The sequence below is a fragment of the Pinus tabuliformis genome, chromosome 8, assembly GCF_031772625.1.
Source record: "Pinus tabuliformis cultivar Carrire ecotype Pingquan chromosome 8, CPIR1, whole genome shotgun sequence".
Taxonomy (NCBI): Eukaryota; Viridiplantae; Streptophyta; class Pinopsida; order Pinales; family Pinaceae; genus Pinus; species Pinus tabuliformis.
Window position 1 is genome coordinate 1,281,493,157 of NC_142294.1, and position 72,089 is coordinate 1,281,565,245.

The following is a 72,089-nucleotide window of genomic DNA, read 5'->3' on the forward strand; positions in this document are numbered from 1 at the left end:
AAGAGAGGAAGAAAAACACTGTACAAAAAAGAAAGTCTTCATGCACTCACTGCAAGAAGGATGGGCATGATGATGAACACTGTTGCATTCTGCATCCAGAGCTGAAACCTAAGAATTTCGAGGGAAAGAAGAACAAGACTGCTGTAGCTATGCAAAAGGATTTGGGGTCAGACTCATGAGATGAAGCAATAGTCGTAGCCACATGTATTAAAGGTAAAAATTCTGAAGCATATACTAGTAATTCTGCACAATCTACTGATAATGAAGAAAATGAGAGAAAAAGACATGAGTTTTCATATTCGAGTTATTTCCAATCATCAAAAGATTGATACTTTGTTTGATAATGGCTCACAAGTAAATTTAATTTCTGAAGCAATTATAAAGAAGTTGGGATTACTAACCACACCTTACAAGAAACCATATCCATTAGGTTGGTTATGTGATAAAGCAAAGCTACAAGTGACTAGAGAATGTAAACTTAAGTTTTTTTTTTGGGTCAGCATTTGTAGATGAGGTTGAGTTAGATATTGTTCCTTTAGATATATGTGGAATTGTTTTAGGAAGTCCTTACTTGTATGATAAAAAATCTATTTTCTATAGAGTTGAGAACAAGTATCTACTCATTAAATAATAATGGAATTGAATATATTGTAAGAGCTCATAAGCTCAAGAATAATTATACTCTCATAAAATCATGGCAGATGAAACGAATGGTAAATTCATGCCAACAATTTTTACTGATGGTTATAAAGGAAAAGAAACCTGATAAAACTAATGTATTTGAGGGCTATGATGCTAAACATCAAGCTGATTTAGAAAAATTTGTTTCAGAATATGATATATTGTTTCAAGAACCTAAAGGTATTCTTGCCAAAAAGGAAACAATGCATGATATTAATTTGCAGCAAGATGCTCCATTGCCTAACATCAAAATGTATAAGTTGTCTGCTTTAGAGAATGCAGAAATCAAGAAGTAGGTATAGGAGCTACTCGAGAAGGCGTTCATCACACCTAGCACATCACCATGTGGGTCTCCAATTGTTTTGGTGAGAAAGAAAGATGGCTCGTGGAGAATGTGCATTGATTACCGAGCACTGAATAAGATAACGATCAAAAATCGTTATCTCGTTCCTCGCATAGATGATCTATTAGATCAATTGAAAGAAGATATTTATTTTTCCAAGTTAGACTCACATAGTTGTTATCATCAGGTCAGAGTTGCAGAGAAAGATCCATGGAAGACTGCTTTCAAAACAAAGCAGGAATTGTATGACTGGCTGGTTATGCCTTTTGGCTTAACTAATGCTCCTGCTACTTTCATGAGAGTAATGAATGATGTACTCAGACCTTTTCTTGATGATTTTGTTATTGTATATCTAGATGACATTCTTATATTTAGCAAAACATGGGAAGAACATTTAAAGCATGTTAAGTAGACTCTAGATGTTTTGAAAAGAGAAAATCTTTATGTTAAACTCTCAAAATGTGAATTTGGCAAAACAAATTTGAATTATTTGGGGCATCTAGTAGGGGGTGGTGAATTGAAGATAGATCCCTCTAAGGTTTCAGACATTGTAAACTGGCCTAAACCCAAATTTGCTACAGAAGTTAGAAGCTTCTTAGGAGCAACACAATATTGAAGAACATTTATTTCTAACTTTTCCTTAATTGCAGCTCCCTTACATGCTTTAATAGGATTGAGCAAGGTGTTTCAGTGGGGAGGCAAATAGTAGAAAGCCTTCAACACCTTGAAAGGAAAGATTGATACAGAACCAGTACTAACACTACCCGATCTTCAAAGGCCATCTGAGATTGAAACAGATGCCAATGACTATGCCATGGGAGCAGTGTTGATGCAGCACGGTAAACCCATATGTTATCATTCTAAGACATTTAATTATGCAGTAGTTAACTATCCCACATATGATAAAGAATTGTATTAGTACAGAGTGTGAAAAACTGGAAACATTAATTAATGGGAAAAGAGATAGTTATACATACTGATCATCAAGCACTTCAATATCAACACTCCCAAAATAAGTTGTAGCAATCAAGACACTATAGATGGATGGGTTTTCTACAACAATTTCATTTAGTCATCAGATATAAAAAGGGAATACACAATAAAGTTGCAGATATGTTGTCCAAACCAATTATAAATGCATCTACTATACTTAAGCATAATTCAGTATTGCATGAAATCTAGATTGAACAATATGCTCAAGATATAGATTTTAAAGATGTATATGCAACTTTAAGTCAAGGAAAACGAGTATAAGAATTGGATTATCATGTTAAGTGTTGGATGTGGAGCCTGATTATCTTCTGTATACAAAGTTATTGCCGCATTGGACCCCAGTTGAACCCATAAAATATTTGCTGCAGCGGGGGTCCGGGGGGGTGGCTGTGACCTTTTGGGAGCCCCCCCCCTAGCGGGGGGTTTCGAGGGCAGCACCCCCAAAACTAAGAATAAATGTAAAATTTCCTTGTAAAAGTATAGTAATTTCTAGTCAATCTGGGCTGTTCATTAGGTGGAGATCTGACAGTAGAAGTTATGTTTAATTTAGGGTTTTTTCCCTTAGAAGGCAACCCCTCACTATATATGAGAGAATTGTATTGCGTCTATGTAGATCGGTATTCTGAGTGAGGAAGAGAGAGGAGATTGAAAGGGAAGAGGGTGTTACAACGGATCTGTTGTAGGTTGTATCTCTTCAGTTTGCTGGATAATATAATAAAAGAATGACTGGTTGTTTCTCCCTGGACGTAGCCAAAACTGGGTGAACCACGTATATCTGTGTATCTCTTGTTTTATGTGTTTTCTGTGTTTATATTTCTGCAATATTTTATGTGTTCCATTGCTTTATAATATATAATTTTCTAAAATTAAGGACCTGTTGTGGCCACCAACAACCCCCCTCCTTATTTAGTATTAGCAATAACACTATGTAAGTGGGGACCCTTAGTCAAAAATTTAAAAAAAAAATCAATTAGTGCTTATATGTCACTCCTTAAAAAATATCGCATCGCGCCAAGAATGATAGGGCATTTTCTTATGAGTCAAAATGATAAAATGTGAGATTGCGACGCGAACTCCATCGCATCGCATGCATTAATAAACACTCACGTTAGAAAACCTTAAAATCGCCGATATGCGATATCGCATATCGCATGTCGCAAAATCGCATAAAATGCACATAACAATTAAACGATCAAGCGATCCGCGATATTGCGATCTGCGATCTTTGCGATAGTGCGATCAAGAAACCTTGTGATACAACAGCACGATGAAATTGTGGTAATGTGATACAGCGAAATGCGATACTGCGATGCAGATCGCAGAAACATTCCATCGCAGATTTTCTTGGCTCAATATTCAAGAAATAGTTTTTCCATAAACCAAGAACTGGATACGCGCCTTAATGATAATTAATGAATTACACCCCAGTTGTTAATAAAGTATGGTTTTGTGTTTTTCAAAGAGCCAGTTCATGTCAAATGGCATGTTTTTGCATGTCCATGGCATTTAAAGCTTTCCTGTCATTATTTATTATCATTACTCTCTCCTCACTTGTGAACTGCAGGAACGAAGAAAAAAAGTTACACAAAGAAATATGCAGGAAGCTATGGGGACAAGGGGTATAGCTCCAATGTTCAAAGACAGAGAAAAGGCACCCTCATAAACAGATACTGCATGTGACAGAGCCGCGGATTCACAAAATACTACTGAGCCATCCATTACAGATCTTTCATAGACAGCCATGGTGGTACTGAGCGATGCTGATATCAACAGACAGTTTAATGCTCAGGGTCAAGAGCTCACGAGGTCATTATTTTTACAAATTTTGAATCTTTATACCCGATAAAGACGAAGAGGCACAAAAGGCAAAAAACGCATTAGGGAAGCCCAGATCAAAGAACGGAGGCAATTTCTGATGCGCGATTAGCACCTAGCGCTAATCGCGCATCGCTGAGAAAATTGCTCGAGAAGGAAAGCCTCTAACTGCTCACCTGTAAGCCCGAAAATTGTAAGAAAGCAATGGTAAAAAACAAACTGGAAACAAAAAGCTAAAGTAAAGGCAGAAGCAATCCAAAGGGTTAACCAAGTTGAATTGAGATTATTACTAGGCATACGCGGTAAAGCCACATAGTCAGTGGATGACTCTCGAGTATATCATCGATTTTGCTGAGAAGATGGTGCTAGCTCTTGCCAATTCTGTTTGCTTAGCTCAACCAAAAGCGGAAGACAGTCAGATGACTCTACTGAGGAAAATACTGAATGCTTGCAACGTTAAGGAGAAAATGCAGAAATAGTTAGATATTAGATTTAATTTTTAGAAATAGTTTTATTTTATTTTTTCTTAGAAAAAGGGCGGTCATTTAAACCATATCCTGAATCTTTGTAATTAAGTTATTTAGTTAGTAGTATTTAAACCCTTCTCATGCATTTAGAGAAGGGTCCAGAAATTTATCAAAAACTTGTCCTCAGAACATGCACTTTTGCACCCTCAGAGGAGGTTTTGGTGAATGAATGGAACAGGATTTGTTGATGTTTGCATTTGATATCTGCTACTGATGTTGCACTTCTGTACTCTTAGTGGATGTTAGAGCAAAGAGAGATAAATCATTGTCGCTTGAAGCTCATGAGTAGGACTAGTCATAAATGGTACTTTTATCTCTTGACCATTTTTGCTTATGTGTTAAAGTGATATACAGTTTTTAGTTGTTTATGTATTAATGTATGAATGCCTGAGTTATCATTTGGCACTTTTGTATTGTGATAGCTATTTATTTATGCTTAATGTATGAATAGCTCATTATGCGATATGTTTTTCACAACTGTTTCATCTAACTTTTTATGCGAATTGGTTCATCCTTATTGATTTCTTTTCTCATAATACCTGAATGATATTTATTACCAGTTGTTATTTGAAATCTTTTTAGATCGCATAATAGAAGAATTACATCCCGGGTTAGTATAGACTTAGATGTTGTTGCTTATTAGATTACAATAGCATAGCATTATATTAAATTTAGAATTAGAATATCTCAATTAGGAACTGTTAGATCAGGAACATCAAAATCTACACACACACACACTATAGATTGGGAAACTGGTCCAATATCCCCAGCCGAACCCGCTATACCAAACGGATAAAGAGCTGCCAACCGAGGTCTGGACCAAGTGGGTATCCCCCTTGTAGACCTGATTTTCGGGGCTTCAACATATTTAGCACTAGAAGGAGGGCCTGAACTATGAATGGCAAGTAAATCTAAATATGAATACCATTCTGAGAGTAAATCGCCCTCACCATCTCCCCCGACTTCTCCATTACACTTAAATCCAGAGTTAGAAGTCGTTGTAGTATCAACCATTGCTACAAACCCTGACATCTTAGAACAATCTACCGTTGAACCTCCTGAAGTCGAATCTCTGATTCACAAACTTCAGTGATTTTCCATTTCTCCTCAAAGGTCTAATAAATCTCAAGGCAGCGTGACTTCGCAATATAACCCTGCTCATCCCCTGACCAGATTAAAGAGTGAAAAGTTTGGTGTTCAACCCACTGAATTACCTCTTCCCACAAGGAAAAGAGCAAGGAAATCACCAAAGGAGTCCGATAGCGAGACTCTTTCATCATCATCATCCATCTCAACCTCTTCACCACAAAGTCAACCATCCACTCCGCCACTCCAGATCATCGTCCATCCGTCCACTGGAACCCCCACAACTCTTCCTCAATCATCTACAATCGTAGTATCCTCATCTTCCCAACCGCAAGGATCATCTTCTGCACTTTCCTCTATTAGTAGTTTAGCAATGGCCCAGTCTCCATGGAATAACCCTGGGGCAGTCTTAATGCCTGCACCCTTGAGTCAAATACCGGCCCATCCTGAGAAATCGCTGCCTAAGTTTAATCTCGAGGTAGGCATGCTAGCAGAAGAGCATATAAACAACTTTATGCTATCCATTAATCTTAATGGGGTTACTAACGAAGATGTTGTTGTTCTACTCTTTCCTTATACTCTGCAAGGAACAGCCGGACCATGGTATTTCTCATTACCCTCCAGATCTATCACTAGTTGCAGAAATCTTTCAAGAGCAATTCCTGACCAAGTTTGGTGATGACAGGTCTACGGCAATGCTAATCAATGACCTATCCAACCTTAGGGCGGAATCTAGAGAGCCTATCAAAGATTTCAATTTACGTTTCAATAAAATCCTAAACAAAATCCCTACTGCTTCCTAGCCCAGCGAAGAAGTACGAAGTGAATGGTATATCACTACTCTACCATCAAATATAGCAATCTTCGTGGACAGGGCTAATAAAGCAACCTTAGCCGAAAACATGAAAGAAGCAATAGCAGTAGAGAAACATATAATATCCCTGGAAAAGAAATCCGCGATAGAGGAACGGAAATCCAAGAAAGTCACCTTCAAGGAAGACTCCACGAAGAAACAAACAAAAGATTCATTCGATTTGGAAGGATTGCAGAAATTTCTAAAGACCATGTCTAATGAAATGGTCAACATCAAAAAGCAAGTAGCAGAAACTTCTTCAGAAAATCCCTACAGAGCTTTTAAAAGAGGCCCTTCAACGGATTCAAAGCCACCCAATGCTATTTCAAATGCTGAATCCAAAGAAGAGGAAGAAGAAATTGCCACTGAAGGGCAAACTGATGAAGAAGAAGTTGTAGAATTACAAGGAATGTGGGATTTCATCCTCCCACAAGAAGAAGATCAAGAAGTATTCCCAGTTAGCACATGAAGTAAAAATTAGATTGATCCTCCCCAAACTATCCCTAAGCCAAAGAGCGCAAGCTCTGCAATAAAGGATAAATTCGCAACAAATAAAACGACATCTAAAGCGACTCAAACCAGCCCAGTCCAAACAGATGCATTAACTCCATCTAAAACACTGATCATGTCGGATGAAATGGAGTACAATATTATAGAATATATGAAAAAGACTAGGGCCAACATCACTCTTTACTAACTGAGCAAGTTAAAGCATCAACAGAAGATAATGATGAAAGAATTACATGCTGTGCCAGTTGCACCTTTGCCTGCCGCTATACTTTCTCAAGATTCTCATAACATGGGAAGACCTCCAACTAATTCGATCAATAAGATTGATCCAAATGACATCGCTCTAATTGGAGGAATATAGAGATCTCATACTCCCATGTTTCTCCTTACTTATGAAATTTTCAATAAAAATGTGCGCAATTGCTTGGTGGATTCTGGTGCTTCATCGAATATTTTACCAAAGTCCATATGTGCCAAGTTAAATGTTCAACCACAGAAATCCATTGTGCGCATAGTTCAGCTATATCGATCTCAATTCGAAGTGATTGCGAACTAAATCAAGTAACCATAAGGCTGTCATCCAACCCAAAGGTATGTCAAGTTATTGACATTTTAGTTGCTGATATCCCAAAATTTTATGGCTTAATTCTTAGCAGGTATTGGTTAGAAAAACTTCATGGATACTTCGCAACTGACTGGTCGCACATGTGCCCTACCATGGTAAACCAAATCAAATAAAAGTTGAATGAGAACCACATCAGAAATACATAGTAACGGAGCTAGAGGGGGAAAATGAACCAGTAGCATATAACAGTAGCATTATTGGCAATTACTCGGTAGATTCTTTCCTCGGAAATTTCAATGCTCATACGTCACCCTATTTAGAACACTCTGTTTTGTCCCAAGTCGAAAATTTTTCTCGAACTGATAGTTCAAAATGTATCGATTTTTTAGATAGTCCTGTAAATAAATCTTTGTTTTGGAAATTATTTTTTGATGGTTCTAAATCTAATGAAGGAGCAGGAGCAGGATGCGTTCTAATTAGTCCAGAAGGAGATAAAATCATGCTAACATGCAGACTCGAATTTGATTGCACTGACAATACAACAGAATATGAGGCTTTGGTTCAAGGGTTGTACAAAGAAATCGGGTTAGACGTCAAGTACCTTCAAGTTTTCAGAGACTCTGAGATTGTGGTCAGACAGGTACATAATACTATACATTGCTTATCAGGTCATTTAAAACATTATCAATCCTTAGTTCAAGATCTGACTAAGCATTTTATAGCATTTAATATCTCTTCAATTCCTAGACTCCAAAATGCAAGTGCAGACCTTTTTGCTAACGTAGCTTCTAAGCTTATTCCTTCAGAAGATTTTAGTCTAGATAGATTCTCAATAGAATTAATCTTTAGACCATCTATTCCTAATAACATCACAAATTGGAGAGTATTCAATGATGATCCTGAGATCGTGAATTTCCTCACATCTGAAGGATCCTACTCCAATCAAATAATTGACAAAGACCAACATGATCGACAATTGCAACAAGATAGCACTAACAATGCTATACCTAAGTCAGTAGTCAAGTTAGAAGACTTGTACCATTTGAAGGATTGGTTTAAAAGGTCTACCAATTCAAAACTCCAAATTTCAACCTTGAACTACGAATTAGTAAACCTACGAACCTATGCCAAACCACAAAACATTAATCTAGGTCTCGGCCTAGTCCCTGAAGAAAAATTAGTGTATATTTGCCTTTTGAGACAATATAAAAAAAAATTGCCTGGAATTATGATGAACTCAAAACATATGACACTTCCATCATCCAACATGTTATTCCCATGATCGATAATGAAAAACTTGTCCAACAAAAGCTGAGAAAGATCCATCCCAATTTAGAAAATCAGATAAAAATTGATCTCAATAAGTTATTGAAAGCCAGAATAATCTTTCCCGTCAGACATTCTAAATGGGTCTCCAATATGGTACCTGTTAGAAAGAAAAATGGAGATATTAGGATTTGCATTGACTTTCGAAACCTTAACGAGGCCTGTCAAAAAGATAATTTTCCTTTACCACCTATGGAACAGATATTGCAGGCAGTGGTGGGCTCAGAATTAATGTCTTTCTTGGATAGATTTTCAGGATACAATCAAGTGTTGGTACATCCTGTTGATCAATTAAAAACCAAATTCAGAACTAAATGGGGCACATACGCATATCGAAAGATGCCATTTGGTTTGATTAATGTTGGTGCCACATTTCAGAGAGCCATGGACATCGCATTCAAAGGTTTAGTCAATAAATCTGTAGTAATTTATTTGGATGATATAACAGTGTATTCCAAGAAATGAAGCGACCATCTTAGAGATTTAAAACAAATCTTCCAACATTGTTTAAGGTATGGAATTTCACTTAACCTGAAGAAATATTTTTTCGCTTTAAGTGAAGGGAAACTTCTAGAATTCATAATGTCAAAATCCGGAATTCACATCGATTCCAACAGAATCAAAGAGATTTCTGAAATATCCTTACCTCACAACAAAAAAGCCATGCAATCTTTCCGTGGTCAGATCAACTTTGTAAAGAGATTCACTCCAGAGTTTTCACGAATCATGTCTTCTTTGCAAGCCATGATTAAAAAGAACTCAAATTTTAAATGGGGCCAAGATGAACACGAAGCATTCAACCTGATCAAGCAAGCTATTATTAATGCTCCATCTTTAGCCACTCCGAGTTTTTCAGAGCCTTTTCTTTTATGTACATTTGCCTTAGATAGGTCATATGCTGCGATACTCACTCAAGAAAATCAAGAAAAAGCGGAAGCCCCAATTGCGTTTTTCAGTTCAAATTTACAGTGCACTGAATTAAATATTCAGACGTGGAGAAACATGCTTATGCTATTTTCAAAGCGGTCAAATACTTTAGACCTTTCTTACTCAGAACCCATACTAAAATTATAGTATCATTTCCAGTGGTAAGGAATCTTCTAGTACAGAAGGATGTGGGTGAGAAAAGGGTGAATTGGGTTACTGCCTTATAGGAATATGACATTGAGATTAAACCAGCAAACATTATAAGAGGCCAAGGCTTTTCCAAAATGCTGGCTGGAGCATCGCAAATTTCTGAAATTCCATCCGTAGAGGTACAAATGTGCGAGGTAAGCCTAAACGATGCAGAGTCATTATACGCTGATATCATTCATTATCTTAAGAACGGGTATGCTCCTTCACACCTCGATCATACTAAGAAAAGAGCTCTAAGGTTGAAAGCCAAACAATATCAGCTCATAAATGATATTCTTTTTAGAGTAAATTATGATTCTGTTCTTCTTAGGTGTCTTGAGAAATCTAAAGCTGAAAAAGTTTTGTAGGAACTCCACGATGGGCCAGCAAGCGGACACTATGCTGGAGATGCTACTGCACATAAAATCTTGTGCTCAGGGTATTACTAGCCCATGTTATTTAAAGACTTGCACAGTTACATGAGGAAATGTCAAGTCTGCCAAACTACTGCTGGGAGACAAAAGAAGCCATCCTTGCCACTACAGCCGGTTAACATTGAGCAACCTTTCAGTCAGTGGGGATTGAACATAATAGGTGAGATCGTTCCTCACTCTTCTAAGCAACATAGATATATCCTTACAGCAACAGATTATTTTACTAAGTGGGTAGAACAAGTTCCACTCAAGATGGCTAATGCTAAAAATATCATTGAGTTCATAGATCAATTTATAATGACCAGGTTTGGATTGCCTTCCGCTTTAATGTTTGATAATGCATCATACCTTTCTAGAAATGCAATGACTAAATTTGCACTTAAAAGAGGATTCAAAATTAAATATTCGGCCAATTATTACCCACAAGGCAATGGGTTAGCTGAGTCCAAAAATAAAAACCTAATCAGGATTATCAAAAGAACAGTTGACCAAAATCATAGAAATTGGCATAAGGCTTTGATATATGCTTTATGGGCAGACCAAATAATGCAAAAAGCTTCTATCGGCACTTCTCCCTTTAATTTAGTTTATGGGAAAGAAGTGGTTCTTCCGACTCATTTGGCAATTCCCTCTTTGTCTCTAGTTTAATACATTTATGAAGTACCCACTTCCTCCTTACAGCTAAGACAAATGGAAATAATCAAATTAGAAGAACAACGAGAACGGGCTAAGAAAACACATGCTCATCATCAAGCACTAGTAAAATCCTCTTTTGATTCAAACATAATGACCAGAAAATATTTTCAGATGGGAGACTTAGTTTTAAAATGGGACAAGGCTCATGAAGAGAAAGGCAAACATATAAAATTTCAAAGAATGTGGCTTGGTCCTTTTCAAATTGTAGAAGTCGTAGGTCCATCAACGTTTGTGTTACAGGATTTAGCAGGTAAGATAGACTCTTTGCCTGTTAATGAACAAATTCTCAAGAAATATTTTCCATAGAAGATTATTCTTCTATTTTTGTAGAGTAGTTGTTTTTCTTTTCATAATAAAACCAGTTGTGAATGGTTACATTAGGCATTTACGAATAAGACACCAATTCTCTTTCAGATTTTGATTTTTCGCTTGTATAAATAGCAAATCTTTTGGAAAATTGATCTTTATTATTGATAGATACAGTTAAAGACTCTAGCCCAAATATGATACTAGTTTTAACTCCATAAAGTTTGATGAAAACAACCTCTAGTGAAGAAATTGTCTTATCTCAGTACAATGAAAGGTATCAATAACAAAATAAAGATTCTCTATAGAACAGTTGTTTCCAAAAACTCTACTATTGTCATCCAGAGATATCTTAAGGAAACAATGACTTCCTCCCCGCTAAAGAGATCACAAATTTCAGAGGAACAACCCAAGGATACACTTCATCTTGAAGAATAAGAGGTCTCATCACGAGCCGACTTATCATGATCACAGATATTATAACTTGCTGACTTTGCCAAATACTGTACACCACGATAGGGCAATGACCCACGATTGTTGCAATCAAAAGACAAGGGGTCTCATAACGAGCCAACTTGTTCAGCAAAGTTATAAATCAAGTGAATGACTGTGTCATAAATTGGCTACCAAACCAAGACATTGTTCTTTAAGAGTAAAAAGAAAATCAAAACAATAAGTGTGGATGTGGATTCTTCTTTGAGAGTTGTAGGTTCCTTTAAGTAGGATACAGGATCATTGCTGGGTAACAGGTAACCCTATCGAGGCTATAAACGCCTGCTAGCAGCAAAGACTCTACCTACGACAAATGAGCATATTTAAAACTGGTTTACAGAGAAGACTTTGTTTTATCTTTACAAGACCAAGTAATGACTGATGTAAATACAAGGGCTAGCTTGAGGAAGCAAATAATCAAAGTTGAAAATAGTTGAAACAAAATATCCTTGACAGGTTAGAGCATAATGTACTTTATCTTTCCATAATAAAGTTTAACTTTCTGAAAAATTTTATGTTTTGGAAGTTTAGAAAATTCAATAGAAAAACAGAGATAACTAGTGCTTCCAAGTGAATCGCCAATTGTTGTGGCCACCAACAACCCCCCTCCTTATTTAGTATTAGCAATAACACTATGTAAGTGGGGACCTTTAGTAAAAAAATTTAAAAAAAAATCAATTAATGCTTATATGTCATTCCTTAAAAAATATCGCATCGCGCCAAGAACGATAGGGAATTTTCTTATGAGTCAAAATGATAAAATGTGAGATTGCGACGCGAACTCCATCGCATCGCATGCATTAATAAACACTCACATTAGAAAACCTTAAAATCGCGATATGCGATATCGCATATCGCATGTTGCAAAATCGCATAAAATGCACATAACAATTAAACGATCAAGCGATCCGCGATCTTGCGATATTGCGATCTGCAATATTTGCGATAGTGCGATCAAGCAACCTTGTGATAGAACAACACGATGAAATAGCGGTAATGCGATACAGTGAAATGTGATACTGCGATGCAAATCGCAGAAACATCCCATTGCAGATTTTCCTGGCTCAATATTCAAGAAAAAGTTTTTCCATAAACCAAGAACTGGATATGCGCCTTAATGATAATTAATGAATTACACGCCAGTTGTTAATAAAGTATGGTTTTGTGTTTTTTGAAGAGCTAGTTCATGTCAAATGGCATGTTTTTGCATATCCGTGGCATTTAAATCTTTCCTGTCATTATTTATTATCATTACTCTCTCCTCACTTGTGAACTGCAGGAATGAAGAACAAAAGTTAGACAAAGCAATATGCAGGAAGCTATGGGGAAAAAGGGTAGAGCTCCAATGTTCAAAGATAGAGAAAAGGTGCCCTCATAAACAGATACCGCATGCGACAGAGCCACAGATTCACAAAATACTATTGAGCCATCCATTATAGATCTTTCATAGATAGCCATGGTGGTACTGAGCGATGCTGATATCAACAGGCAGTTTAATGCTCAGGGTCAAGAGCTCGCGAGGTCATTATTTTTACAAATTTTGAAGCTTTATACCCAATAAAGATGAAGAGGCGCAAAAGGCGAAAAACGCATCAGAGAAGCCCGGATCAAAGAACGGAGGCAGTTAATTTTTGGGCTTACAGGTGACTAAGCAGTTAGAGGCTTTCCTTCTCGAGCAATGGTAAAAAACAAACTGGAAACAGAAAGCTAAAGAAAAGGCAGAAGCAATCCAAAGGGTTAACCAAGTTGAACTGAGATTATTACTGGGCATACGCGGTAAAGCCACATAGCCAGTGGATGACTCTCGAGTATATAATTGATTTTGCTGAGAAGATGGTGCTAGCTCTTTCCAATTCTGTTTTCTTAGCTCAACCAAAAGCAGAAGACAGTCAGCCAACTCTACTCAGGCAAATACTGAATGCTTGCAACGTTAAGGAGCAAATGCAGAAATAGTTAGATATTAGACTAAATTTTTAGAAATAGTTTTGTTTTATTTTTGCTTAGAAAAAGGGCGGTCATTTAAACCGTATCCTGAATCTTTGTAATTAAGTTATTTAGTTATTAGTATTTAAACCCTTCTCATGCATTTAGAGAAGGGTCCAGAAATTTATCAAAAACTTGTCCTCAGAACATGCACTTTTGCACGCTTAGAGGAGGTTTTGGTGAATGAATGGAACAGGATTTGTTGATGTTTTCATTTGATATCTTCTACTGATGTTGCACTTCTGTACTCTTAGTGGATGTTAGAGCAAAGAGAGATAAATCATTGTCACTTGAAGAGCATGAGTAGGACTAGTCATAAATGGTACTTTTATCTCTTGACCATTTCTGCTTATGTGTTAAAGTGATATATAGTTTTTAGTTGTTTATGTATTAATGTATGAATGCCTGAGTTATCATTTGGCACTTTTGTATGGTGATAGCTATTTATTTATGCTTAATGTATGAATAGCTCATTATGCGATATGTTTTTCACAACTGTTTCATCTAACTTTTTATGTGAAGTGGTTCATCCTTATTGATTTCTTTTCTCATAATAGCTGAATGATCTTTATTACCAGATGTTATTTGAAATCTTTTTAGATCGCATAATAGAAGAATTACATCTCGGGTTAGTATAGACTTAGATGTTGCTGCTTATTAGATTACAATAGCATAGCATTAGATTAAAGTTAGAATTAGAATATCTCAATTAGGAACTGTTAGATCAAGAACATCAAAATCTACACACACACACACTCATAGATTGGGAAACTGGTCCCATATCCCCAGTTGGACCCGCTATACCAAACGGATAAGGAGCTGCCAACCAAGGTCCGGACCGGGCGGGTATCCCCCTTGTTGTAGACCCGATTTTCAGGGCTTCAACAGGACCAACTCTTCTATCATTTTGGGAAGCTATGCATTCCACAAACTGAAAGAGTAAAGATAATTCGAGAAGCACACACTTCTCTAATATTAGGTCACTTTGGTGTAAGTAAAATAGTTGCACAACTGCAAAGATTTTGTTATTGGCCAAAAATGAATGAGACAGTTTTTAGATATGTAAGAGGGTGTGCCATGTGTGCTTAAAGCAAGCCCAACAATAGAAAACTAGGCTTGTACACTCCACTACCAATTCCTTCTCATCCTTGGGAAAGTGTTTCCATGGACTTTGTTAGAGGACTGCCTAAATCTAGGAAAGGTCATGACTATTTATATGTTGTTTTGGATAGGTTCAACAAAATGTGTATTTTAATACCTTGTAACAAACAGATTACAGCTGAACAAAATACAAAGTTGTTCTTTCAGCATGTATGGGTTCATTTTGGATTACCCACTTCCACAATATCTGATCAAGATACACGATTTGTTTGGAAATTTTGGTCAAGTTTGTGGGAATTAATGGAAACCAGGCTGAAGAAGAGCACAACTTTTCATCTGCAAATAGATGGCCAAACAGAAGTGGTCAATAGGAAAGTAATTCAGTTGCTCAGGGGCTATTGCAGCAAGCATCCCAAACTTTGGGATGAACATTTATGTTATGTGCAACATGCTTACAACTGAGCTAAACATTATTCTACACAGAGATCTCCTTTCGAGACCTATTTTGGTTTCACACCAACGTCTCCCTTGGATTTTGTCTTTGGTAAAGACATAACAGTTGATGGACACAGTGATGTGGACAAGGCAACCAATTTCATCGAACAAATCCAAGAGATTCACCAGGAAGTACAGGAATAGCTGGAAAAGAGCCAAGCCAAGTACAAGGCAAGGCATGACAAGCATCAGATGGAGCATAGTTTCCAAGTTGGTAATCAATTCTGGTTGTATATCAGCAAAGACATAATGCAAGGTGAAGGTAAGAAGCTGAAGCCAATAAGGTATGGACCTTTCAAGATACTTGAGAAAATTGGTGAGAATGCTTTTTGCCTTGATCTACCAGCTTACATGCACATCTACTCAATTTTTAATGCACATAGCTTGAGACTATTTGAACATTCATTAATAGAAGATCCCAAAGAGCAAAGTCAATTGCCTTCTATTGATGATCTGTTGCCTGAATATCTTAATGGATTGCAGGAAGATACAGTTCTAGACAGGAAGGTAAGAACTACACGCAAAGGGGATGTTGAATACCTTAGGAATGGACTCAAAGGATCAAATCCAAGCAGTGCGAAATGGATAGAAATTGAGCAAGCAAGGAAGAAATACCCTCACTTGATTGATGCTTAAAAGAAAACCAACTTTTGGTGGTCCAAAAGCTTTTTTAGTGGGAAGGCCATGATCTGAATTGGATCCTAAACACTCTCTAAGTTTTCATGACTATTTCAAGTTATGCCAAAAGATTCAAGTCTTAGAAAAATCAAAGCTATCGGAAGGAATCCTCGTAATAGTGCAATTGTGGCTAGAGCGGAGCAATGAGGACCCTTGGTCGAGCGCGCAGACCGTTGGCCCATGGTAATGCGTGCTGACGCAAATTGGAAAAACTGGAAGCCAAATCAAGAACTGGGGTTATGTATTGTAGGGCATCCCCCTCAGTGAAGGAAAGCCCTGAAGCGCCCGAACCTGAAAACACTATAAAGTTCAAAAAAATAACACATTCAGTTCCGTAGCATGGGATTCCACAAACTGGCAGGATATAGGAAGACCTCGAGGTCGTAAGCAGTTTTGATTGAGTCTCGCTCGATGCCACACATCGAGCGACATACATCCAGTGGATGAGAGAGAAAACCACATGCATCGGATGGGTAAACATCATGCAACTTGTCCGCCTGATATGACGGATGGTCGTAGGATCTAGGGGGCCTCGATTGACAGCAGAGATGCGTCCCAATGACTAACCAGATTTGACAAGTCAAAAGCGAGATGACAGGGGATTTGAAGTCCAACGTGGATGATGAGTTGGAAAATGATTCATGTTTCATGGGCGATCTTGAAGCAAACGGAATTAACGGCCATTCAAAAATGTTTCAAGGAATCTGATGCCTAGTTTGCTAGGAAACAGGTGTCCACCTCCCTGCGAGGCATTACCCAGTGATGAAGACGTAGAGCAGAGGAATTCGAACAGACAGATGTAAGGAAACTAGAAGATCGGGAAGCAGAAACGAACAGCCAAAAGAACAGACTGGCTTTAAAGCCATGACCTGACAGAAGCAAAAAAAAAACACAAGAAGGAAGATAACTAAGAGCAGAAAATAGAGAGTAGAAGCCGAGCTAAACTGAAGGCAACATCAAGCCAGAGAGAGTCAGAGATTTTGTTTACTCCATAGAGGGCTTGAGAGGTTCAAGCAAACTCCTCGACATAGGCCTATCATACTACTGTGACCATCAGAGGTCAAATTTCAGTAAGGAGAGTCTGTGCACTCCATTCCTACTGACTTGCATCTATTTAGTGAGACTCGAATTGAGCTCACTATTGTAAAGAAAACCCTACTTAAAACATAATAGAGAGGCCACCACTGAGAGCTGGACTAGGAGACGTAGCCCAGGAGCATTGGGTGAAATCCTTATTAAACTTGTTGTCTTACATGTTTTCCTCTTATATTTTCCCTAATTTCCTTAGTGTCTGTGTATTTTGAAATCTTATCGATCCATTGCATAAAGTAACATTGGCACATCCATGCACATGAGTCTGTAATACCTTTAATACTTTGTCCCTAGATAAATTCTAGATCATTAGCGTTCTCCATAAAATACAGTATATGTTGGTCATCATAAAAACACATAAATTAGTGATATTATCTGGGATGGAAGGTTTATAAATAATTTCGATAGAAAAATCATCCCTCAATGGTGACATGCTAGAAGCAACATTTTTTAATGCATCCGCAGCTGCATTACACATTCTTGGAACAAAAATAATATTAAAATCTTGGAAATGTGAGATAAGATGCCATACCTCTTGTTGATAACTTTTAAGATGAGTTGACACACAATGTATGGTGTTACGTACTTGTTGCACCACAATTTATGAGTCACCTACCACTTTCAGGATGGAAACATTGAGGTCAATGGATTTTTGCAAGCCTAAGATGAGTGCTTCGTACTCTGCAATGTTATTCGTGCACTCAAATTCCAAGTGGCTAGAGATAAAATGATTTCTCTGCAACAGGTCTATTAAAATGCAACCAACTCTAGAGCCCTCCTGTGTTTTGGAACCATCAAAATACATAGTCCAAACATCATATGTACAAGGAATGTGAATTGCATTACTACTACTACTACTACTACTACTAATTGTATAGAGTTCGTTAGCACCAGTTGGACAAGGAAGGAGATCCAACTGTGTATCTGGTGGAACTGGGGATGGTTGTGCAAGATAACACCCTAGTTGAGTTTCAAGAAAGTAATTTCTAAAAATTAATTCTGCGAAAGCCATTGGTTCATTATGCCCTTTCAAGGGAGTGAGTGTGTGTTTCATAGATCTCTTTGATTCTACCTGGATCTGATTGTTTCTGCCCCTATACGGAAGCCATAAGTTTGACCAGTCTATGGAAAAGTACCCTTGTATCTTGCTAGACTAGTTTCTACTCAACAACACTCTGTATGCTTCCGGAATGTCCACAATCACTATGTTGATACATTAGTGGACTCATTCGTCAGATGATAAGAGGATGACGACATCTCTGAGTTCACCAATTGCTTGGGCATGAGTCATTTCTAGCTTAATAATTTGTGCATCTATCCTTTCCCATTTATCATTGATTTTCTTGGCAACAGATAATGGCATGATGTTCATCGATGCACTATAATCAACCAAGAAATTGTGTACATTGAAATTGAATATTTCAAAAGTTAACAAGAATGGCAGGAAGAGTGTGTTCACATCCATCATAAGTGCATTGAGTACATATGTGAGAGTATTAGGAGACTTACAATATCCCTTGTCCGAAGATGTAGCATTACTTGTAGAGGTTCTCCCAAGTGCTCGTAGAAGGATGTCTCGCTGGCTTGTGATCTTTGTTAGTTCGAACATGGAAATGTTCACACAAACCTTCTTCATATCATCAACGATGTTATAATCCATAGCGAGAAGACTGACCAAGTTGTTCGGGATGGAACTTGTCTTGCGGTTTCTGAAGTGATGGTTCTATCCTTACTGCTGTCAGAAACAATTTTCGTTGAGACTACTTTCTTGGACTTGCTTAGAGAGTTTTGCGTTGAGTTAGTTGGTGGGTTGATTTTTCTTAACATATTTTCTTTGAATTTCTGCTTCTGCAACTCAATTTTGGTGGTCGGCCCTTGGCTTCTTAGGTTTTATTGGTTGTTCTTCTTTAGGGCTAAACCGTCACTTGGAGGTTGCTTATCGACAGTACTCTTTTGGGCTGTGAGGATACAGTTAAACATGTTCACTGCATGCCCAACACTTGGAGCCTCATCAGCTATAGTAGCTTCTTCCTTTTCTTCATCAAGCTCAGTCTGCTCTTCATCCATGATTGAATCAACAAGCTGCGCAACCATCATTCTCATGACCTTGTTCCATTGTGGGCATGTATTTTTTGAATGATGCTCTTGATGAAACATGCAATATTGATCTGTTCCCATCTTCTCAATGTTCAAGATAGCATTGGAACTCTGGCCAGACTTTGTCGGGTGGTTTGTGCCACTACTAGAAGGTGCATTCCTTCTTAACTGGTTAAACTTGGGAGTCTTGCTTCTCACAGTGGTCTTGCTTGTCCTCTATTTGAGTTTAGCCATTTCAGTGGACAAGGACTTGATAAGACAAGTCAGGCTTTCAAGATCATTTGGTTCTTTCTCTTTAGCCCTACTCACAGAGGCCTGAGACCTCTTACCCATTTCCTTGGAGTCTTTTGTTGGTTCATCATCTGAGATGACTCCAATAGCACGCAAGTCCTTCTTGATAGCGATTTCCTCTTCATGATTTTCTATCAATGTATGTTTCGCAGTTCACTTCACAAAGTGTGCAATACTTGTTGGCAAGGAAGAAGTGTAGTAATATATGGTGATGGAGTCATGAGGTTTTGTATTTTCCAGAAATTTGTTCAATATGTGATTGAACCTCTGGTTGAAATCTTTCACTTTTTCCTTTTGCTCCATATTGAGATTACCAAGCTCTTTCAATAACATGGTGGGGTCTTGTCATCAGCAAATTTTTCAAGGAAGATCTTCTTGAACCCCCTCCAATTCTAGATGGAATTTAGAGGAAGGTTGTGATACCATACAAATGCTCTACCATCAAAGGTACATGGAAAAATTCTACATGCAACATCATCATAACGAACCTCAAGTGTTTGCAGATGTAGGTAAGAGTTGTCCATATGGTCTTCAGCCTTTACCATCTTATCAGAGTCATATTTTGTTAAAATCTTCTCTTAATGCCTTGGCATCTTATGCAGGACACCTGAAAGTGCGAGTGGGCCCTGGGTCATCCAATCCATATTTTGGCCTGCCATGTCTTCTTCTTCATTGTCCTCCTCCTCTTTATCAGATTCTGATGGCTTCTCTTCCTCTTCTTCTTCCTCTCTGCCCATCCCACTGAAATTTGCACCTGGGAGTAGAATGTTGCCTTCGTTACCACTGTGAAAGAGTAGAGGCTATTCTTCCTTGTCCACAGAGTCTACTAATTCCTCAAGAGTGGAAAGAACCGCATCTTCAACAGACAAGACTATGATCCTTGTCAAGGTGGTCATGTTCTTCTTTGGAGAATATGGAAGACTAATTACTCCCATAATTAATCCAAAAGATTTTGCAAATTGATGTGTGATGGGGCAGATGACCCGAATTTGAATGTATGGAATTTCATGTTTAGGTCGAGACTAAGAAGAGTCACCAACTTCAGAAGCATGAGTAGGGGAGGTGGAATGAACGTTGTTGCCTTGACCAAAAGATGGAATGATGGGGTCGGTGGGTTTATCGGACATAAAATACTTGTTGCCCTCCTTCTACGCCAAAAATTTTGACGGTGCTAGACCCACCAACATTCAGGGGATCTCCCTGATATGAAGTCCCAATCATACCTCACATCGTTTAGTGTAGGAGTCCCATCTGGTATAAAGGCCTGATTGCCAAATCCTTAAATATTTTCCTCAGTTCTAGCTGTTAGCACAAGAGAGTGATGCAATGGTGTCTTTGAAAATCAAGGGAGGTGTGCCCAATGAGTGTGCAGTTGCAACTGTGTCAAGATTATTCTACTACAAAGCGGTTAGAAAAGCGAGCCTCTAAGTGAGAGGTAATAGCACCACCTAGGAAGAGAAACACATGAACCAAAGGGTCTGTCTAACATCCAACTGAATAGTCCACAATAGATGTGATGGTCATTACAACCAACAAACAAGGATAAATATGTCTAGTATCCCATGTAATAGTCCACAAGGATGGGACAACAATAACAACCATTACAACACATTCTCAATAAGATAATCACTAAAATAACCAAAATAGTTCAACTATCTTAGTACATGTGAAAGAAAACATGAAATATAAACATCCATAGAATAGTGTGACAAACATTCATTGTCTATGCATGAAGAACATGCCAGCCTGAAAGGCTTCTATCACTAAGAAAAAGTTTCAGTTCCAAGACACATGTTTATAATGTACATTACTAACCTTAGCAGTGGGACATTGGAGCCACTCCTTACTCTTTAAAGAACTAGTTGATCTCTCTGATGCCTTGCGGGAGGAGCCAAGGTGAAAAGTCCTTTGCTCATACAATGATGGGGTATCTATAACCAAGGGGTGATGCTTACCCCTTATGAATCTTTGACTACCCTCATGAATGTTCGACTTCCTATGACTTTTCAACTTACATGACTCTTCATATTCATGTGTGTCCTTTGGACTTCCACTTCACAATACATTTGAATATAATATACATGGTCCGCAATAGTGATGTGACATATGACCACTCATGACATGATATGACATGACATTACTGACATGGACTACTTGGTGATGTGGTAATGTCAAGTCACTATTGTTGCTGAGTGTTCAATGTCTTCTTGGATATGGTTTCTCTTCACCTCTACATGGCTTGATGATGCGGAGTCTTTAATGATCTTTAGTCTTGGATGGTAGTTTCAAACTAGTGTCCCTTTGCTTCTTCTTGATTGATCCACTTGTGATTTTAGTTGCAAGAGAGTCTTTAGGCATGCTTACCTCCTTCTTCTCCTTCTTCATCATCTCGCCATGACTTGATAGTGTACTTGTTCCTGCAATTCACTCATGATGGGACGACATCAATCTAAAAACCCCCTATTCTAGGATGATTCATTCTTATCCATGAACTAAGCCCGGGACAAGTCACAGATTGGGGAAAAGGGCCCAGTGACTGTGCATTATGTAGTTCCAACAGATAGGGGGAGAGCTTGGGCTCTGAGACTGCACAATGTGTAGCTCAAGGAGGCTTGAAAGACAGAAATGCGTAGTTTCTGGAGGCAGTGGTATCCGATTGAGGGAAAGGGCACTAATGGAAGCATCTGCACAGTTTTGGAGGCCAAGGGAGTTTGGGATTTTATGCATTGTGCAGTTCCATAAGATAAGGAAAAGGCTTGAGGGTTGAAGATGTGAAGTGTGCAGTTAAAGGCTGACTGGGAGACATAACTGCACAATTCTAGAGGTCAAGATCGAGAGTTGGACTCAGGAATTGCGTAGAACGAAAACCCTGAAGGACAGGGACTATGCACCCTATAGTTCCAAGCAGCAGGTTCACAGCCTAGAGGCTAAGACTATGCAGTGCGCAGTTCAGTTGGGACTCGGTGAAGCTAAGTTTCCTAGTCGGGAAGAGTTTTCGAAAATGCCTAAGTGCGGGATGGGAGATGGACTTGTGATGAAGCTTAAATGTGATCACAAACTTAGCATACTTTGAAGAAATGACAACATATATCATTGGAACTCAAAAAAAAATAATTTCCGTCTGTGTGACTGCCTGATAACAAGATACGACAAGTGCGACACTTAAGATAGGCTTTAAGACAATGTGGCGACACTTGTGCGACACTGCACAATACTTTGTGTATGGATGTGACATATATTTACATGGTTTGGATAACTCAAATACACAAATACCGACCTTCAAAACTGTTATAAAAGGCTCGCAAACATTGTATGACAACCAATCACGCAAAAAGGCGACATTTAATCCAACATGTAAAAGGGACCAAAGAACTTCGAGAAAGCTCATGAAATGATCTCTAGTGTTTACAACAACAAATGAAAAGACCAAGGAAGGCTCTGAAATTTGAGTGTAAGCCAAAATTTTGGAGGGTGTTGCAGCAGCTACATCAGATCCCTGGAAGATAAAAAAGAACTTTGCACTGTCTCTTCGACTTCCGTTCTGGCATTTTCCATTTTTGCATTTTTTTCTCTACTAAAAGAACCATAGGCCTCTCTAGAATTAATACATTGTCTAGTAGCTTCAATTATTCTTCCATCTCTTCTAAAGTGAAAAAAGTATTCTTTTCCTCATAATTCTTCATTGGTTGAGTAATCTTACCTCTGTTAGTCTGTCTTTGAGAGACAACTTTAGTAAAACCCTCATTTGGCACCAACCCAGAAACCTCCTATTCTTTCTTCTGTAACGAGCAATATCTAAATGAATGATCATGCTCATGACGATGTCGACAATGAAATGGGACATGTTCATAATCTAGAGTTTGTGTCTAAATTTCCCCTTGATATTTAAGATTTATTGACTCTGACAAGGGTTGATAAATATTCATATATACATAGAGAGGTGCATAATACATTTTTATATCTCACTTTGTGACCTCTGATACTTTGACGAATTTACCTAATGCATTCCCAATACCCTCCAAAACTTTTGGGATCCAAACATCCACTGGCAACAAGTAGAGTCTCACCCAAACGGGTGCCGTAAAAAACTCCTATTTATTCAGATTGAAGCATTCTTTCCAATGCCACATATATAAACCCACATAATTGAAAAAATAAGGGTCACCTTTAAAAACCCTATTCTTGTCTTCTAGGATGAAGAAAATTATAGTAAAAACCCTTTCATCATAATCTCAAATCAATCTCGCCTTTAGGTTTCCATTTATGTTGTATCCATCACTCTAACTCTCTTTTAGTATGCCAACCTCCAACAAACTTAGAAATGAAAGCATGATTTTTCATTATTCTTCCTTGTTCTTCCAAACACTTTGGAGGAATTACAAATTTAGGGTTTTGGGTTGCTTTAGGTAAGCATTTACCACGCAATTTGACTTGCCATTGCACCCCCAAAATAGGAATTTCTTCCATTTTACAACTTCCCCTAGGTCTATCCAGTCTGTCTGCAACCTGATTTGATTTACCTATTACTGCATTCATAAAGGAGAGGTTACCAACCCACCCTCCATGACACTCTTCATCAAAACCCTGAAACTTCTCATATTGTAAGCCGACCAAAAAATCCTGCAAAAAATCGATGAAATAGAAAATAAAAACCCTATGAAAGAGGAATAGAACCCTCAAATTTTTTTGAAACCCTCATCACACTCAAATTCCTTTATAAAAACACACTTGTCATTGAAGCTATACTTCAAATTGAATTGAATTAAATGAAAAATTTCCCAAAAAATTTCTACTAAATATTTCTTATTTTCTTCACTCTTTTTATTTCCTTTTTCTAATTAATATTTTTCCTCTTTTTATTAATCCTTCTATTACCACAATATCACCATTTTCAATGTAGTTTACTTATATGATGCAACTTTATGGTGATCATTCTATCACTACAAAATCACCTTTATAGTTGTTTACTCACATGATGCAACTTTATGGCGATCATTGGCTTTTTTTATGGTCAATTTTTTTGATAACTAACAAAGAAGTATATAGAGTGTCATGAACTAGAAATAAGTTAAATGTGTTACAAATGGCGTACCTTGTAAGAAAGGAGAAAGAAGCATATCTCACCAAGGACTATAAAATTCCTTCTTCTTTACCCTAGAAGACACCTAGAAAGACACAAATAGACACACAATATTCTAGAGTGTAATAACAACTAATGAGGTCACCATAGAATTTTGTTGATAGTATAAGGTGATAAAATAACACTAATGGTTAGCTCAATCAGTTCAACCATCAACAAAAGGTGTGATATTAATAAGGAAGCCATAGCTCATAGGTTCAAATCTGAATAAAATGTCAATGTTTCCAACCATTATTATGGTATGTGATTTAAGTCACTCTCCATTCAAATATTATGAGGAGGGGGACCTTGTGACATTTTCATTGGAAAAAAAACCCAATGGACTAGTTTAATTGGTTGTTATTATTTTTTTTGGGCATTTGGCTTGTTTTTTGTGCTAGGAAGTGCTCAATTTGAATCCTCCAAGTTAAATTTGTTCATCTATGATGATAGCTTTATTAGAGATGTTATCTCCAAATGTGGAAATTTTCTTGTTGGGTTTCTCCATAAGTTTTTCCTTGACAAGAACATAAGAGGGTGAAAGCATGAAGGTGAGTTACACTTTTGGCCCAAATGTGGCGATGAAATTTCAAGTTTTTCCTCTTTTATCGAATTTCACCCCTCAAAATTCATATAAGAAATATGAATTTTTATTTGGAGTAAAAAAACAATATGTGGAGAATTATGTTGTTGTTCTAATGATATTTTTTTGCAAAAAAAATTTAGTGTCATATAATCTCTCAATTTTATATTAAATGCAATATATTTCCTTGCAAATTTTCACAAAACTTAAGAATTATGCGTGTGTTCACGTAGCATAAATTAGGCTAAAAAGTATAATTTTTAATATATATATATATATATATATATATATATATATATATATATATATATATATATATATATATATATATATATATATATATATATATATATATGATCTACACAAAGAGAACTAAGTTTTTCATATCAAAAATTTATTTTTATATGCAAAATTATATTTTTTATTATTTTTTTAAGCTGGCGAAGTAATATTTCAATTGCATTTTGGAGACACATGCGTTCACGTAAGATTTTTTTCAACTCTTTAAATAAATTGAAAAACCAAGAGTACCCTTTTGAAAAGAACTCGTAAACAAAAATAGTGGTATTGAAAAAAAAAATGGTGTGTATATTTTATGTTATTGATTTTTTATTTAGCCCATTTGAAATTGTCCAAAAAAATTTCAAGTGTTATGTTTAAAATAAATTAGATGAAAAATATGATATGAATTCGAAAGTGTCAAATTTATATGCCATTGGATAGAGGACCCTTTCACGAATCCAATGTGATCAACTTTTCCACTTAAGGACAATTTTTGCCCTAAATCCGATAGGGTACAAAATGGGGTTGCAAAGAAATATCAAGAAGAGGTGTCGAAATTGTAATTTTTAGGACTTCAAGAGCTCGATTGAGCACTTAAATTCAAAATTCAAAATTTTCGATCGAGCGTTAATGTAACCCTCGAACAAACAACATATGTAGTTAACCAATGACGTGATCGAGCTCAAAGGCTCGATCGAGCCATTAAAAAGTTAACTAGACATCGCCCTTACTAGCTTTTATTAATGGTATTAATGGTGAATCATATGGCTTGAGCCTTTGGGTCATTGACGGGGTTGATGGGTAGCTAGATTGAGTTCCTCCATCTTGGTCGAGCTTAGACATCTTCCATTGAATTCCTTTTCCTCTTGTGGTCTGGGAAAAATGACTTGTGCAGGTCATGACCAGGGTATTTAAATTAGAAATAACACTCGATCGAGCTGTTAAATCGGATTAGAAAATGACTCAATCGAGAGTTTGTTTAAATGCTCAACCAAGCAATTTTTAAGCTCCTCAACAGCTCGATCGAGCACTGTTTTCAGTAAAATGCACCCTCATTTCGCCAAAAAGTGTAACCCAACTCCATGCTTTGACCCAAGAAGATAAAATTAAAATTCTCCCAACTCATAGAAATACATTGATATTGTAAACCTTTTAATGAGGTGACTCATACATTATTATATCGTGAGAAGATGCTTGATTAATTCTTGTTCACATCCAAATCAACATATAAAGCATAAATTTAAGTGAGAGTAATCAAATCACATTAGAGAATGCATCCGAAGACCCTTTCATTTTGGATTTATTGAAGAATTAAGATTTCCTATTACTTGGAATTTCAATTTTATTGTTCCATGATTTTACTAGCTATTGATTTTGAAAGAAATGCAAAAACTCAAAGATCTTATTTTTTGGTTTGAAATGTTTTGATCAACATAACATGAATTCATTCTCCCAAAATCATTTTTTTTCTAATATGTTATCACTAAGGAATATTTATTCTATCAAAATGGCTTAAAAATCAAACTTTGCTTCATTTATATAAAACAACTACTTATTAAAGTAAGTCACCTAAAAAGACATACATGTTACTTGCAAAAATTGATTTAAATAAACACAAAAATCACCTCACTTTAACCATCCAAAATAACCCAAAAATAATTCGAAAATTACACCATTAAATTACAAATATTTTATATAACATTAAAATTAAAACAATCTATAAAAACATGAATGGACAAGAAGAAAGACCTCTTCTACCCAACCATATATAAAAACAACTAGCATTAAAATTATATATAAAACATCCAATCTGGCCAATTGATGAACTCAATGCCTTTATCTTTTAATATAACGTGCTCTTTCAATTTTATTTTTTGGAAAATAGAGAAAATAATTTTATTTTGTTAATGCATGTAAATATATTTTAATAATTATATGTAAAATAACACATATCAAATTTACAAAATAAGAATTTTTTAAATTAAATTTAATAAATAAATAAATATTTTTATTTATTTAATTTCTATATATTTAAGATTACTTATTTGTTATTTTTTTCGTATTTTAATAATAATTATTAAATAATCAAAGAATTTTTATAAGATATGAATTTATGAACTAATATAATAATTATTGAATAATCAACCAATTTTTATAAGATATGAATTTAAAAACAAATATAATATTTTTTTATAAAAGATATAATTAACTCATCAATTTTTAAACATAATGAAGTTCATGTTTTAAGTTTCGTTGGAAACATCAAATAAAATTTGCTATAACATATGAATTTAAGAACAAATATAATATTTTTTATAAAAAATATAATTAACTCATCAATTTTTAAACATAATAAAGTTCATGTTTTAACTTTTAGTGGAAACATCAAATAAAATTGGAACGATAGAGAAAAAATAAAAAATATGATACACACAAATCCAGAAATAACCTAAATTTTTAAGACCCACTAAACTAATGACAATAAAACTTCACATAACAATACTTGTTTTACTTTACTTAACTTCACATAACAATATTTGTTTACCTTACTTAACTTCACATAACAATATTTGTTTACTTCACTTTTTACTTTGCAGTAGCTCAGGTTATAACTTGTTTATGTGTGAGAGACTCTTCATTCCCTTTTTTTTTATAGAACTTAATATTTTGTGTGAATGTGCCATCCCTTTAATGGGAAACATAGATAGTAACATGAAAGAAACATCTATACTATCAAGAACATATAGATAATATGTATTTGGAATGTAATTTAAACTTATTTTAAATGAATAAAAATTAACAGTTCTTTCTACATGAAAAAACCATACCAAAATTCATAAAATATATAAAATAATTTAATTAAATGAATAAAAATTAACAGTTCTTTCTACATGAAAAAAACCATAACAAAATTCATAAAATATATAAAAAAATTTAATCATAAAAAATTACTATGATAAAGAAATAAATTTTGAAAAATATATATTATAATATATTTTGTATTACATCAATACATGTATAAATTTTTTAATAATAATTAAATTACAATTTCATATTAAAAATATTTTTATTCATACCAATTTTAATAATAACTAAATCACAACTTCATATTAAAAATATTTCCATAACTAACTCACAACTTCATATTAAAAATATTTCCATATTACATAAATTTAAAAAATAAACATTATAATACATTGTATTTCACAAATATCTATACAAAATAATCTTATAAATAACTAAATCACAACTTCATATAAAAAATATTTTCATGTTACATAAATTTAAAAAATTAACATTATAATACATTTGTATTTCACAAATATCTATAGATGATAATCTTATAAATAACTAAATCACAACTTCATATAAAGAAATTAACACTGGATTTTTTTTTAAATAAAATGTATTTTTAAAATAATTTATATAATTAATATTAATTGAAGAATTAAAATTTGAAATATTTTAAAAATAAGATAAAATTTTCAATAATTTATATTAATAAATATATAATTTAATTAAAAATAACATTCTTTTATAATTGATTAAAAATTTAATATTAAAAATATTTTTAAAATTAAAATAATATTTTCAAAAAATTTATATGATTAATATTTAAGAGTTGTGTATATTGAAAGAAGGCACGCTATGAAAAACTGCAGAGGTGGACTATATAAACATTTGTAAGAGGAGTAATATTAAGAAGACATTAAATAATACTAAAATAAAATCTAGTTCTTATATGTTTTATAGTGAAATTTTTAGTTGGTCAATTTTCAAAATGTTATGGATGAAAGAGTTTGTCACCAATGTTCAAGAGGTTGAGAATGAAAATCTTTCTCTTAAATTATTCATTTTATACTCAGATTTAATGTTTAAAATATTTGTCACACTATTAATTTTTTAACATTTTAAATTAGCAAAACATTCAAATGTTAAAAATTCCTATTAATCTCTTGCTTTCTTTGCTGAGTCTAAAAAGACATACAGACTCTACCACTCTAGTTTTGAACCTGTGATCTCTTAAGAAGAAACAATGCTCCAATACTTACTTAACTTCACATAACAAGATTTGTTTACCTTACTTAACATCACATAACAATATTTGTTTACTTCACTTTTTACTTTGCAGCAACTCAGATTATAATTTGTTCATGTGTGAGAGACTCTTCCCTCCCTTTTTCATAGAAGTTAATATTTTGTGTGAATGTGTCACCCCTTTAATAGGAAACATAGATAGCAACATGAAAGAAACATCTATACTATCAAGAACATATAGATAATGTGTATTTGGAATGTAATTTAAACTTATTTTAAATGAATAAAAATTAAGAATTCTTTCTAAATGAAAAAAACCATAACAAAATTCATAAAATATATAAAAAAATTTAATCATAAAAAAATTACTATCTTAAAAAAAAAAATTGAAAAATAACCATTATAATATATTTTGTATTTCATCAACACATCATAACAAAATTCATAAAATATATAAAATAATTTAATCATAAAAAATTACTATGCAAAAAAATAACCATTATAATATATTTTGTATTTTGTCAACACATGTATACAAATTTTAATAATAACTAAATTACAATTTTATATTGAAAATAATTTTACTCATACAAATTTTAATATTAACTAAATCACAACTTCATATTCAAAATATTTCATGTTACATAAATTTAAAAAATAAACATTATAATACATTTGTAATATAAAAAACTGTGGAGTGGACTATATACACATTTGTAATAGGAGTAATATTAAGAACATTAAATATTACCAAAATAAAATCTAATTCTCATATGTTTTATAGTGAAATTTGTGGTTGGTTAATTTTCAAAATGTTATGGATAAAAGGGTTTGCTACTAATGTTAAAGAGGTTGAAAATGAAAATCTTTCTCTTAAATTATTTATTTTTTAGGTCGATAGGCTTTCTTACGCATCAATTTCTTCGTCAACATTTTTACCCTACTCCGTTCCATCGGGTGAGATACTTCCAACCATTACTCCGTTCCATCGGGTGAAATACTTCCAACCGTTGATCTGAACCAAAAAACGAAACAACGGAAAATCAAGAAAGCACAAAGGAATGTCAATAGGAAAACCTAGAAATCGCAAAACACCAAAATGCTTATTTTAGCAAAACTCAAAATTTTCTGATGCATCAGCCTTGCTATTACTATTATAAAGCACTAGTCAAGGAGCTTTCCATTATAAAGCTCTGGGCAACAAGCAGACGGTTGATCAGTAGACTGTGTTGAGTTTTGCATTTAGATGGAGATCCATTGGTAGATGCTGGTGATGTTACTGCTGAACACTCCAACTCTTGCCATCATTGACGTACGGAGGCCAAGGGAGGTTTCTACTACATTCGCTCGAGATCGGGTAAATCTGTCTCCCAGTTAATTCTCATGGATTGTTGCTTTATTCCGCTTCAATGGTTGATTGCCGTAGTTTGATCGAATTCTGCAAGGCTTTCGAGCAGCACCGCAACATGGCCAATTCATTGACCCTCAGCGAGCAGGCGGCTTTCTCCCGACAAAATAATCACCACCGCCAGCGGAAGCAGCATAATTCCAACAATCTGCTGGCTCATCCTCTCTGCGAGCGATCCCCCTCAGTAGCGGTTGATATCATCATATTGGTTCTGGTACTCGGTGCCTGCGGATTTCTTTTTACGCCTTATTTCAAGTACGTCAGTAATGAGGCTGCTGAGATTCTTCCTGCTACCTTTCTGTTGATCGGCGATATTATCTATCATGTGCCGATCGCCTATGCGTCTGGGGCGATCTTGATGTTTGTTCTTGTGATAGCGGCATGGGAAATCTACCAGTACAAATCGAGGAAATGCGAAAATCCACATTGCAGGGGGTTAGGGAAGGCGGTGGAGTTCGATATGGGGGCAGGAATCTGATTTTTTTTTTTAATTACTCAATCTGATATTTGCCTCTTTTATGTGTTCTTGTTTGTTATTTTCTCCACTGACAAGGATGTGCAGTTTCTTGTCAAATTGTCTCCAAAAGATGTAACATTCAGTGTCTAATGAAGTTTTATGGTTTATGGTTCATCACATTTAGTTTTCCCCTAAATTTTCATGTTATGTGTTACTGTAGTGTACCTGTGGATCTATTGGAATAGCAAATTTCACAGGAAACTGCAAATAAAATTGCTGCATGCATGGCCAACACTATTGGTGTTACAGAATCTGTTCTCAGAGTTGTTGTAAGTGGTCATGACAAGAAACTCTTTCTCAAGGTAAGGGCATATTTCTAGTGTTTGTGAGACTTTAATACTGATTAGATGTTGCAGATAGGTAGGGCAGATTTAGTTTAGCTGTTTCAAGTTTTTGAAAGTAAAACTAATGAACTATTAATATAATTTTACAATAATAAAAAATAATTAGAAAGCCTTTAGCCAGCTCAAATTGCTTGATCCAATATCTCTTCTAGAAAAATTCAACAATTCTAATTTAATAATCCTATTGGCCTCTCTTTGTACCTTTTGGGACAATTGATAATATACTCACATTTAATGTTTAAAATATTTGTCACGAGATTAACTATTTTAACATTTTAAATTAGCATAACAATTAAATGTTAAAAATTCCTATTAATCTCTTACTTTCTTAAAACAATCTTAACATGAAAATTAAATGTTAAAAAATTCGTATTAATCTCTTACCTTCTTAAAATCCTATAAACCATATAATAGAAATTAATCATCATAATCATTAATTATATAATTTAAAATATAAATATAAATATAAGTAATGAATGAGAAAGAAAAAGGAATATATTTTATTATTATTATTATCTAATTTTAAGTTTACCCCAAGGCCAAATACCAAATTGGTGAATGAAACTCCCTTGTTTGCTAAGTCTAACCCTGTTCATTATGCAGGAGTGTGTTGGATCATATTTCTCATCTGACCTCAGGAAATAGAAGCTTATTATATCAATCCCACTTCGGTCAACTAGCGCAGCATTAAAGAAGGGCCCAGCCGAGGGCCATATAGAGAGAGGGAGGGCATGTAGCGTCCGTCTATGGGAGGGCAGAGCATGTAGGCAGTAAGTATCTGGAGTGCTCTGAAAAAATACTCATTCTTAATCATTAAGCCCACTCACACTATATATTTATATTTCTTTTATATTTAATGATAAAATAAATGGACAAATCATTTCATAGGACTAAAAATAAAATGTTTAATCATGTAAACTCAAAATATTTATGGTTCAAAATTCCTATGATCTTTACATCTATTTGATCAAAACGATGGAAGATCGAACGCTTTTTTTGCACTAAATAGACATCCCATTGTAATTATTACTGCGCCACAACATATCGTTTCAGATAAATTAGAAAGATACAAAGTTACACAACCCCTATACCCATATTTTGAAATGGTTGTACAAACTTAACTATGAACACATGAGCGATGACCAACCAGATCTGGAACTGAACTGGATCGAACCCACTAAATACATCATGAACTAAACCGAATATCGCCCATAATACTATAATCATATAAGTTTCCTACACAAACACCCACCCTCATATGATCCATAGATATATTTATTCGCCTTTCCACACCCATTAACCTATTCTTCAGCCTTACCCTCAACCTCGGCCTTCTCTTCAGCAGGAGCTGCTTCAGCAGGCTTAACAGCACTCTCTTCAACCGTTGCAGTTTTTTTCTCTGGAATTTCAGCAGGTGCTTCTTCCTTGACCAATGATTCTTCAGCCTTTTCTTCTGCCGTCGTTTGAATGGCGGCGGGAGCTTCTTCCTTATCCGATGATTCTTCAGCCTTTTCTTCAACGGCCGCGGCCTCGGCGGGAGGCTGAGCGACAGTCTCTTCCTTAGCTGGCTCGGCTTCTTCGGCGGCCGGGGCAGATTCCTCCTTGGGTTTTTCCACTTCCTCGGATTCCACCGGGGCCGATTCTGCTTCAGGCTCCGATGCAGGCGGCGTTACAGTCGATTCCTCTGCAGATTTCTCGACTGTGGCGGGGATTTCATCGACTGTTTTCTCGGCCGCGGGAACCTCCTCAGCGGGACTGGAGACAGGAACTTCTTCTTCAGCAGCTTTTTCGGTCGTGGGTTCGATCTCGGTAACCTTCACAGGTGCCTCTACAGGTTTCGCTTGTTCTTCGCTTGCGATCAATTCAGCTGGCGCAGTGGCAACCTGCAAAGACAAACAATCCATCACGGGATTACCCCATACTCGCTAAAGCCTTCGATCTATGCAACTGAAGTTTGGATCCATAGATCTTGATACAGAACAATCAATCAGAATGATGAAAACAAATTTGATAGTGAACATCAAATGGCAATGCCAACATGCAGAGCTTCACTGATTTACCTCAACACCGGCCATATCGTACCAATTCGGGATCTTTATACAGGATGATCAAGAACTTGGATCTGCTGATTCAAACGGTAATTCAATCGATCAGATCGGAAGCTTCAGAAGCTCGCCGGGTGGGCTTATTTCGCAGTGGAGATCCTACAATACATGTGTCCAGGTAGGGCTATTTATACTACAAACGAAGATTCACTTCTTCAATAGGGTAATGAAAATGTTGAAAATAATGAAACGAAGATACCCCGGAATACGTCGCCATGGAAAAAAGTGCGGCGATGGTATCCCGAAGTATTGGGAATCGTCGAAGTGAGAAGGAGGTCCGTTTCCCCGTTTCCCGTGGAGTAGGTTATCATCGTGTGTTTCCCATAGGCATGGTCCATGGTTATTAGAATTTTTTTTATTTTTTAATTAAAAAATATTATAAATGATGTAGATTTAATAATTTAAGAATAAATCCAGAGTTTATAAATAGTTTTTAGATTATAAATGTTTAGGTAAATAAGGGAGTTGTTTTTAGTGTGATTTTTTGGAAGTTTTTATATTGGATTTTTCTAGTTTAATTTCTCTTAAATCTGGCTGGAATTTATTGAAATCTCCATAAGCGTTGAATCCATATATACAGTTAAAAACTAGTTTAAATAACACAAATCAAGATTTCATCTCAATTTTTTCCACCGGATTATGGCACTAGAAAGTCCAAAAAGTGGCACTAAAGACAACTCCGTAAATAATTAGGTTGATGAACCATTTAATTTATATGATTATGCTATATTAAAATATGTTTGGATATTTATAGTATTATATTTTGACCAAGATTGTGATTTTTTTTAAATGTATTCTTATGTTTTGAGCAAGATTGTGAATTTTCTTTTAAATGAATTTTCCAATGCACTTATTCAATGTTTAAAATGATGTTGCTTAATTATTCTATGTTCCATTTAATCTATATGATTATGCTAAATTAATATATGTTTTGATATTTTTAGTCTTATATTTTGAGCAAGATTGTGATTTTTTTTAAATGTATTCCTATGTTTTGAGCAAGATTGTGATTTTTTTTAAATGTATTCCTATGCTTTAAGCAAGATTGTGAATTTTCTTTTAAATGTATTTTCCAATGCACGTATTCAATGTTTAAAATGATGTTGCTTAACTATTCTATGTTCCATTTAATTTATATGATTATGCTAAATTAATATATGCTTCGATATTTTTAGACTTGTATTTTGAGCAAGATTGTGATTTTTTTTTAAATGTATTCCTATGTTTTGAGCAAGATTGTGAATTTTCTTTTAAATGTATTTTGCAATGCATTGATTCAATGTTTAAAATGATGTTGCTTAACTATTCTATGTTTTAACATCTTTTTGTATGTAGGAATTGTCATGACAATTCAATTATCTTTGAGATTGTAATTTCTCATAAGGTAAACCAGCCTAGATCCTTCTTAATTAATTAGTTAAAAACCAATAAAATAAAATAAAATTATTTAAACATATATAAACATAAAAATAAAAATAAAAATAACATAAGGAAATATACAAGTATTAAAAATATAAATATTTATAAAGATGAATATATTAAAAGTATATTACGAGAAGTTATTATTAAAAGCAAGAACATTTTCTTTTAATTTGAATGAAAATAAGTTATGAAAATCAGCCTAGATCTTTCTTAAGCAACCAAATCTCTCTAGGTGCAAAGCATTAGGAAAGGTTTGGAGTTAGAAAGATCCCTCTCGGCCCTTATAAATCCGAGGTTAAAATAGATCTGAGCTGGTTTAATTATTAATAATTATAATTATAATTGTTATCTTTAAAATTTTATTTCTATTTTTATCTAATTTGACATACCCAAAATGTTTCAATTAACAATTATACCTATTAATTTTATTTTATTTTTATTTTTGACCAAGTCAAAATGTTTACCTAATGAGACTTGTCTAGGTAGGCCACTACTATGCCTAGATGACTATTTTCTCATTGGAATCTGACCATTTTTCTTTAATGATGGAAATGGATTTAGAATCTTCAATAAGCCCTCGAGCACCTAAAATTTTGAAACTTGACCTTGTATTTCCAAAAATTTATGTTGGATTTTGACAAAATTGTGCTGGAAAAACCATTTTTTAAGCTTATTTTCCTAGCGAAATTTGTTTATATTAAGCTTTTTTGAATGTATAAATAGATTTAGCACCATGAAAACCCCTAAACCAATCAAATTACATTGACAACCAACTCCAACATAAAATTCTCACTGATCCTTGGCAAATTTCGAACAAATTGAAAAGCCAAAATATCTCTTCCCTTTTATGTATCTAAAATAATCCTAACCTGAAGCTAGCTAGACTAACCCCTCCATTGAATGGAAAAAGTACCGATCAACCCAAAATAAAATACTTATCACTTAATTAAACTGAACCGTTAAATTATTTTTAAAAAAATCCCTGATTTTAGTCGGATATCGACAAAACCCTTCGGGCATTCAGAGCTAAATTCTATGAGATTTCAACCCTACATAAAGGTTAAAAAACTCACGGAATCCCATCCCAGAACAGAATATTTGAATTTGAATGGGAAGCCGCACAACGGTCTTTTCAAAACGGAAAGCAAGTCGGCAAATTTACGGTGGGGTCCGTGCCATGTCAGAGATCCACCGACCGCCATAATTTCATCTCCGTCGGAAAATACGAATCAAGGCAAAGGTGTCCTGGACAAAGTGAGCTGTCAGGGCCGCCCCTCAAAAAGCAAGGGGCCCCACGTGGACTGCACGACAGCCTGGACGGCCATCTCTGGGCCCACAATGCCCATACGATGTGTTCACGACGACGCATGTGGCCGGCCAGCCTGGACAACGCGTGGAGTGGACCCACTGACCAACTATTTTACTTTAGTAATTATTCCAATGACAGTTTTCTAGTTTGTTTAGTGCCTCTGGACAGTTAAATATTTGCTATTATTTCTGGTGAATGAACCTGCCCTGACGCGCACACAAAGTGAGAAACTTTATGACATGGCAACCTTTCCCATGCCATGTCATATTCAAATCTGGTTCTCCGTCCACGTCAGCTGAGGGAATCTTATGCTGTTGCTATTCATAGTTCGGTTGGTCAAAATGCTTTTGATGGACCTGTAACAAATTGCGGATGAGATTGGCTTAACTGAAGTGTAGACTATGCAGATCATTCCATGGAGTTTGATTATAATAATATAAAGGTGATGTGATAATGGACCTATATCATATCATTAAGTAAGGTCGGTGGGAATTGTCCACAAGTAGGAATAAGTGCCAACTTGTCTTTGTTGGTCTAGTCATTCCCCCACATAAAAAGAGACATGGAGGGAAAGGAGAAATATCAAATTCACAATTAAATCCACCATTATTATAATATATATATAAAATTTAAATTTAAATTATTAAAATATATAAATTAATTATTATATATATAAAATTTAAATTTAAATTATTAAAATATATAAATTACTCATTCTATAAAAGTAAAAACTAAGTTTGGTAATATATCTTTAATTTAAACCTAAATTATTTATATTTTATTAAGTTATAAAATTAAATATTTAAAATTTTTATAATAAATAATATCTATATTCAAGTTTTTGTGATCCATAATGAATTAAACAAAGTTTTTTGGTAGAAATCACATGAGAGAATTTTTTAGCCTAAGCATTTTGAACCATCAAGTTTGGGTCATCATCAGTACCAGATGAAGAGATAGACCATGGCAAAGGCTTAAATAGAGAGCACTGTAAAGACATAATTTCAAGTAACTACTATATTTGAACAATAATGTTTAAATTATAATATTAATTTATTAATATATTCGAAACAAATATTATTAAGTAACGGCTACGACTAGTTTTTGAAAAATAATATTTAAATTAATTTATTAAAACTAAATATTATTTAAATATTATTTTTCAAGAACTAGTAATATTTGGTTTTAATAAATTAATTTAAATATCATTTTTCAAAAACTAGCTGTTTAATATAGCCGTTATTAATATTTTTAATAAATTAATGAAATAATATCATATATATATATATATATATATATATATATATATATATATATATATATATTTCAGAAACTAGCCGTTTAATATAGTCATTACTTAATAATATTTGTTTTGAATGTATTAATAAATTAATATTATAATTTAAACATTATTGTTCAAATATAGCCGTTACTTGAAATTATGTCTCTACATTGTTCTCTATTTAAGCCTTTGCCATGGTCTCCCTCATCATCTGATCTTGATGATGAAACACTTGTTAGTTTGAAATGCGTTGGCCAAAAAATTCTCTCATATAATTTCTACCGAAAGACTTAATTTAATAAATAATATCTTTAAAAAAAATAATCAATATAAAAAGTTCGCCTTATTTTCTATATATAAATTCATAAAATATATTTTATAAAACTTTATTTATATTTTATTAAGTTATAAAATGAAATATTCAAAATCATGATAATAAATAATATCTTTAAAAAAATTAATCAATATAAAGAAGTTGCCGTATTTTCTATTTATAAGTTTGTAGAATATATTCTATATAAATTATTCATATAAGTTATAGAATATGTTCTATTTAAATTATTTATTCAAATACAAATTATTCATATAAGTTATAGAATATGTTCTATTTAAATTATAATAGTGAAATTTTAATTTTATTAAATTTTAAAAATGATAATGAATAAGTTAATATGTTATAAGTTTTTTTTAAATGGAAATTGTAATTTTTTTTGAGAAAAAAAAATGTGTTATAAGTTTTTATTAAATATAAAAAATTGAAAAAAAATATTCGAGAAGTTAATTGTTTTTTTAAATTAAGATTTAATAAAAATATAGTTAAAATGTTGTATGATGATGATGGCTAACGTCCATTGAGATCAGACTTTGGTCTATCGGACCTAAAGAAACGAATGATTTAGTTTGATTTAAAATTTTATTCCTATGCTCAAAAAGCTTGGAGAGAAGCCTTCCGAGCTCACTATAATTTCGACATCGTAAAAGGCTAGGAAGGTCAATATTGCAATAGAGATTCTGAAACTAAGATCTAATGTGGTTGTCTGCGGGGCACTCTAAGAGGAAGTGATTTTCATCCTTGATGTTCATATTCTCACAAAGATGGCAGAACCTTTCCATTCATGGTGTTTTAGGAACTGCCCAACGACTATGGAGCTCATGAGAGTTCATTCTAATCTTGGCTATATTAATTTTCTTCTTTGAGGCTGTTAAAACAGAGAGATACTTTTGATCTTCTAGGGTGGGGTTGATGACCTCCTTATAATATCTTAATTTTCTTTTAGATTCTAAATCTTTCTCACACCACATTTTTTCTCTGAACTTAGAAGTAACAATATTTTTAATGTTATTAATGTTTTGCAATGCAACATTCTCGTCGATCTCCCAATGGTTTAACCAGGCCCTGGTGTCTTTATACCAGCCTCGCTTGAGCCTTAAGTGGTTTTGGCTGGAATTTAAAGCTAGTTTAGGAAGTCTATGGTCTCCTATATCATTGAGTTTGTTCTTGTACAACAGAAGCCTAGTCATAGCTAGCCTCTCGATAGGGGAAAGATCCACTTCTATAAGGAGAATAGGATAGGGTGTGTTGCTTTTAATTTTTAGGTTATACGTTATAAAACTCTTCTGGATTTGCTCAATCTTTCTCCGTGATTCTCTAGAGATGCTACAACCCCAAACCTCACACCCATATAAGATAACCGAAGTGACTAAAGTTTCAAAGAGGAACTTCTTTCTATCCCACATTACGAGGTTTGTCGTTTTACAATTATTTTCAAGACCAAAATAAGCTTTCCACCCCCCATTAATCCTTTTCTCAATGCTATAGTTCCAGTTGAGCTTGTGATGAATATCAATTCCTAGGTACTTGTAAGAAGATACTTCCTCCAAGTTACTATTGTTGTACATAAAATTAGCGTAAGTGTCCTTCTTGGATTTGATAATCATAACTTTTGTTTTGTTAGTATTAAAAATCATACCCATAGTAGAGCAGAAATCATTAAGAAGTCTAAGTTTCTTATCAAGATTAGATGGGTACCTTGCGAGAAGAACGATATCGTCAGCGTAGAGAAGAAGGATGATGACTATCCCAGCGAAGATCGTGCCAGCACATCTTGCTTCCTCTAAACAACCTTCTAGCTTGTCGATGTAAATGCCAAATAGGGTAGGGGAGAGGGGGCAACCTTGTTTAACTCCGATATTACACTTAATATCTTTCGACCACCCCTCATTTCTCTTTAACTTGGCAATTAAATTTTCGTATAACCTTATAGTGACAGCTCTCAACTCAAAAGGAACCTTTAGCTCTTCTAATCTATTCCATAGGTTGTTTCTAGGAACCATATCGAAAGCCTTTCTAAAGTCCACAAAGCAACAGAAGAGATTGGATTTATCATTGTGGCATTCCTCCACAATGATCCTAAGCATAACGAGGTGGTCCATTGTTGAGTGTTGCCTTATAAAACCCGCTTGGCCTTTAGGCTTCTTACCTTCACTTTCAAGCCATATACTCAACTTCTTTTCCAAAATAATACCATATAACTTGGCTAGGAGAGGGTTGATCATAATTTTCCGATAATTAGAGGGGTTATTTGTATCCCCACTTTTAAAAATAGAGATAATGAGGCTTTGAGTCCATGGTTTAGGGAACTCTTGCTTGACCACTTGATTGAAAAGCTTGTGGATGTGGGGGATGAGGACAGGACCTCCAAATTTTAGGATTTCTACCCGGTAACCTTCAATGTCCTTAGATTTCCCATTAGCTAAACGATTAATCCCAAAATCAATGTCTTCTAATGAGAATTTTTTTTTGTAGTGAGCAGGGTTTCAAAGTTATCCATGACATTTGGAGATTCATAAAGCTTTTTAAGATAGGAGATTCATATGTAAGATAAATATGATAAACATTTTTTGTTTTGTTTTGTTTTGTTTTGAAATTTATGAGTATATATATATATTTGCCTCAAGTATGGATGACATAAGGATGTCTAGTCTTGGCTCGATCATTGGGGGATAAAGGAGGAGATCATCCTCGGAAATAAGGATAGTATCAAAAACACTATTACCTCCCAATTTAAAGATAAATTGTGGGATGATAAGGAGCTGGAGGGGAAAATGAAGCAAATGTATTACAAGGAGGTGATCAAATGCACCATTTCTAACTAGAATTATCTCTCTGTTTTGACAAGTACTAAGAAAAAAATAAACATTGCTAGGATAAGAACTAATTCTCATACGCTTAGTAGTGAAACCGGGCATTGGTCTATTCCCAAAATTCCAAGAATTTGTCTCATTTGCAATGCTAAGAGGGTGCAAGATGAAAAACATGTCCTCTTAGATTGCCAAGCTCTTACTCACATCTACTCTCATTTCCATAACATTTGTCACCCTTCCAATCTTCTTGACTTGTTAAGTCACTGTAACTATAGTGATCTTGGAACTCTTCTTTCCATTCTTTTTAATCATAGAAATAAAATCTTGAAGAATCACAATTAATTTCTTATTTTCTTTGGGTTTGAAAGATCACATTGGTCTTAGTGGACGTTAATCATCATAATATATATATCTTTCTTTCTTTGTGTTAGGGGAAAATCTACAACTACAACATAGAATTATAACTGCCATCAAAGATCACATATCACTATTATCAAGAAAAACCCCTTAATGTGATATGATAAACCATAAATTTTATCTAGTAAAATTAAAAAACATCAAAACGGAAGTGGATGACATTATTCCCATAAGTCTCAACCAGTCAAATTACCTTTAACAAACACTTATTTTATTTTATATTGACTATAATAATAATAATAAAAATAAAAATTCTCATGAGACGACAGAGTGTTTGACACAATGGGATGGAACACAATTATCTTTTCCTAAATTATAAATTCCTGATATATTTAGTTTATGGCCTAATAGATAATTTTTATGACCCCTTATAATAAGACTTAATGAATTCCAACCCCATAAAATCTAACAATTCACTTGAAAATGATAATAATAATAAAAAATTAATTTTTAAATTAAAATTAATGGTCTCAATTTTTACGTGGCCATCTAATTTTTATACTACATTTTTTTAATATCTTTGATAATATCAAAAATATATTTTTTAATAATTTAATTAAAATACAATATTTTATTCCATACCTTGTTCCCCTAATTTTTTTTATAATGGAAAAAATATTATACTCTTAAATTACTCGCTTTTTAGTCTAATACCGAGGCTTTTCAGTCTAATATGCAGGGGCTACACTATTAACTTCTATAGTATCAATCATAAAATAATTGCGATTATAAAACAAAGATACGTTAAAACTTTATAAGAAGCCCTACAATTAAAAGATTTGCCAACCATAGGAACATTATTGTTTTTTTAATTGAAAGTTTCACATCACCTCATATCATATTGCTTGTAATGTTTAATACCCAAGATAAGGCATCCATGAAGTTGTATTGTTCATGAATATATAGTGCATAGTACATGTAGAGATAAATTGATAAGGCTTTGAGTTTATATGATATGTCTAATGATAAGGTGTATTTTGTATTATATGGTTCTAGATATAGTATATCTTGTACTATTTTCTATTATTTTATATATATAATTATAAATTATTTTAATAATAATATTGTTTAAGTTTTTGGTGTGTTAGGGAAGGATTAAGCAATTTTTTTTGGGAATGATAACGAAATTGTAAAATTATTATTTTTATGAATATTATTAATAATAAAATCATAAATATGGTGATTTAGTAAGGTTTTAATTTTTTTGGAAAAAAAAAATTGAAATAATTATAGTTAAGGAGTATTTTTTTATAATTTGAGTTATATTTTTTATTTTATTTTTGTACTTCTATTATTTTTAGAATTGTTTATAAATTTTTTCTAGATGTAGTGTTTTATGGGCATAACTTGTTTCAAATGAAAAGATATATAAATTTAGAGGCTAACGTTATGGTAACTTAAACATCATCTTGGAGAAAGGAGAGCTCACTCCTTGGTTGCATGAGAACTACCAATGAAAATATTATCATGTTCAATGAATAATGAACAAAAAGTTATAGCCACTCATACATGTTGAGTAGACATGATATATTGTGAAACTCATAAGGAAAAAAAAGAGGGATTAATACCTTTAACCACCATACTCTTCATTCAATTTACAACATGCCAAGGTTTGATGCATTCATGCATGTGAAGCTTGACATAACATTCCCTAATTATGGATCCTTAAGATATGAAATTATGCATATTATAATATGTAATATTTTTTATAATATTAAATGAATAATGAAAGTGTAATTTATATAAGGAAAAGACATTCAATGACAAATTTCATTTTTTTAAAACATAACACCTCATAATTATCCCAAATAACTGTGTTTATGTCCTCAAAACAAGTTGATAGAATATACTAACATAAACTATTGTGTTGAGGGTGAAAACACGAAATTGGGAAACACTTTTTGGAGTGGAGGGATAAATCGCACTGTGTTTATGAGTTTTTTGATTGAGAAAAAAGTCAATAAATTTTCTCATCGAAAACTTTATGAGCTTCTCAGCCGAGAGCTATAAAATGTTTCGGTTGATAGTTTAGTGGGGTTAATGTCGAGGTTAAAATTTCTCAGACAAGAGTTAAAGAAGTTTGGTAAAACAAAATCTTGGGCACAACTCTCAGCCGAGAGTTTATATTTTATTTAAAACTCTTGATTGAGAGTTTAGATTTCATTTAAAACTCTTATTCGAGAGTCTAGATTCTAATTAAAACTCTTGGCTAAAAGTTTGGATGTTATAAATAAAAGAAAATGAAATCTGGGATGTCATTTCTGCTACAATAGAAGTGGCCCATGAAAATGACCCGTTGAGCCCTTCCTCACGACAAATATTACCTCATGAAAGCTACGTGTCGAGAAAATTTCCTTACGAAAGTGACCTGTGTAGAAAATCTAGTGCCGGTTAACCCGATAATGTAATATAAATCAAAGTAGAATACTATAACCTACTTATACTATCAATTTGCAGAAGCTTAAAGATTGAGCTGAACAATATAACCAGAAGAAGAAGAATCAATCGCACAATACACATGAAAATACTTTGGGGAAAACCTCATCTAAAATCCCCACCATCTATATTATCATAGAAGGTGGAAATACATAATAATTATACAAAGCCTCAGCTCTCACAGCTAGCCATCTCTCAGTACAATCCTCACAAATGCTCACAGGCAATCCTGGCTTCTCTCAAGCCTGCCTCTCTGCCCTCTAAGCTCCTGTTTCCTTGCGCTGTTCCTCTGGGATGATTCTCCTTCAACCAAGTGGAAAACCTCTTCTACCCAGTGGATGATCAGTTTATCTCACACATTGTCAGAACTGTGTAATCCTCAAGGACTGATTCCTTCTGCATGCATGAGTTTTCTTTATAAGAAAGCACATGCAGCTGATAGTACAATGTTCTTGACAGTTAACTTAATTGGGTCTTTTTCAGAATAGACATGCATGAGTTTCTGATGAGGGAATCTTCAGTTAATTGGAGTACACTAGTTGAGTGCATGCATGCATCAATTGACTGTTAACTCTCTATTAGTTCCTCAAATAGTTTGGAACTAATTTAACTGGACTTAACTCAGGAAACCGAGTTAACTAATTACAACTCAAATATAACTCAATCTTATCTCCTTAATTTAAGGCTTATCTCCTTAATTTAAGGGATAACTCTTGCATTACTTCAGAAAGACTTCTAACTTGAATTTCTCCAACTAATTAAGTCAAAATAACTTAATTAATTATTTCCAAGTAGCTGTTAAGACTAAATTCGATTTCAATTCACAATTTAATTCAAGGAAAAATTAAATTGGAATATTCTTGTTGCCACATTTCAACAACCTGCCAAGTGCGCTCCCACGACAACAAGTGCCCAAAATCGGCTCAAGTATGTAAATTCCACTCTTAGGGTTTAAATGGTATTTTTTTTGCAATAATGAAATGTTGTTTATGGAACCTCCATGGGTTTCTTTTAGGAAAATTCGTTCTAGAAATTTATAAGGTTTTCATATTTGGAAAGTTGTATGGCTTCATTATCAAAATCCCATTTATATAAAAAAATCTTTGAATTCCATATAAGTTGTTGAATTTATTTGTTTTGACTAAATCTCAAAGGGTGTTCCATCTATCCTCTACTTTGGATGCTTAGACCATCTATGAAATTTCAAATCTATCAATCCACAAAGATCCTTTCATTGTTGAATGTTTTCATACTCTATGATCACAATGCTTGCATATTTGGTTCCTCAAATTTAGTGTAATTTTCTTCTTTGTTTATTTTTAATAAATTTAAACCCTAATAGCATAAAATTTGACCTCAACTTGAAATGGGTAAACTCACTTCATTATAGGTCTGCATTTTGGAAATTTAATGTTCAGTGCATATCTTCACACAAATGATGAACCTATACAATAGATAGCTCAGTTTAACTCTTAAGCCACACATCAGGTCTTGCATTCATGTCTATTAATAATAATGGATCACAATTTGACTAATAGAATGCTAGAAAAACCCTTTCTCTCTCTCTTCAATAATAACCCCAGACTCAGAGATCTAGTGTTTGTCTAGAAAACCTATAAACCTCGATTTCAATACAATATTCAATTTTATACAAACATTAATAGAAAATTATATAGATATTTTATCAATAATTCTGGAAGAAGCATTCAACTAGAAACTTAGCTAGAGGGAATGATAATAACATCGAATGGAGTTTGCAGCAAATACCTTATAATTAAAACCCTGAAATCTCCTTTACATAGATTTTATGCACACTTTCTATTTACTCCTCTTCAAGAACTATACAACCTTGGTGTCCTTATGTGTGCCTAAACCATACCTAGAGAGGTTTATTCATACAAACAAATAGAAAAGCAATTTGAATCCTAGTGATAGGATTAAATATTCCAATATTTAAGGAAAATCCAAGCCATCCCTATCTTATCTAACTATATACTTGAATAATCCAATTACATATTAATTAGGGAGACAAATCCCTTTCTTTATAAATAAACCTTATCCTTTTAGAAGTTCACAAATTAAATACAATTCCAATTAAGGGCACTCACTCCCCTTCGTAAATCCTAAGACCTCTTTGACGTCAATGATATGTTTCACTATATTCTCTTGCATCAGACTCCTAATGTACAAAAAAATCATGGAATCCCATCCATGATTTTGTTTAACTTGTTTCCATGCCTTTCCTAGATCCCATACTTTGTTTTCATGTTGTCCATCTACCTCATCATGTTGTTGCTACACTTCATCATCTATATGCATGTTGTTTTTTCTTCTTCTGCTCCAATCATTTATATTTCCACTTAGGAAACTTCCTTAAACATACCAATAATGCTTCTAATCAATGTCACAAGGTTCACCAAGTTTAAACCTTGAGGTTTGAAATTCGACAAACCCCCCAAAAAAGATTAAGTGTACGTTCAGGTTCCCCAAACCTGAAATCTGAACCTGAAGGTTGAACCTGATCGAATTCAAACCTCAAGTCGAACCTAAAGCCGAATTTGATAAAAACAATTTAGGTTCTCGCTTACAGATTATAACTACTTGACACTATTGACTTCCTTTTTAAAATTTTGAAATTTGAAGATGTCCTCCATGATTTTGCAATATAGTTGTATTGTAATTTGTATGTTTAAATTAAGTTTATGTTTTAATTTTGTGATTTTTTTTTATAATAATTATTATTATTATTATTTTATTTCTTTCTTATTATTATTTATTAGTTTTTTGAAACAAGTAAGTTTGACCATATTATTCTTTTTTAGTTATTTCTATAGGACCTTCCTTTTGATTTTAATATTAATAAGAATAAGAATAAAATTAATTTAATTCATGATTCCTATTTATTTTCGAGTTGTCTTTAAATTTGTCTTCATTTTTTATTTTTTCTTAGTGTTATTTACTTTATTAGTTTGACCATTTTATTATTTAATTATTTCTGTATGACTTTTCTATTGATTAAAATATTAATAACTATAATAATAAAATAAAATAAATTCATTATTTACAGCTATTTGTCAACCATTATTAAAAAATGATTTATTAATAAATACTAATTTTTTAGCCAAAACTAGTTGTTATATTATAATGGTTAGAAAACATCTCTCTACATCTATTTAATTTGATGCCAGGATTTGGTTCTTCATCTTGTCTTGAAGCTGAACCACACTTGACGATTCGAAACACATCGACACAAAATTTATCTTATGTGAACTTTCACCAAAAAATTTCTTAGCATACAAGTTATGGATCACATAAGCCTAAATTCAGAAATTATAGACATTCTTTTAAATTTTGAAGATTGAAAATTATGCCATTTTTTTTTTCATTTGCAAATTACTATGGTGTATGTTTACATTTAACTAATTTCATTGATAATTAGATGTTATTATCATTGAGTATTTCATATATATTTACTAATCAAAACTCTTACTCATATATGTTTAATGATTGATTTTAATTTTTTATTATTTTATGTCATAATATATATATATGAACTTAATTCCTAACCTCATACAAACCTCATCAGAAAATTCAAATTTGAATTGAACTTAATTGTTGTCGAACTCGAACTGTGTGACATAGCTTCTAATTCATAATCCAACTCTGTCCTTTGTTGGTTTATACTACTATCCTGTAGTTTTTGCTTCATTTTATACTACTATCTTTTGCTTTGTCATTGCTTCATCTTGCAAATTTTTTTATGCCTTTCTTCATAACGTAATAATACATATAGTTTCCCCATGATTTCATTAAAGTAATCCAACTACTCGACTGGTTTTATTTCATCCCTACTTTCACCACCAAATCTCTCTTTACAATTTTGTAAGGCCCTTTGTGGAAGGACCACTTGGTCCTCCTCATGTAAAGGTTTATTTCTAGCCATAAAATGATTGTCAACACCACTTTTTGTCCTCCCTTTCTATCTACCACATATGTGTGGTAAATATTCTCCTGTATACATAAGTCTCTTGGAACCATTTGTTTCTCTATAATTTTTTGGTTACTATCTAAATTAATTTTTTTCCTATTCTTTACCTCTTTCCTGTGCAGATGATAAAAACTCATACTTCTTCCTCCAATTTTTTTATACCCTTCTTCATAATCTAGTAATACATATAGTTTCCTCATGATTTTATCAAAGTAATCCAGCTGCTCCTTGACTGGTTTTATTTCATCCCTACTTTCACCACCAAATCTCTCTTTACAATTTTGTAAGGCCCTTAGTTGTCCTTCCTAACCCATCATCTTATCAACACATTATCTAAAATTTCTCTCAACCTAATGGGTAGCTATAACAAATGACCATTCACTCGTATCTTTTATTCACTCTCCAATTCCATATACTTATAGTTGTTGTTTCAAATGAATGACTTTCCCCTTGGCCATCATTGCTTTATTACTACTTTCATCAACACCACTTGTAATAAAACATGCTACTATTTTATTTTTAGGTCAAATAATTTTGTTTTAGTGTAGGGTGGACCTGGTTAGTCATTAGAGTTGGTCTATAATCTTTCTTAATGCTTTTTTTGTATCACGATATTATTGCCAAAATCTTATTGGCACACAAATTCATCCCTCTTTTCAGAATACAACTATTATAAACATTCTTGAAGTTGTATAGTTTGTGGTTCTCTCTTCATGAGGTACGAGTGGGAATACAAGTATTAGAATATATGCCAAATTTTCCATGAGAAATTAGGCTAAATATTTTTTTAAGAACTTTTTGAGAACCATCAAAAGAAGAATTGGGTTTTTAGTTGGATTTTTTATTATTTTTTATTAAAAAAATGAATCTTGGTCACTTGGTATTTTGGACTCATGGCTCTTATGGTTTCACTCTTTTTTGTGTGTGGCTAAAACCCCTTTGAAAGCTCATAGTTCTTCTATGTTACATGCACCACCCTCATACAACATTGATGTTTCCTCTCTACATGCTCACACTAACTCTAGGCTATAATAATATGCTCCCCCTCCTCCAATAATAATCAATGCAAAATAGCCTACATAATGTTGTAGCAAGATCAACAACAACAAGCCCTCAATCTACATTTCCTCCTCATAATATCCACTACTAATCAACATATGGTTTTTCTCGAATATGATCAATTCTTGACAAATTTGTTCAATTGAATTAGTAGAAGTCTGATGCAGGGACTATCATTCATTTATAGTTGCAACTAAAATTCTAATTTGTATGCACTCATTCCTCATCCATTCTTGTAAGAACATTGTTTTGAATCTTCATAAATTATTTATGGTGTCAATAGTTTTTGGATCTATGCACTAGAAAATGGGTTTGCAATGATATTGAATTTGTCTTTAATTAGACATCAAGATCCATCATTTTGAGATTTAATGATAGTTGAAAAATGTTTTTTACAAATTCAACAATTATTCTTGATCTATGGTTGATATCAAGGACTGAGATTGGTTTATTTAGTATATCTGGCCATCTATATCCCAACGAGGTATTTAACAAAGTTTAATTTATTTAGTGATTATCAGGGAACTTGAGGATTATTGTTCTAAAGGAAACTTGTTGTAGAAATGAAAGGATGATATATGCTCATATTTTGTGGCATTTTGAATTTTTGTTCCTCATTTGTATGAGAATGACTATCATCTACTTGATAGCATATATAGGATTTGCATGTGTTCACTGGTTCGGAAGATGAATTGAGCATATAATAAGTGGTATCGTCATTTGATTCCATTTGGGGATTTTTTATTTTAATGAAAGTTTAATTTACCCCCTAGTGAACTTCAACTTCGATGGGTCATTAGACGAATATTTTTAAGTTGACATGGGGTCGGATTGAGGATGCTACTTAATTGATAACATCTTTGGTAATTAGTGGGACAATGAGAATACTTTCCAATGCCATCTTGAGGAATGACAATGTAGTGATACAAATAAATATTGATTTCCAAACGTTGATTTATTTATGAGTAATAATAAAATTTTGATATTGAGAACCCTTGAGAGTGATATAAATACTCCATGATAAATACTATAGAATATATGTTTTCATGCTAATTGATTTTAAAGAACACAAGTTGTATGCCAAAATCAAGTTTTATATTTATCAAAAGTAAATTCAATATTAATAACTAGTCCTCTTGTTTATAGGAACAATGGCATTGAACAACCTCCAATGACCCCTTGCAAGGCCTCTCCGTGGGAGGGGAAGCTTTAGGTTCCTATAGGAATATTAGATGTTATTTCGATGGGTATCTTGGGTGTGCTACAGGTAAATATTTGATTTCTAGTAAACATTTTCATCTCTAAACTATAAATTTAATGTTTAACACGTGAATACTATTCTTTCACACATGTTTAATGTGAAAACATATTGTTTTCAATAGATGCACAGGTTGAGCTTTAGGTTGGCCATAATGATTGGGACCCACATGTGCATTTAGTGTTTCATTTGAGTACTTTTCCTTCAAGAACCAACCCATTTTTTGATAGAGTTGGTTCAGGTAAAATATGAACATAAATATTGAAATGAGATGTTTAATCCATGCAAATTGATCGCACATGTCTCATACTTGTGATTGACAATATGATGTTTTATATAGGCCCCGTATACAAATCTATTGACAATGCTTCCTTCACAAATAGACACAATTCTAAGGGGTCTTATATGCGTGGTATAGGTACATGTTTAATTGATAGTTAACATCTTCAAGTCTATGATATAAATTTAATGTTTAGCATGTGAATAATTTCTTCTTTCACACATGTTTAATGTGAAAAATATCATCATCCATAGGTGAATTGAGTAATCATCAAGTTAGCCATATTGATTTTGAACCACCCGTCTAGGAGCATTTGAGTGAAAGTTGAACATAAATCTTATTCAAGACATGTTTAATGTTAAAATTTATCTTATGTCTCATGTACTTATACATGATTGAAAATTTTATGTTTTGTATAGGGTGTAATAGCTCTAAGTTTGTTTCCTTAGAAGGGGACAATCATCCTCTGATAGGAAACTTAGAGAATGAGATAGTTTTTCCATCAGGTAATTTTAAATTTATACATTTTTTAAATATGAATTGTCCTAGTAAAATTTATTTACATTTAAATGATATCTGAACATTTAGCATGTTACAAGGTTTGATCATCCTCCTATGGAACCTCATCATGGCAGGAGAGGTTGTAGGGTGCAACAGTATGCCTACAATCCAAAATATGACCCTCTTTACCCCCATCTTGGAGATGTTCTTGAGGAGATTCATTGGGAAGACAACATCTCCAATATTACTATTGATGGGATGAGGGAGCATTCCATGAGATTGTGGAATGAACTAGAAAATAACAATCCCTCTAGTCCTATTTGAGATTGTCTCCAAATAGTTTTTCACATTTTGGAGAGACTCATAGAGACATATCGTGGGGTTGGACCAACAATCGAGGTTTTTTTTACATGATATGTAGGAGGAGATCATCAATTATTGGTAAACACTCCTATAATGAAGTGAAAAGAAAGGTCATTAAAGAAATGGCCTTGTCATTATTTTACTTGAAACCTGAAGACAAAATACATCTGAAGGTTTCAAGATTTAATGACCCTAATATTGCTTCATTTTTTATCATAAGTTCATGTATGCATATGAAAATTTTCCCAATAATGATGAGGTGCCACAATATTTTGCAAGGATGTTGTACATCGATTTTTTAGAGCACATATATCCTAGTTATATAGATATAGGATCCAAAATCTATATAGTTGGAAAAGTTTGTACATACGAACAACCTGATGTTATGAAAGATGTTCGATTTAGAGCTCCAACACCTTGTTTAGCACCTTGACCACCTATAGTGGTTTCACTTCAAGATGAGATTTCTATTTCATCCATCACATTAGCTCAGGCAAGGGAGAATATTAGGGGGCTTATTCAGGATTCTTTGCGAGGGGTGGCAATTGGCTTAGGTAAGAGGCAACGTTTAGAGAGTGAGGAATAAACTACACCATTTGATAATTTTTTGGATGAGGTGTTGAGAGAGACAGGTCAAACAAATCTTGAGAGATATGCATCATCTTTTAGAGAGCATTGTGAGTGATTCATGGCTTGCGACATCCATATCCTTGGCGAGGTATGTTCTAGGAAGCTATTATTAATGAACTATAAAATCACATTTACAAGATTATCTGTAGTGCATGTCACATAAATTTATTATGTTGAACTATATATACATTTTGTCTCCAAAAATCACTTATATATTTATTCGAACTTACACATTTTTCATCATTTTTAAATGATGAATTCCTTAACTCATTGGAACAATTGTTGCCTTATGGACATGCCGATGTATGAGCACCATAGGTATTACTATGTATATTAAATTTAAGTCACATAAACTGTGAATGAATTTAAGTCACATAAATTTTATGGTGTGGCTCATACATTTTATGTTAAATTTTGAGGTTAGTGGGACAAAAAAATGAATCAATGAGGAAACTGCGGCCCAAGGAGATGGTACACAATCTCCACTAGGAGCACATGTATCCATAATTCTTTAAAGAATACCTATTTTTTAGTATATATTTATTTTCCAACACTTATAAATTTTGTTTTTCAACTTTCAAGGAACAAAATAGGATGAGATGAGGAATACTTAGGGAAAATGATATACCTACACTTTCAACAATTTTGAGTGTTTCTGTTGTTCATGATTTCCAATAGTATATGTTTGTACACTAATGTAGCTCAACTTTGTTGATTGAAGCTTTTGATTTTTAAGCTACCTATGCTTAGAGTTAAGTTTTTCTTAGTAAAAAATATGAATACCATCGTTTGAAGTTTAACATGAAAAATCACAAAAATGTAACTCAACTCTTCCTAATATTGGCCTTACTCTGATTGTGATGTTTATGAAGGTAAACATATTAGTACATGAACCAAGTCACCATTGTCAATTCTCCCATTTGTCCCATACATGTACAAGAACTACTCCTATATTGACATACTTTTGGAATCATATTTTAGAAAGAAAAGAAAAGAGGGATGATGGAATCCTCACATATACTTGCTTGTACCTTCACTAACTCCTGCTACAAGAATTCCAGCTAAGATTAGAGCATGGTTTCCATATCAATTCAATCATGAATAATAATGTAGGGATAAAACCATTACATGGATTTGAGCTCCATATTATTTACAATATATTTGAGCTCCACCTTTATTTTCTAGGGGCACGCCTCTATTGTGAATCCATTTCCTAAAGATTGTTTTATTTGACTATGTTTAAAGATAAGGTTTTTCTTAGTAAGCACCAATGCAACTTTTGCAGAAAGGTGTCTGTTTTCCAAAAAAATAGCTTGGGTGATTGTGGATAACCTACTCATAGGTTAATTGGTCAAACACACTTTTCATATCTTACGAAACTCATTTATGTCAGTTGGTTTGGTTTTCATGCCCTTGTACCTAATTCACAATGTGTGCTTGAATGGCCCTAAGAAGCAAGTCGAAATTTTCCATAAAAATCTAACCCTAACTCATATGGGAGATCTGCCTATTGCATCTCCTAACATCATGTTAAAACTAGGGGTCACCCTCTTGTACGATTCCATTTTTGGATAATTATTTTATTCAATGATCTCTGGAGCTAGGGAATTGTTCAATAAGGACCAATGTAATGTTTTCACATAGGCATCCATTTTCCAAAAAACTAGCTCAGGTGATTGTGACAAGCATGTTCATGTGGGAATTGACCAAACGCTTCGAATAACATGCTCATGCGGGAATTTTGAATAGTGTGCTCATATGGAAATTGTAAATTTCCATAAAAATCTATCCCTAACTCAGATGGGAGAATTTCCTATTGCATTGGACTCCTAGCATCATGTTACAACTAGGGGTCATCCTCTCGTATGATTCCATTTGCAAAAAATTATTGTATTCGACGATATTTAGAGCTAAGGTTTTGCTCAATAAGGACCAATGCAATGTTTGCACAAAGGTATCCATTTAAAAAAGAAAATAGCTTAGGTGATTGTGAATAGTGTGCTCATGCGGGAATTGACCAAACACTTTGAATAACATGCTCATGTGGGAATTGTAACTTTCCATAAAAATCTAACCCTATCTCAGATGAGAGAACTTCCTATTTCATTAGACTCCTAGCATCATCTTACAACTAGGTGCCACCCTCTCATATGATTCCATTGGCAGAAAATAATTTTACTTCACAATCTCTCGAGCTAGGGATTTTCTCAATAAGGACCAATGCAATATTTGCACAAAGGTGTCCATTTTACAAAAAATCAGCTCAGATGATTGTGAATAACATGCTCATATAAAATATGCCATCAACCCTATGGCTAATATATTTCTATCTTAGTGTGATATGGTGGTTGCCATGCAAAAAAAATTACTCACATTGGAAATTGCAATTGATGTAATTATAATCCAACTAAAATTATATCTATCCTAGTGTCCACTAGAAATATCAAGCCAACAAGTCCCATGATGCAATTTATGGATGAATACAAAGACCCGTGTGGATGGTTAGTCTATAGACCCAAAATGGCTTTAAGAGACATGAACCTTTTTAGTTTGGATTTAGGATTTTGCTGCTAGTTTTGTTACCTTATGTAGAAATACAACCAAGCCCACATTGTCCACTATCTGCCTGAAATAAATAACATAGATCAAGTTGAATCTGCGAATGGGTAAAAAAGGAAGGAGTGTATTTCTTTGGTTTTTAGTTGAAATAATTATACTTTCCATTTTATGTAGTCTCTTTCCTTCATAATTTGATGGATAATTCCTTCATACAAAAACATAGCAATTTCTCATATTCTAATTGCACAACTACCATTTATATTTTGGATCACATGCTAGATCATATATCAATTCCTTGCAACAACCTTTCTTTTCTTTCATTATCCTTGCATTCCAATGTTTTGTTATAATAATCCAACTTTTCCCTATGTTTTTTCAACCAATCTTTGTTAATTAGCAGGTCATACGACCCCAAGGGAAATATATTTAAAGTGGATTTGGTTAGCAGACCACTCATCTAAAATTAGCATGATTCAATAGAATAAATTACCTTTTTTTCAATGTAGTGGATAATTTTGTTTTAATTCTCCAAGGGAGTTCTTAGGACTTATTCCACCAATAATACAAAATATGATTTTAGGCCAACAACAACAACAATCTGGCCATGATATGACACATCCTTGAAGTGTCTTTAGCCTTTCAAAATCTCTCTTGAAACCCCTCAAACATGGATACTTTAGAACCTATATAGTAAACCTTATATAGTTGAAAGTTTTGATGATTAACTAATATTGAAGATTAGACGATCATCTGGTAGTAAACATCATTTGTCAAGGGATCCATAGACATAACACTTGCTTCAAATCTTGAATTTTCATGAATAGTTGAAATAATCATACTTGTCACTATAGTCTTTGGCCCTTCATGATTTGGCGGAGAATTCCTTCATATTAAAACATTGCAATTGGTTATATTCTAATTGCACAATTTCCATTTATATTATCGATCTTATGCTAAATCATATAGCAAGTCCTTTGGAAGTGGTTTACTCTACATGTATAAAATTTTCAGGACCATGGTTAATAAATAATTTATATTGTTTGGAGTATTATCTCCCTCATTGACCGCCAATTTGTGTCAATTCTAAAGCTCCACAACACCTTCACACACATTTTTAGGGATGAACTATGGTGACAAGTGTCCTTCTTGGGTGAACTTGAGAATCCTAGAATCTATGGTTTCACAGAACTATTATTTTCCTTTGAGTTTATCTAAGGGAATGAACCTAAACTTAAATGTTTAATCAACGTTTTCATTGTAAAATTCAAGTCATCAAACTTGGCACATAAATGTACCAGATATATCTCATGTATTTAATGGCACCGTCTCTTGAGAAACTACCTTAAAATTAAAAATGCATTACTTTGTACACATGTCATCTAAGGTTATGGTTTCCTATAAGATAGCCTTAAAATTATCTTTTGAAGAAAAATACAAAATAGAAAAGATCTCAAACCATAGCACCTTTTAATCTACAAAAAGTTACATTTATCTAGTTGCTAATTATGATTAACCGAAAGCTTATGCATCTATTATGTAGTATTATAGTGACTGTTTCCATTGATAAAAAATGTAGATGCTTCCGTTTTGACTAATGTAGTTGTGATAAAGTCCTATGTTCAACATAACTCATGAATTGTTCACATTTGAATATATAAAACAATATAGCTACATTGTTGGTTGCGTAGAAGTTTAAGGTAACATTTTCCTTTTTGTACTGTGTTATCCTTGACATCGATATCATAGCAATCATCTTCATTAAGTGAAAAACAAATTTTATTTGTATACAATATTAAAAAATAATAGTATAAATGTTAGAAACATGCATAATGGATATTAAAACGAGACAAAGTAGAGTAGAAACATTTGTGCTATATTCAGGCTAACTTTCCCCGTGCAGTGTTAATGTGCAAAGTTTTTTACAAACTAAGAATTCTCATTTTGGTCACAACTATCATGAAGGTTGATATCCTCATATCTGTCAATTGGAACAATTCATGTTAGGACAGAATTCATGTCTTTGCATAATAAGTCACGTTGAGTGTTTATGTTAGTAGGAGATATTACATTGCACCTCAATATTCAACATCTAATTCTCATTTTGTCTCAATCTGAAATCAAATTCTCATTCAAATTTGAACCATAGAAATCCCCTTAGGTGGTAGTTTCATCATGATCACTACATACCTACATCAAACTTGTTAGAGGGTCAAATTCAGGCCTCTTCTTTTTTTGGGGGTCACCATTGAACTGTGGTGCTCCATCTAAACATAGGAGATATGATCTGCTTCATATCTCCTACCCCACCAACCCTATACTGCTCCTATGGTCTAATTTTCTCCCCTTTTTAAATGTCTTTGTTTTTTATTCTTATTTTTTGCGATCGTTCTTTTTAAATGTTAATTATCGTTTTTTTAATAAATATTAATTTAATGTTTTCTGGTTATTTTTTTATTTTAGCTAAAAAAATTCATGTCTTTTTAAATATATTTTTAAATTATTTCTGTGAAGGGCCTTAGTGAGATTAGATGTAGGTTAATATGTTAATAAGTAAGAGGATTGGATGTAACAACTTGTACACTTGATTTAAGTATATCTTCAGGATGTATGCAATGACATTAATGGTTGATTTTATGATGAGTTATGACTGGTCTTACAATTTGAAAGCCTTCAAGTTAATGATTTTGCATGCATGTACATTTAATGATGTCCTCGTAATTATGGAGGTGAAATTGAAGGTATAAGTAACTTAGGAATTGGGTGGTGGACTACATGGGCATTATTGTTTCTATGCATGGTTACCTTTCTATTTTTACTAGTAGTTTGAATGTTTTGGAAATAATTTTGAGATTGTTTCTCCTGCGAGGTTCTATTTACCCAGTTAAGTTGGAAGTTTAGAATGAATTGGGATTTTGATAAGGAATCTTGGCTCTAAGGAAGGTTTTCTATACGTTTTGGGGTAAAGTTGGCTCATGTGAAGTTGGCATTCTTCTTCATTACTTCTATAGGGCAAACCCTCATGTAAAGTTGAGCTGAAGTTTGTTCTCCCTCCTTTATTAGCTTTGAATTGGTCACTGTTTAGGTTGTTTAATTTTTGGCTTCTATAATTCTTGGGAGTCATGGGCCTTTTATCTTTTCCACTCATCCCTTGAAATCCCACCCACCCTCATTTACAATTTGTGTGATTTTGGATCTAGGATTTGGGCTTCCTCTCTTCATTGTTTTTCCATTTGCGCTTGTTGGGGTAGAGGGATCTAGTTTTGTGATTATAGGGAAGTTATTTGAGTGGGTATATTTTGTGGCTTCTTTCATAGTGTGTACTTTTCCCTACTCCTTTGAAGAAAAAGGTTGGTTTTCTATTCTCAAGTGATCCTTTTTCCTTTTTCCTAATTTCTATATATTAGGATTTTTGTCACCATAACAAAACTTCATCAACACTTTAGGAGAAGGGGTGGTAGGAGGGTCCAAGTCACTCTAGTTCCAAGAGAACAAGTTTTCGCTCAACATTCCATAGTCATGTATACTTTTTTAATCCCATGGATGTTCAAAGATAAATTCATCAAACTTAAGGAGGCTAGAATGAAAATTTGATTCATTGACCAATGGACAACAATTCCAATAGGAGAAATAGAGAAATATGTCCACTTGCAACAATAGTTTCGCTAGGAGTAATTGAGAAAGTTGGACACATGGCCACATGCACCAACCTCTTCAGTCGAAGAAATGTTTCAATATTTGATGAGAATTTTTACAAAATTGGATCTCTGAAAAGTTGGCAACATGGAGCTTGAAATAAATGTGAACATATTGGGCATGCAAAAACATATTCATGGGAAGAAAGTGTTATTAAAGAATAGATTATGATCTCTCTACTAATAGCACTTAAGCCTATAATTCCAGGGCTCAATTTCTTGTGTGAACATCAACATGGAAGAGTAAAGTAGTTGATTTATTTTCCTTAAGCATTGCAAGGTTTTCGATCATTTTTTTTTATTATGGATGGAGTGTCCATTCTAGATGCTAGTATCTATACATGATTTATTTTCAATTTTTTTTCCATAGTAGCATTATTGAAATCTTGTGATCCATTGGTTTGCCCTCTCCTATAATTAGCTTTTGTTTTTCTCTAGCCTTTTATATTGGGAAATCAATAACCATGACTAGTTGTTCTACTTCATATGTATTGGCTTTATCTTTTCCTGAGATATAAGCCACCTTCAAAATGAGGAATTAAACTATAGAAGGGGCCATGAACCCATAATGTTGCATAAAAAAAATATACTCCTACTCTACAAAGTAAATGATGGTAGCCGACTTACCATAATTAGATATATTGTCATGAATTCAAGCAACCTTCAAACTGACAAACTATTAAAGGCACCATAGGTTGATGTTGTTCAATAAAAAGGTAAAGTACTTAAAATAAATAGAAGAACAGTCTCGAATTTAGTCAAATGTGAGTAATATCTTGTTTTAAATGTCAGACACTCTTAGGAAATAATGGTGAAAGGTCTTACAAAACATTGTGTGTTATTGACCTCAACATACACTATTCACACATGTTATATTTAGTAGATGGCCCTCCCCAGCTAAATTTCTTGTGCATGTTAAATTCCTTGACATTCTTGTCTATGTTGTGTATTTGATTCGTTCCACATTCTTATTTCAAATTACTCCTCATAATGATATCTCCATCCCACTTATTATTTATATCTCTTATAAAATGTTTATTTTTCATTGTTATTCTCTATCCCATTTAGTTATATTGCTCCAGATTGTTAACCCAAGTTACTTCGATGATGATATCCCTATCCTATTTATTATTTTTTATAAGATGTTTTTATTTTCACTATTATTAAATAGAAATAATTATAGTGTAGGTAAAGTTTGTACATTACACATTTTCATCTTGAATGAGACTTCTATCTTTTTATATTTATCTAATTTATTATTTATTATTTTTTAATTATAATATATATATATATATATATATATATATATATATATATATATATATATATATATATATATATATATATATATATATATATATATATATCTGTGTGTGTGTGTGTGTTTTAAATGGATTCATGTAAAAACATGGTCAAAGATGCTAAGCATGGGTTGTCCCTTTTGGGCAATAATTAGCTCACCATGCCTTTTGGTGATAACTAGAAAACTTGGATGGTTTTCTTCCACATTTGGTACATCCTTTAGATCTGCACATTCTTCTTCAAATTTAGATCTCTTCTTATGGTGATTTTCAGTCTCATCGCTATTGTCACAAGTATTCTCCTCTAAGGTTTATTCGATTTTTGATAATGTATTTGTTATTAGTGTTTGTCAAAATTAACATAAATTTATATTCAACTTAGTTATGGTTAAGTTTAGACTAAAACCTGATCATAAACAACATTGTACAAATATTTAGGATATGTTCTAGTATGAATTATCTTGTTCAATATTCTTATTGTCATTTATGGATACAATGGAAGGTATTTCCTAGCAAAAAATAAATTTGTTTTCATATTTTTTTGTATATGAGTATGTTTTAACACATTTGTATCCAATCTCCAAGGTTCTATTCTAGTGCTTGCTTCAAAAAATGGTGAAGATATTATTGTTTCCTTTGGTGGATAAAATGGAAGGTATTTCCTAGGCCAAAACAAATATGTTTTCAAAACCAAATAACCATCCCCACTCCTTACATTATAATTTATTTCTTATTATTATTGTACCATCTAGCTTGTACTAATAATCATGATTTAAATTTTTTTACTATATATATATATATATATATATATATATATATATATATATATATATATATATATATATATATATATATATATATATATATATATATATATATTACCGATGCACTCTCTATTAATGTTAACATTCATTAGACTATTTGTCAATATTTTGTAAGGTAGGGATGTTAGCGAGTGATTTTACCTCCCCAAGAATATATTTGAAACGTCCTAGATTGAGTTCATTTACTCGTTGAAGTCCACCCTTGGTAATATGGAAAACACTATTGATCAAATAAGAAATTTTCATAGACTATCCTTCAAACATGGTGAGAAAATCAAATATTTTCACCTTTGTTTCATGAATCTCTTTAATAAGATTCTAAAGTTACATGACCCACTCAACAATTGGATTTAGTCCATTATGATAATAAATTACCCCCTTCTTATTATCATCAATTGGAAGAAAAGTATGTAAACTATCTTGGTTCAGTTCTACAAACTTGTTTAGAGTTTGAAGAGCATAATCTTATAATAGGTCTACTATTTGAGAATTCTGAAACTAAAATTGACATTATTGTCATGCTACAAATGAAGCAAGATATGCCCAACCAAATGATCACTTTTGAGCATATGTATTATTTGGGTATAGTGTACCATTATGTGTCTTGGGAATGAGGTGCCGTTATTTTCTAGTTTGGTCCCAAGGTACCATTATATATGTTGAGTATGATGTGCTGCCATTTTGGAAAGAATGGATTGTTGAACAATATTTAATACACACAAGTGTCTTTGGACATGCATATTTAATTTTCTTATGGTTTATTCTTTTAATAATATGTGTTTTCTTTGGAATTTTTTTAATACAATGAATCCACTCTTGGAATTAGAGTTAGTAAAACCTTACTTTTAGTGTAAGTAGTGTATCTTTGTGAGACATAGAATACTTGTTTTTACTAAGATTATATTTGTTGACTTATAATAGATGGTCATTTTCCTTTTGCCTCTTTTGATTTCACTACAATTTGTCACCATAAAAAATGGAAATGAGAAATTACTTTATAATTAAGGTCAATGTTAAGTAGTGATAATTTTTAGGCAATTAAGGGTGCAATTTAGGTCTACCTACAATGTTGATTCGCTCACATCAGTTGTCAACATAATCTCCAACCTAATATTAATATCGAAGATGTTCATACATGATGAAGTTAGATCTCAATAGATGTTGAGAAAGATAATATTGGAATGCATAGTTATAATTAAAAAAACATGTGAAAAATGTATTATTGTAACATTTTCCAAATAGATAAATAAAAATTATAATTAAAAAAAAAGTCTCAAATATTAACACTAATAAGGATTTTATCATTTAACAAGAACAAACATATTTAAAACAATACCCATGAGGTCCCACTACTCAAAATCATATATCCCTCTCTCTTAAGTACTTATATTTAAATATATATTCACTACTTTTGCTGAAACACAACTATAATTGAGTAATATTTCCATAAATATTTTAAACTCTTGCCTACACAAATTAAAAAAAATTAGCATCAAATTATTCTATAATTTTATACTCATACAACGATGATTTAATTAAAAGATTTTTATTTAAAAACATATAAAAAAACAATCTACTAAACTAATAAATAAACACATTATTTACTTTTATTATTAATATATTCCATCACCTAATTTACATTCATTTTGTTCAAATTGAAATTTAATTCACCGTTCACGGGTGGTAGCACAATTGGAAAAAAACATGTTGGCAAACCCTTGTGAATCCAAGTGATCAGAAATTCAATCCCCTTGACATGTCTCACCAATATAATTTATAAAAAAAATATTTAAATACATCAAACATACCCTACTTCAATAAAATTTACAACTTCCATATTCGAACGAATAAGCTCCATCTAGTCTCTTTATAAAATATCTACTTTTCATTACCAACACATAGAAAAACAATAATCAACTAAATTAATAAATATAATTTAAATAAAACAACAACATCTATTTTAAAAACAAGTTTTTTACTTTATTTTTATTAATATAGTTAATCACCTACTTTAGATTCATTTTCTTCGAATTAAAATTTCAATATATCACATGTACCTAATTTACTTGTAAATGTGCAAAATGATTTATTTTAAGCTCCAACTCCATATTTGAATGAATTGTTGTAAGCTCCACCTCCTTTGTTTAGGCCAAAGTTGATGATCTGGTCAAATTAAGATTTAGTAAGTCATCCAATACTGTATTTGTATCTTTATTTTCTTTTGGATTCATCGGCCATGTTTTCACATGGTCTTTTGTAGTGGTGAGTGTGTTTACTTCATAAAATTGTTAAACATATTTATGAAATGGTTAAGGGTATGGACTGCAACAATTTTTTAGATATTGCTCAAGATTATATATATGATGTCGTTGCTTTATCATATGCTCAAAATTTTATTTTCTTTCAAGCATGTATTCTGATTTTTTTTGTAATGGTTTTATTTAGTGCTAGTAGCCTATGATCATCACCAATCTCCTCAAGAACCATGGTCTCTTCCTCAATTTATTCTCTAGTTTGTTTTTATTAATATTTAACATCATTTGAAGGTTGCGGACTCAATTCCTCAATTCTCACTTTTATACAAAACTTTTGTAGGATTGATAACATAGGATTCCTATTGATATACCTAAAGAAATGACTAAATTCCATGTGATTATTAATATTATGAGCCACATATAATAGAAAACCAATTCTAAATTTCTATCCTATAATAGATAATTGTGAAAGAGAAAAATAAAATAGAAAAGGAATATCATATTGGTGAGACCTGGTATTGCACCAAGAATATTGCAACTCCCAATGGCTCCTCAACTCAAATTATCAACTTGAGGTTCGTACAAACTTTGAGGCGACAATGATATATGCACAACAGATAGTATTCCACTCATGCCACCCTCAATTATGACATTAGATAAAAAAAGTGCTCAAAGACCCTTCCTCCTACTAAATTAGAATGAAAGTTTGATAAAAGGACAATTGGAAATTGCTTCTGGCTATGAAAATAGAAATGTAATTGACTCAACTTGTAAAACCCTAACTACTCAATTCATGAAAAGGCACATGCTAATCTACTTGCAGAAATGAAGCTATGTTATCTTACAGAATTCATCAAATTTCCTCATCTACTTGTAGAAAGGAAATTAATTTATCTTGCATAATTCATCAAACTACCAATCATAATTGCAGATACCATCTACCTAGTTCATACTTGCTCATAAATCAATAACCTACTTGCATGATAAATAAACTAACTCTACTATGTTTTTGCAGTGAATACAAGGAAGGTTTGGAGTGTCCTAGGAGATATACCTAATCATATTATCATAGTTTGGGGTCATTATGAATCTATGTTAAGTTAAAGTTGTAGTGGGGGTCGAAATTGATGAAGAAAAAGGCTACGACATGTTTTACAAGTGATTGCTATAGGAGGCCTGTAATGTTGCAGGAGGGCATCCAAGTGGTTTTTGAAGGTGAAAACATTGGCTTGAGGGTATGGAGAGGTGGATAGTAGTTGAATAAAATGAAATTATTTTGGTTTGAGCCCCTAGCCAAGCTCAATACATCTCAGAGGCATGTCTTGCACTAGGATGAGTGCTCTCAATGACCTATGCAGAATAACTTATAAAACAAGGTTTTTGGGACAGATTTTGGAGGTGGAAGGAGAAGATGAAAGAGCTAAAGATGGAAGTGGTGAAGGTTCCCTTCCCTATAGATCAATTAGCCCTATAATAAATAACATGGATGCATCCATTTATCATTTACAAAATGAAATAACTTGTGATGGAAAAGATGAGTTGAACTTAAATGCCATTTAATTTCTTGTAATACCACAATCTAATCACTAAACCAACTTCTAAACTATAGAAAGATGATGTAAAACAGGACAACCAACACCAATTTATTTTCAAGAAATCATAAACCCAACCTTTTTTGGTTGTGGTTGTGAATACTTCCACTCATTCTCCCACAACAAAGGTGATGTAGAGGTTGCAACCACGAGATTTTATAGGTTAATTTCTATTAAAATGCAAGAAACTATGAAATACTTGGAATAAAGAAGAAACATAATTATAAGAAGAGGGACCAAAGACTCTGGTTTAGGCCCAAACCCAAGGGTCTCAACCCTCTGAAACTAACTCAAATGCAACTTAAAATCCAACTTCCCAATATCAAAAAGTGCAGTTGTAATACATCACATAAAAGTTGAAAATAACAATGTCAAGCTTGGAGCTCAATAGCTACACCTAGCTAAATAAAAACTCCAAATCCTAATGAGCTCTTTTTCTAGTTTATTTATACAAAAGGGTTGCTAAAGTAACTCCCTTGAAACTAGGAATGGTTCCCTCCTTGATCTAGAAAACGGTGGATCTTGTCCTTCTTGATCTTCACTTGGAATAGGAGTCACTCAGCTGCCAATGAACTCGAACTGGTGAGAGAGGATATGGTGATCCCAAGTTGAGTTTAGGGAGTTAAGGAGGTGGAAAAATTCTCTTTATTCTCTCCTAGTTGTCTCCATTAAGCCCCTGTATAATAATAGCCTAAAAAATGCTTCATTTTACTGCAATTAAACCACATGAGGCCACATAATATGAAAAACACCTCTTATTCCCCTTATTAAACATGATATAATGAAAAATGTGAACTAATTCAAGAGAAGGATAGTTTTAAGGATGGAGGATGGCATATTAATCTTAAAAATGTACCTATTGATGGGCCTCATCGTCACCCCCTGTTGAAGGTGTTTCTCACCCTTTGAGAAACTCAGTCATCCATGTGCAGCTCTTTCGTGGCCTTGGTAGCCTCCCTGAAATCCCAACGATCCTCATATGGTGTTCCCTCTTGGGGGTAAAAACCTATATTCTTCTATATTTATGTCCATTCCTTCTGCTCTCCTGCTTCATCTCTTACTTCTTGTAAGCCTAGAAACAAGGGTGTACTGAGCTTGAGTCCTATCCACCAAATTTTCATCTTCCGCATGATCCTCTTTTATAATGGTGTTCTCTCCAAGGAATTACTTATCCTTTCAAGAGAGTGATATTCTCTTATCTGTAGACTGTGTTGTAAGGCATGTGATATCCTCTGGCAACATTGTAGACTTTCTGTTCCCAACAACTTGAATGTGTCTTCAATGTGTAGAATGACTTGCTCCTGGGTAGAAAGGGATTTAGGTGCTAAAGAAACATCATTGTAGATGAGTCCATGATTGCTAATGACAACCCTTGGGCTCACTAGCTCTGCCTTGATATGCGATGGTTCATTTTCTTCCTTTGTCATTACCATTTTCACTTTCTCATCTCTTGTCTCCTCATGAGTCATCTACGATGCCAAGGCTATCAACTACATATCTCCCAATCTTGCATTGGGATCCCAAAAGTTCATATTTTTCAAAGTGAGGTTGTGCATGTAAAATTCAACTCATTTTTCTTTGTCTTCCATGTTAGCTTGGCTATAAAATTCAATGAAATATTTGTAATCTTGAAAGGGCATAGATCCATGTTGTGTGAAGGTTTTGATTTGGAACTATAACCACTGTTCTTTGAGAAATATGGCATAAGTATTTGATGGTTGTTTGCATTGAAATTCTTCCATGGAGAGACTTGCCATGATGGCAAGTTTTGTTTCTTTCTCTTGCATTCCTCTCTCTCAACCTCATGTTTTCTTCCTCTAGTTGCTCCTTCATTATAGACTCCCTTATTCTCAGCTCACTTAATTATTTTCTCACTTCAATGAACTTTTCATTCATGAGGCCTACATCCTCTACATTATTAGATTTATTAATTTTCATCCATTTGTGGTTTCTACCTCTTCCTATCTCTAGCTCATAAAGGAGTGGGACTACAAAGTTTTCAGGGATAATCTTCCCTCCTTCACTGAATTTGTGGTAGGAGCTCAAGCTAGGTTGTGGGCTAGGTTATTTCTACTATTGTAGATATTTTCCAACAATTTTTGAGGTGGTGGATAGCTGTTTTGAATCTTTCTTGGGCTTGTGTAGATTTCCCTATTCTTCATGTAGAAAATTCTTCCCCTCTTGTAGCAAACCCTATCTCTCCTATAGCAAACCTCAATCCTCTTGTAGCTTCTCTTTATTCTCTTCCTCAAAGGAATATTGTGTCCTTGGCTTGTTTAAGGTGACAAACCTAGTGGTAGTTCTACTCAAATGTGTTATGGGTGAGTTGTTTTTGGTTCTAGGAGGAGTGACCTCCTCAATTTTTCCCTCAATGTGTCCTATTTCTTCATTTTTTCTTGGTGACTCATACATAATTATAGGAACCCTTGTAGGATTTTTTGGCTTTCTTGTCTAATTCTAGTGCTCTTCCTGGTTCTGAAATACATTTGAATTGGTCTTGATTTCTTCCTCTTAGTCTTTATAGCAGTGTCCAATGTAGCTAAGGTTGCAGCTACTTCTTGTTCATTGTCTTCTGTTCCTTGGGGTGGAGAAGTCTTCTTAGGGCTGATTCTTTATTTTCCTTTCTTCTCTTCCTCTTCTCCTTTCATCTATGCTTCTCCTTGCTCTATCTTTGTTGCCTCTTTCTCTTATGCCTTTGTTTCCTCTTCTTATGTTCTTGTTTCCCTTCTACCTTTGTCTTTCTTTCTTCTTCTTCTGATCTGGCTGCCTCTTCCCCTTCTATATTTTCTCCTTCTTCTTCCTTTGTTTTTCCCTCCCTTCCTCCAACACTAGAGGTAGGAGTTTCTCCTAGTGTGAGGGCTTGTGTTTCTATGAAATTCTCCCTATACATGTCTACAAATTTGTTCCATAGGATAGGGATTCTAAAATAGTTTAGATAATCTACCACTGTCAATTTGATGAGGTCACGATGAGCTAAATGTTGATGTTTTCATTCCCTTACCTTCCGAATCATCTCCATGATTGACTGTAGATGGAAATGAGGGACACTACGTCTTTGAGAAAGGGGTAAGTCTACCTTGAATCTTAGCTCCTGAAGCAACCTGAAGTGGTAAGCATAAAATACAATTAATATCCCTTTGCAAGATATGTATTTAAGGATATGGTAGGCTACCTCATCCCAAGGGTAAGGAATACTTCCTCTCCTCACTCTATTCTTGTATTTTACATGCTTCTATTTTGAAAGGAAGAAGTTTTTCGTAGTTGTGACACTTACTTTCTTGTCTTCTTTGCTCCATCTCATTCCTAGAGGCAAGGTGGTCACTCTGCTAATAGTTTCTGGACTGGGAGAAAAGGCCAACCCTCTGACAATAGTTGTGGCACTGCCTTCACCTTGAGAGTGCAATGTTGTGGAAAATTCATGGGAAAGATCATCATTATATCATTTTAGTAGCTCAAAGAAACCCAAACACTAGTGGTTTATGAAGATGTCAACTATAGGAGGGTGTTGGTAAATTCTCCAGGTGTCTGAGGGTTCATTTCTATTAAATCCTCCCCTCATATCTTCTCTGTTACTCCTTGATGCTATGTAGGTGTGGAATTTCAAACATTCAAGTAGTCTCAGTGGTGAAACAATGACATACAAAATGGTGAAACAATGGCATAGTGCATGGTGATAGTGAGGAAGAAGGGTGCTCAAAGTTATATTCACCAAGCTATTTTATTTTATCTTAACCAAAGAAACTTCCAAAAGGATCCCTTACTAATCAATTGACTTCTATATGCTCTTAATTTCAAGTTGACTATCCATGAAATTATGTGTAGAAACAAAGAAGGAGGGTATGACTTACTTCTTATCGTAGAAATTCTAGGTGTGCATGAAGTTTTGAGACAATATCAAGCCACTGTGAATACTTTTCTCCTCTCAATTTCTCTTGTAGCTCCTCTCGGCCCTCCTATAGAAATTGCATGCCTGCCTATAGCTTTCTCCTGTAGCACTGTGCAGGTAGGGTTTGAAACTCTTTAGTGACACTCTAGCCACTTAATGCACTTGCTCATCCTTCCTCCACTAGTTTTTGGAATGAGTGTTGGTGTGAATGAAGTTGAGCCAACACATAATATCCTTTTTTGGTTAAAATATTGGAGCACGGTGGTGACTTAGCATTAACATGAGTTTCTTCTTTTGGACCCTTGTCCCCAGTAATTGTAATCACCTCTCCCTCCTCTTGATTATCACCCCACTCTTTGAGGGTAGCAGTTTGTTTTGAGTTGACATTTCCACGTTGCATGTGTCACTTAACTCACACTTGATTTGGCTAGTCAATGGTGGCCAAGTTCATTGGCCACTTCCAACCTATTAAAACACCTTTTCTTGCTTAAAACAAAATTTTGTCATTTTTATGCAGAGGGAGGAGGTTAGGGTTGCCATAAGTGAGCCTACTTATGGATCAATATGCTGTAGAGGCAAATAATTTTGGAGTTGGACCATACATCATTATGATCATGGGAGTTGACCTCTTTGACTTAATTCCTGTACATGTCTTCACTTTTTATGATGCCTTTATTGTTGTTGTTGTTGTGTGTTTGTAGGTGTCTCTTCTAATATCCAAGCTGTTGTTGCTGGTGGAAAGCCTCCCTAAGAATGAGGTGTATCTTCATGGCTACAAACCGAGATTCATCATCCCTTTTGGTGGTGGAAGAAAACATAATATCAATGTTTATTGTGTGGTTATATAGGCTGCTACAGGTGGATTTTCTTCCTGTAGAAATATTTTTTTCTCCCCTTGAAGTCTTCATTTGGCATCAGGAAGATGAGGGGGATTATAATGAGCTATGAGGATAGGTTTAAAATCATAGAGGATTAGTGTAGGCACTATAGAGATAGAAAATGATAGCTTCTATTTTTTTGCTAAAGGTAGGACAAAGTGTAGAAGTTTGAGCAAACTTAGGGTGAAATGAGTGGATGGATGATGGATGGGTGATGGAAAAGTCATAGGAGGACCCTCTTTACCATTTCGTGGAGTCAAGTTGGTATTTTGGATTGTTTTCCTCCTTAGATCTCCCTCCTGTAGCTCCACAATCTCCTCTTGTAGCATTACAGGACCTTCCTATAGCAATACATGTCCTTCCTGTAGCATCAAAGAGACGAGGTGAATGCAAATTTCTTGATGATGGGATGTCGGGGAGAGATAGAAATGTGAATGGAGAGGATGGATATGAGGTGTATGGATAGAGGAATGGATGGTATCTTGTAGGTCTTGTCATGTAATCATGAAATCTTCCACTGTGTACAACTTTGCAAAACAAAATAAAGGTTAGAAAATAGGATATAAGCTTCTTCCTTTTTCTCTTTTCTTTTCTCTCTTATTTGTTTTTTGTTTTCTTGAGACACACAGACTACCTCAGAGGAGGTGTTAGGTGTAGGAATTGTCTTTGAGAAAACTCTTCAACACTTAATTGTCAACCTGAGGGTTTCATAAACTTAGAGATGAAGCACAGGCAATGCCAAAAATGGTATGAACTTTTCCTATATCTAATCCTACTTCTTAAAGGAAATTCTTTGTAGAATCAAATAGAAAACAATCGAAAAGGTAATTGACACCAAAGAAACTCTAGTGTTGGAATGTAAAAGACAATTTACATGTAAATCAAGTATAGAAAGTCCACACAATGGAAAAAATCTTAAATGTTGTAATGAAATGCTATGTTAATATTCAGATGGATGGCTAACAGTCTAAAAATTGGGCCCTTGTAGAATTCTATCTTCCTTCTGATCTTCCATCCAGACAAACAACTTGTCCTTGCACTGTTACAATTTGCTTGCACTAGTGTAGGTACAGTGTCTCTGTGAAAAAGTATATGTGATGTTCTTTAATGAAGAATTATGTCTTAGTGAAGGTGCTCTAAGCCTAAGGGCTTAGAGCAATCTGTTTCTGTGAAAAGAGACCAGCTCTTGCACCAAAGAAGAGCTTCCTTCACCTAGTTTCAAAATTACTTTTGAAAGGAATGAAAGATGTGCTGAAAAAGAATTGCAACTGTAAATGAAATTTTGAAGTAAATTATCTGTGAAAAAGGAAATGCTTCAATTCATTAAACCTTGCAAAGGAAATAAACTTCGTGAAATAAAAGCACCTCAAAAGAATCAAACAGTAGTCTAAGTGTTTTGCATGTGTTAACTAACTTTAGTAATTCATTCAAGAAATGTGTATGTTCTTTGCAAGTATAATATGTTTATGGTAATTTTATGCAACTGTTTCCAGATCCTCTAAAGATGTACTTTTAATACTAAAGATAGTCACTGAGTTAATGGTTCATTCACTTGCGGAATAACTGGAAATAATATGCAGAGAAGTGATTCAATGTTCGCTGCAAAAGAATGATTAAACAAAAGTGTAGGCAATAGCATGCACTGGTGCAGGAAATAGTTCCTTGCATGATTCGATAAAAAACGAGTTAAAAAAGAGATTGAGAATAAAGGAAATGCAAGAAATATATCTCATAAAAAAAGTAAACACAGCTGACTCTAAAACTACAGATCCACTTCACTTGTTAGCTACAAAAGATATCTTAAATCAAAACTTGAAAGATAAATATTAACACTACAACATCACACAACTGCAAATGAATTATTCACACCTTCTTTCTGAATAACGAAAGTGAGAGGGGTAAATGAGCTGGGTTGGCTAGACCCTAGCCAACCAACTCGTTCCCCTTCTAAGGAACGAAAAGCTTAGCACTTCAAATATACATCAAAGATAAATTAGACGCTGTGTATGCAAATCATGGCAATTTTCTTGTATTACTCGATTCGACAAATATACATAATAGAGCAGTCTAGCCCCAGAGCTGAGGTGATAACTAGATTACATAAAACAAAATCACAACTGATTGTTTGCTGCCTATCCTCCTCCTACCTATATCTATATTTTATATATCCTTTCAGCTTTAGTCATTTTCACTAATTACAAGCATTTCTTGTTTAGGCCTTTTGGCCAAACGAACATAGAAACCGAAATTACAAACTTGGCCAGGAGTTATAATACACATGAATCTCGCTTGGCCGTAACCTAACTTTGGAAAATATTCCCTGATTTGCGCGCCACTTGTTATCCTTCTTCAATTCATCAACAGCTAAACTTGGAGTCAAGGATCAAGACCTGTCCTCGTGGAAGATTTGGCTTCTCAGAAATCTCAGACAATATTCGTGGCAGTGCAGGAATCTACCTGCACTAGTCATACTCATTCATAATTAATACTAAGTTCCATGATTACTCTAGGAAATTAATATGAGTTACAAGAGATATGTAAATAGGCATGAAATCCATATAAAATGATTAATAAAATGTTGTAATAAATGTTAATATAAAATATGAGCATGTGCAAGAATGGGTAACTATCTTGTACTAGTGCAGGAAAGAAGGATCTTTTATTGAGATAAAACAGAGGTTGATTTTGATGGAAATGGGGTAGAAAATAGGGCAATTTAGGATACCAACATGAAGTTTTCAACCTGCATGCCTACCCTAGGTGCCTCAAGGAAGGTTTTCACCTAGGGATCTTTATTATTTTTTCTCTTTTTTTTTTGTTCTCCTGGTCTACCTCGGAAAGGTTTTCAACCCAAGAGTTAGCCTCAGATGCTTCATAGAGGTTTTCATCTAGGCCTCTTGTTTATTTATTTTTAATTTCTTAAGAGTGTGTGGACTAGAAGCTATGAAACTCCCAATCACATTCAATTCTTTGTCAACTGAACTGATAAAATTCCTCCTTGGACAAAGGTCTTCTATATAAATTCAGCCTATAACCATTTACAAGCAAGGGAATGCCTTCCTCGTCAATGGTTCTGAGTTAGACATGTCCATTTTTGAGACACTTTTCCACTAGGTATGGGCTCAACCATCTTGTCA

At 33.7% G+C, this 72,089-nt stretch overlaps 2 protein-coding genes across 2 annotated transcripts; one reads left to right on the forward strand and one right to left on the reverse strand.

Moving 5' to 3' along the window:
* Positions 1–30,718: 30,718 nt before the first annotated feature.
* On the forward strand, positions 30,719–31,534 carry LOC149240089 (uncharacterized protein At5g19025-like). Its single transcript, XM_089367252.1, has one exon. The coding sequence runs from the start codon at positions 30,912–30,914 to the stop codon at positions 31,386–31,388; it is 477 nt and encodes a 158-aa protein (XP_089223378.1). The 5' UTR covers positions 30,719–30,911; the 3' UTR covers positions 31,389–31,534.
* A 1,391-nt stretch (positions 31,535–32,925) lies between these two features.
* On the reverse strand, positions 32,926–33,989 carry LOC149240090 (uncharacterized). Its single transcript, XM_089367253.1, has 2 exons — positions 33,832–33,989; positions 32,926–33,654 (listed from the first exon to the last, which is right to left on the reverse strand). Exons 1-2 carry the CDS (start codon positions 33,844–33,846, stop codon positions 33,073–33,075), a joined length of 597 nt encoding a protein of 198 aa, XP_089223379.1. The 5' UTR covers positions 33,847–33,989; the 3' UTR covers positions 32,926–33,072.
* Between the last annotated feature and the right edge of the window lie 38,100 nt (positions 33,990–72,089).

Bases quoted from the DNA above. Each gene is read 5' to 3' on its own strand.
- LOC149240089 (XM_089367252.1), top strand. From the start codon at position 30,912: ATGGTTGATTGCCGTAGTTTGATCGAATTCTGCAAGGCTTTCGAGCAG.